A 72089-nucleotide genomic window follows, 5' to 3' on the forward strand; every position below is an offset into this window, starting at 1 on the left:
GTGGTGAACATTATACACATCTTTGTACATTTAGTGGATTTTTAAGTGTGACGTGTTAGAATATTGTATCTAGGTATATTTTATATCGTTTAGAATTTATAAGACAGACACATGGTAATCCTCTGAGAGACATTTCATTCTGCTTTACGGTAGGAATGGATTTCAATAAACTGCATCCTACGTAACAGTTAAATTCCTTTATGTACAAAATGCAATAGTAAATAGAACAATAATATAAGTATTATTTAATAGTTATGTGTGTAACTTAATAATAAAACTACTATATAGTATATGTGAGTTGAGAAGATTATCCTAAGCATTGCACACACAAACACACACACACACACACACACACACACAGAGAGAGAGAGAGAGAGAGAGAGAGAGAGAGACAGAGAGAGAGAGAGAGAGAGAGAGAGAGAGAGAGAGAGAGCAAGGGAGAGAGAAAGGGAGGGATGGAGGGAGGCAGAGGGAGGGAGGAAGAAACAGACAGACAGAGACGGAGAGAAGAACAAAGATCTTGTTGGCTTTAAGACTGGCATAGTTTAAACCATGTGTGTGCATAGGACCAATGAGTCTTACTTTATTACAATGTCTTAGTTGTCTAATGATAGTAATAGTATAGCTTAATACCATTGGGCTTTGAGTTTCATTTCTATAGAAACTTATAGAAATATGTCAAGAAAAAATCCCTGTCAAGACTATATTTTATCTTAAATGCCTTTAGTTCCAAAAGCAGAAGATTTAAAAATAAGATTTGTAAGTGTATCATAATCAAGTTTCGTTTGTATTATGTATATGCTTACACATTTGCACATATGTGGATCTTAAAAGTAAAATTCAATTGTAATTCAAAGTAACTTGAAAATAACTTACAGGCTTTTGTATCATTGGTAGCAATTTCTCAATTATGTCATTTACTGTATCGATGTTTCTTGCAGCTACACGTAAAGGCTATGAAAGAGATAGGGAAGAAGGTTTTAAAATAACTTTGAAGCTCATTATTACAAAGTTAGTTATTGTCTAATATTACTTACAATCTACAATCTGAAATGACAACTCTAATATAGAACAAATATCTTATTTTCTTCCCTTGAGAAGGGAAGACAGTGTCTGATAGTGGGATGCTAATCCCAGAGGCTCCCACTGCCCCAGAAACAACTCACAGACTGTATGAAGTCCAAGAAATAAAGAAAACAAAATTAAACAAAACAAAAAAATCTTTATACAACAAGAAAACTTTGACTATTTCCATGTTACATTTTGTTTTACATGTACTTTATGCTCATTGTAACTATTAAGTTTTCAATGCATACTATCAAACCTTTAAAAATATCAAGTACTGACTAAAAATATATTCATACAGTTTTATGTAAAAATTATTTTAAAATCTGAAAAAAGTACTGACAAAAATGTATTGTATAATTTTATGCAAAAAATGCTTAAAATCTGTACATTTATCTTTGTTTTGTAAAATAAAGTTGTTAAAAAAACAAAGTTAGTTTTTGTCTAATATTACTTAAAATCTACAATCTGAAATGACAACTCTAATATAGAACAAACATCTTATTTTCTTCCCTTGAGATAACTCTGGAAGACTGCCATTCTAAAATAATCAGCACAAAATTAACTGCGTGTGTATTGGTATTCAAACATAACTGTAACATGTGGTGTATGATGAAGGATGACTTGGCATGAGTGCAGGAGCTCAGTGCTCTGATTTTTCTTTCATTATAGCAGTGGAATGGCAGGGAGGAGGCTTGGTTAAAATAGGGCACAGCCCTTTGCTTCCTATCTAGACTTCCAATATTTGACAGCCTTACTTTCATATACAGCATGTATACAGTTCTAGGGAAATCGGGATAAATAGCAGCAATTAGAAAAGAAAACAAAATAAAAAACAAACAAAAATGAAGATTAGTAAGACAAAACAAACAAAAGTTGAGTGAGAACTCTATGTCCTTCTCTGTGTATAGTTAGATTATAGGTATACAGTACAGAAATCTGTAATTGTGATAGAAGGAGGAACCCAAATGAATAATATAGATATATCCATCACTTAATAATCCCAAGACAAAGCAAGGTGCTGTGTTTTATTAGCTCTCTATTATCTCTCACAGAGACCTGACCTAGGAAGACAGTAAGGAGAAAGTAGCATGAAATTAGATGATAAGAATCTGAGATAATACCACTGATATATGAGAATTTAATATGTTACCATAGCATATCACAGTGAGTAGACAGGTATATCCTCATGAGGATATTTTCTATAGCATTAGTTATCTGCAATATGTGTTATAAGTGTCTAGGAAACAATCCCTTAAATAATAAACATACCACAAGTACCTCCTCGCTATCCGTAACAACCACCTTGAACCAAGACCAAAGGAAACCACTTCATAAGCCACCTCTTTCACAGATTCTTAATTTAGTATCTTCTATCTCCTGGGTATAACCTACTGCCCTGAAAATCACCATGTGTGTGTGTTATATATGTGTGGATGTATGTTTATGTGTTTGTGTGTGTGTCTGTGTGTTCATATCTGTGAGCAATACTGAGCATCTGCCACAGATGAAATCAAGTAGCAGAGGCAAGAGAACATTTCCTTACAGGACTCTCCTGCTCTTTTCTGTACTGAGGTCACATCTGGTTTGACCAAGCTACTGAGCGATCTCCTGATTTATGTCACTGATTCTAAATAACTTTCATACTACATTTTTCTCTTTAATTACTCTTTTGCATAACATTGAAAGTCATCAGATCAAATTGTGTGGTGAACATTATACACATCTTTGTACGTTTAGTGGATTTTTAAGTGTGACATGTTAGAATATTGACTCTAGGTATATTTTATATCATTTAAAATTTATAAGACAGACACACGGTAATCCTTTGAGAGACATTTCATTCTGCTTTACAGTAGGAATGGATTTCAATAAACTGCATCCTACGTAACAGTTAAATTTCTTATAGGTACTAAATGCAATAGTAAATAGAACAATAATATAAGTATTCTTTAAGTTATGTGTTTAACTTAATAATAAAACTACTATATATTATATGTGAGTTGAGGAGATTATCCTAAGCATTACACACACACACACACACACAGAGAGAGAGAGAGAGAGAGAGAGAGAGAGAGAGAGAGAGAGAGAGAGAGAGAGAGAGCAATGGTAAGTTAATAAAAATGATTTCTCAACCGAAGTAACATGAAAAAATATCTTTATGCCTAAAATATTCAAATAAATACAAGGATAAAAAGCCATGATTATGTAGCTGGCCTTCATAAGCAGGTTTAAAAATGCAAAGACACACTAAAGAGCAGAGGACAGAGGAAAACAGAAAAATGTAATAAAACATGGAGATGTGGAGAGCAAATTGGTTCTTGATAATATTTCACTTTGTCTATGATTTGTCTATGATTATCTTATATAATAACAAGTAGCTGAAAAAATCAGATGCAGATATTTGACTCCAACCAATTAACAGAAGTTGTTGACCCCTGTGGTTGAATTAGGGAAAAGCTGCTGACCCCTGTGGTTGAATTAGGGAGAAGCTGGAGGAAGCTGAGGAGAAGGGTGACCCTGTAAGAGGACCAAAAGTCTCAATTAACCTGGACTTCTAAGACCTCTGTCACTGGATCAGCAGACAGGAAGCATACACCAGTTGATATGAGGACCACAACACATATACAACAGAGGTCTGTGTTCAGTCAGAGAAGATGCACAAAACCCTTAAGAGGCTGGAGGCCCTGCCCTAGGATTTTAGAAGATTGGTAGGGGTAGGGTGGGGACATTCTTGTGGAGAAAAGGGGGAGGGAGGAAGTATGTATGGCATGTGGAACAGTAGGAGGGTGGACTGGGAGAGGAATAAAATCTTGAGTGTAAAAAATAAATTATAAAAATAAAGTAAAATAAAACAATCATTTTGATTAGACAGAAATATTTTAAAATAAATAATAGTGGAACAACACTTAACTTTATATATAATCAGTAAGAACTCAAGCAGTTTAATTCTAATAACTATACTTGACATGGAAATGGATGCTATTGCAACTACCTGACTGAAAATTCAGTCACTTAAGAAAAAATATTTTCTCTTTTTTTTTGTTACTTTAGTATGTGGATCAATCTTGCTTCATGTGCTTTCAATATATCACACATAAAAGACATGTTTGTGCATGCCTTACACATAAAGTTTTTATATATGTAAATGCTTCCTATCTCTGCCCCCCACCCTCCTATGTCTCCATCTTCCATCACTCTGCAAACTGCCTGTCTCTCTGCTAGTCAGGAACTTGAAATACCAGTTTTGGTTTGTGTTAACATACACTGTCACAGCATGGGATGTCCTCAGTGAGAATCTGCAGTGAGAATGTGTTGTTCATACTCTTCTTGGCTTCATTAATACACCTGCTCAAATGTAATAACAACATACGATATAGCAAAATTAATTGGCTAGTAGCTCATTTTAAGCTAATTACTTAATATTTTATAACTACCAATTTTATAAGTGCCATCTTAGTGTTAAATGCAAGACAATCATTTAGCAATATGTATTATTGGATTAGAACATATTTTAAAAATATTTCAGAACCAAAGACTTGGTCAGGAACATTGACCTGTGCCTCAGAACTTTTTCTTTGCAAAGTTGTCAACTGGACTATATCTGAAATGAACTTCAGTCCAAAGATAGAAAGCAGACCTGTGATCCAGATCTTGAGGTTGGAAAACACAGGCTTCTGACTTGGACCTTGACATGGAGATCTGGAAGCATTGTGGTCATGAAAACCTTAGGCCCAGGCAAGGAACAACACACTAACCATTAATTCCTAGAGACTGAGGAAAGTGGATCTCTGAGTTTAAGGTCAGCCTGGGACAAAGCAAGCTCATGATGTAGGCTGGGTAGTACATGCCTTTAATCTGAGCCACACCTTCTGCTGGAGGCCTACATTGGAAGAAGACTCACTCTTCTTTGTCTGGTTGTACTTATTTGCCAGGATATCTGTAGCTATCTACTTCTTCAGGATTCCAGAATCTACAGAAGCTCAGGTGACACAAACCACCCTCAGCAATGAACTTTTTTTACTAGAGTTTTTTGACTTCCCATATACAGCTGCCCATCGTGGGGTTAGTTGGACTGCAGATCTTACATTATTACAGTTAATTATCTTAATATAATGACATAGTCCAAAAGTTCGGTGGCTCTAGAGAAAGTTCTGTGACAAATTCACCAGAGAAAGCAAAAATCTACTTGACTTCCAAGTAGGAGGTAGCAGATAGGTTCAATATACATGGTAGAGCAACACCTATGGAGTGGACTTTAAATAAAGAGTAACAAGTACCATTTACTGCAATATAAAGAGGAGGCAATGAATGAAGAACTTTCTCAAAAAGAAATGAAATATGTGGTAGACAAGAGAATCTAAAGCACCATCCAGTGAACATCTAATTAACAACATATTTGAAGATAGTCTACCTCATATATTTTTAATATAGAAATGAAGCACAAACTGCAATTCTCATATCAGTATGGAGTTAAAGTAGAATCACAAGTAAAATACCTTTTGATAAAATAGTACCATTTCTCTTTCTGTTCTTTCGAACTGTAATGTCAAAAGTGAAAAAACAAAATTAGAGTCTTGACATCGCTAAAACTTTTAAGATTATTTCTCATAAAATTATAATAACCCAATGCCATCATAAGGGGGCAGGTTTAGAGGATATTCTCCATAGGAGTGCCATTCTGAATGACATGTTTCACTGGAACACTTGTATGACAGGAAGCTGAATATACTGTGGTAGCTAATTGGGAATGTCAAGATTGACTATTTTCAAAGAGCTGTGTGACTATGACTGGGCCAAATTGACTCCTAGCTTTAGTTTAATATAAAAAAGGATAGTTAAGACAGTGTCTTCTTAGCGTGAGGTCATGTTCACATAGAAAGGTGTCTTTATTCAAACTAAACCACATCTAAGGTATATGACTTTGGTATGACCATACCTAACCCAGGGCGAACACATTTTAAGAAAAGAACAGTAGTATTAATTTCCTCCTGTGAATTGCAGAATTGGCATACAAGACAGGAAGACCCAGAAACCAGTGCTTCATCTCTGAGAGTCATCGGATTAACTCTCCTGATAGAAATTAATGATGCATCTGCCACTATTCCACTGTAGAATTTAATACTCTAAGGTAAGCTAAAGAAAAATTCACAATGGTAACATTTTATAACTATAATTTCAATTTTGAATGAGTTAGAATTCACTGATATTTGATACATTTTCTGTCTTAAAGTCATCAACATTATCTGGTTGATCAATTGTTTTGTTATCTAAACAGCAATCATTACCCAGTACACTATTCCTCTACCCCATGCTCACAACCCTAGGTCAGGTATTGTTTTCTCTTTCTGAAATTAATTATAGATGCTGCAAAGATCTTTCATGGCAGAAGTTTCTTCTCACCTTTGCCATGTTTCTAACATCCATAAGTCAAGCTGAATATTTGTATTGATATCCTCGGTGACTTCCTGTGGAATTATAAGCTGATTGTTGCCCAAAGACTGGTGCATTTATATTTTTAACTTTAACTGCGCACCTCACTCACTGTATACTCTGCTTACAAAAATATTTTTCTGGAGTGTGGATTATATCTGTGCTCCTTTACCACACCCATATATACATATACATATGCATATATATATCACATCTAATATCACTAAAATAAAAAGTGGCATAGCAGGAAACCTCATAGGTACTTGATTATGTGTAGGGGATGGCTCTGATACTTTGATTAGGAAGCTACTTGAGAACACCGAAGATCCTATTACCCAATGATTATTTGTCAATAAAGATGCTAAGGGCAATGACCTAGATGGAATAGGCAGGACTTACAGGTTTAATACAGAAAGTCTAGCAGACACGGGGGAGGAGAAAAAAATTGCCATGATACAGAGGGAAAAAATGTCACAAGCTATTTGGTGTCTAAGGCAGATTGGCCATTGACTGCTTCCTTAACTGGCTTGGGGTAGCAGCCAGGAGATTAGAAACATAATTAAGCAGAGGTTAGATTTAGCATGCTAAGCTAGGATTAATGTGACTGATCAAACGAAGTTGAGGGCAGATTCACAGGTGCTGAGCTGGGGGTAAAAAGAAGGAAGGCTGAGAAGATCCTGACCATTGAGCTAAAGCATATCAACATTGGCTAATGTGTGTGTGTGTGTGTGTGTGTGTGTGTGTGTGTGTACCATTTTCGGATCAGTTGGAACCTTTTTTTTTTTTTTTTTTGACCTTTATCCTTGTCAGTTGACCATTAGTCACCAGTTATATTCTGCTAGGCAGGCATTCAAATACTTGAGCATTCTACTAGTAACTATTTTTATCTATTAAATTAAATGCTCTTTATTACAGAAATTAACCGAGTAGTATTGAAGGTATTGTTCAAATTAAATTATACTATGTAGCGTTATTAGAGAGAAATGAATTTGTGTTCTTTGAAAACCTAGACAATGCCAGACATTATAGGAAAAAGAATGTGTAGGATGTGGCAAGTCCTTGCTTTGAGCACATCCTTCTTAGTAGGCAATGTACCTCGGTTGTGCTCCAAGATTCCTTAGGAGTCCTGATGAACATCACAGATCAAAAACTCATATACTAATACATCTAAAATGTATGTTGTGGAAAATGTAGACAAACTAGGGTCATCACAGATGGGGGAATTGTGAGTCGGTAGCCTATATACAATGAGACTAAAATAAATTATATTGCAAACATTCTGGTTAATTGGTTTAACCTGTGAACTATCATGCATTATATTTGCACAGTTTATCTAACTGTTGTCAGTACAGGTCCAAACTGTAGGTCTTACCGAAAGGTGGCCAAAAAGTTCCCATTGGGCCACAACAGGAAAATAGTTTTGCAAGTACAGGTTGTGTTGTTCTTGATTAGATCTACATCATCCTTGGCACACAGGTAATTCAGTGGGATGATACATTTGATCTTAAACTTTTTCTTTTTTCTAGAAAGCGAATAAACATCTCTGTTAGTGTGATTTGCGTTGTGGTTGTAATTGCTTAAAGAAATACCCAGTTCTTCCCCAGAGCAGAGCATCACTCCACCCTTCCATCACTCAGCAGGCGTCAAGCCATGGGAGATGGAATTCAACAAAGCATGTGAGGAAAAGTCACTGCATGCAAGCTTCTCCCTGGTCACAAATAAACATAGCCTGAATGTTTTATGATTGGACATTGCTTAGAATGACTATACTATGAATACACACACACACACACACACACACACACACACACACTCGCACGCATGAACACATACACACACACATATATATGCGTGTGTGTGTTTGTGTCTGTGTGTGTGTGGTGTGTGGAATATACGTACATATATATATATATATATACAAATACATATACATATACATATATATATATATATATATATATATATATATATATATATGGCATTTTATAAAGGCCAAGTGATTCAAATATTTTTTCCTTAATTTTGTTAAATAGTAACCATTATTCTTAATGTCCATAGTTATACAAAAAATATTAGTTAAAATACTACTTAAATTTTTGTACTTTAATTAATTACATTTAATAATCTTTTCAAAATAAATGATATACAAATATTGTTTAACTCAATAAAATTCATTTTCTATTGTTATCTGTATACTAGGAAGTCACAAAAGCTCACTACAGTGGCTGTTTTAGTAAATGCATAGCGCTTATTTTATACAAGTAAACAAACAGATTTATCCCAATAATTTTAAAAAATAATTAGAAATTTGTCTTCCTATCAAGCATTCTGATCTTATCAAAGTTTTTGTACAAAACAATAATCTTCGAGGCATGAATTTTCTTCTTTCATTATTCCATTTATGTGGAGTTTGTCCTTTGAGAAATTCACATACATACACAATGTACTCTCATTACTTTTTGTTTCTCTCTCCTTTCCATTCTTCTGTTGAGTGAATCCTTCACAGATTTGTGACTGTCCAATTATTTTATAATAGACTGAATTTTACCTCTCTCTCTCTCTCTCTCTCTCTCTCTCTCTGTGTGTGTGTGTGTGTGTGTGTGTGTGTGTGTGTGTGTGTGTGTGAGTGAGAGAGTGAACTTGGGGATGTAAATATTCACTGGATACTGTGAAAAACTGAACTGTGAAAAACAGTACAGAACTGAAGGTACTGACATTCCCTCTGCCTAAGATACAGAAGACAATATGACAGAAGTGTAAGACTTGATTCAGAAATAATTTATGTAAGTAATTCCCTAGAGTCATACAGAAACAGCTAAAGATGCGTGCAGCTAACCATCAGACTGAAATGGGGTCCCCAATGAAGGAGCTAGTGAAAGGACTGAAGTAGCTGAAAGGCTCTGTACCCCCATGGGAAGAATAACATTATCAACCAACCATACTGGCAAGAATTCCCAGGGACTAAAACACCAACCAGTGAGCACACATGGAGAGACTCATGGTTCCAGTTTATGTAGCAGAGAACAGCATTGTTGGCATCAATGGGAAAAGAGGCCTTTGGTCAAGTGAGGGTGAGTTTCCCAGTGTAGGGGAATGCCAAGGCACTGAGGTAGAGAGGTGGTTGTAAGAGGGAAACAAGCGAATAGGGAGGGTGGATGTGAGTAGGTGAAAGAAGAATAACATTTGAAATGTTGATACAGAGAATATTCATTAACAACAAAAATAGGAAAAAAATCACTCAATCTTCCAATGAAATGCTGTCTCTCAATATCTGTGATAGTTGGTAGGCAGTGGAAAAGAAAAAGCTCTTTGATAAATACAGCTAGAGATTCAGTAGGGCCTGCCAACTTCATTTCTTTTTGAGTATTCTAGAAAATGATAAGACATATACATGCAAACTCTGGATGCAAATGCATGTAAATTTTTGTTTTTTTCTGTTCTTATTCATCATAATTATAAGCAAGTAAAGAATAGTGGTCCACAGCTATACTATTAGCACTCATGAAGTAATGGGTGTGCAAAGAGACTATCGATAGCCTATGATCCACAACAAGAATTTGTCCAAAGAGAAGGTGGAGAAAGGAAGATGAGTAGAGGAGACAGAACAGCAATGTGTTAAATAAATCAAATAGAGCATAGCCATGTTATGAATATTAATTGTCAATTAAAAAGGAAGTATGTATGTTTCATTATAACATGAGTGAATAAAAAAATTGCTATATTGAATGAAATAGCTCCTCACACACACACCAAAAAAAAAAAAAAAAAAAAAAAAAGAAAAAGAACATATTTTATTTTTATACAAAAAGACCTAATTAAAGTGTAGGATATCATAGAAAAGAATGCATGTTGTGTATACTCACAGGTTATTAGATATAACCAACACATCATTAAATAAAGAGAGATGTCTTTTCTTTCTTTTTCTGCCACTCGTGAGTTCCACGGGGCCTTGGCAAATCAAGGTTCGGAGATTCTCTCCCATTCGTTCCTTCTCAAGGATTTCCAGTTAGACAAAATAAGAAATCTCCTGGTACAGGCTTCCACCTAACAGAACAAATATTCACTGCATGAGTTTTAAGAGCAGTAGTGTTCATACTTAATTTGAAGGGGTTCATGATATTAAAATAGAAATAAAGTTGAAAGAGAACATCTGAGAATTATTATATCAACATTTATAATGATAACAGCTAATTCAAGGTATACATGTGTGAAATTCAAAACTAAAAATGTGATATTAAAAGATAATTGTAACTAAACATAAATGATATGTTTATGGAAAATATGTTAGGTAATTAAAAAATTAACCGTACTTAAAATTTTCAGACAGCTTTTGTGCATTTTACAGTCTCCACTGATATTCCAGTATCTCTCCAAACCTCTCCATTTACTGTACTATGCTAACTATCAAAGCCCCTCTCCATCATTATGATTGCAAAGTTACTGCTACTCAAGTTCTCCCCATTTTTATCTCCTGATATTCTTCCATCCTCATTGCACAGTGGTGGCCATAACAAAACTGTTTATTTTTTTTCATTACACTCCATATTTAGTCCCTTTGTGGTCCAACCTCCTACTGTTCCAGATCCCATACATCTTCCCAGAACCCATGTTTACACTAGGATGTCCTCACTCCACTTTCCCAACCAGATCTAAACTCCTGGGGCCAAATCTGTTTTTCTCTACTCCGAAGTCTTCCACCTGCCTCTGAACATGTTTCCTCTTTTATCCAAAATAAAAATCTTCCCTTGTAATAATGGAGTGAGTAATCTTCTGTAGGTTTCTTTACTGTGACCTGCTCATACAAATAGAAATTTTTGACATATTTCCTCTAAATAAATATAATTCTGCCGAAAACTTATTGAACCTTTCAAAGACTAGGGGAAGCGGCACCGAATTTTTACTTAGAAAGCATTTAGTATCACTGTGAAATAGAGTCAGGAGAAATGGCAGCCAATATTGTCATCACATGCTTCAACATAATATAAAGACATGTTAAACATAATACCAACTCATTATAGCAATAAACAAAATTGAAAGTAAATAAATATGCCTGAAAAGCAGTTCCTGTATAATCTGAATTAATATTCTAATACTTTAAATAGATTCCAAACAGCACAATATGTGTTGGAAAATATAACAATTTAAAGAAAACTAGATACTTCTGAGAAGTGGGTTTAACCAAACAGTGTGACTAGATGATTAAAAAAATTGTATTCATGTTTGTAAAAACAATTGGGTTGCATATAAAATAATCTTCACTCATAAGTAGAACAGATTTTTAAGGTTTACAGAAAATGTTCTCATGTAGGCTCAAAGCATATCTCCCCTCACATAATATTGTTGTTTATAGAGAAGATTTGTAATGAATATGCATACATGATTGCCTTTTCAAGAAACCATTGCTGAGTTGAGAGTTAGTTCATAGGATCTGAAGGAATCAAGACAGAACATTTTCTGATATCGTTTGTCTATCATGAGAATCAAATGAATTCTAAAAGTACCTTTTCCGTGGAGCCTGGAAAGGAGAAGTTCTCAATGAACTTGAACTTGATTTATCTTTCCTACCACTGCACACCAAACTGGTGACTGCAGTTGTCAGACAAACCACTGAAGTCTGAGGCTTTAGTGGTTGTCAGGAAACAGGTCTATTGTGATGTCACTAGTCTGAGGTTCATGCCTGGTGACATGGTGGCACATCCAGTGCCTCACCTCATACCTAGTGACTCTCAAAATTATTTTTATAGTAATTGTTGAACTGTAAATCTTGTAAGAAATAACATTTTCACAACCATATACATGCACGTGAAAGTTACATTTTATAGGCAATAGAAATTAGAGACTGATGGATGGATGATAGATCAATAGACCGACAAACTACTATGTTGGTGTTTTCTTTACCCTAACCATGCAATTAGAATATTGAAACATGTATTATGTGAAAATGACACTGTCTAAAACATATGATAGATCTTTCAAAAATTATGTAGAAAGAGGGGAGTTTTTATGTAGAAAGCATTTAAGATATATGAGATGCAAAGAATCAGAAAAACAGCAACCGAAAGTTATCATCACACACATCAAGCAACAAAGATATTTTACAAAACAATACCAACTCATTTTTATGATATTCAGTATTTAAATATTAAATGAACATGCTTGGAAAATGATTTTGTTCTATCTGAATGAACATTTAACTACTTAAAAATTTTTATAAACATACCATATGTAGAAACAAAAACAATTTGCAGATAACCAGAGTGTTTCTGCCGGGCTATAGGAGGTGGCCTCTTCATTTTGCATATCCCCAAATGTAGTGAGTCACAGTTAAGGTCACAGTCTTTGATTATTGTGTGGAAACCTTGTTCCAGGTCTCTCTCATCCTGCAGAAGCCTGCCATCTTCTTATCCTTGTCTGTTGCAAATATCTATTCATGTTCATGGCCACCTAGAGATCTCTCCTGACCTTCCCTAACCTGTCCATAAACCCATATTCTCCATCCCACTCAGTTTCCTCCCTCCATCTGCCTGTTATGACTTTCTTATTTCCCCTTCTAAGGGAGATCAAAGCTTGAGCTTTCCTTCTTGTTTAACTTCCTTGGGTCTGTGAAGTGTAACATGGTATAGTTAATCTATCCACTTATAAGTGAGTCCATACCATGCATGTCCTTTTGGGCCTGGGTTACCCCATTTGTATGCATACTTCATGATATCCTTGTATTTAATAGCTGAATTCTATTTCATTGTGTAGATGTACATATTTTCTGTTTGCTTTTATATTTTGTTGTTTGTTTTATCTATTCTTCTGTTCAGGGGCACGTAGATCTATTTCAGTTTCTGGCTAACAAATAAAGCTGCTATGAATATATTTAAGCAAGTATCTTTCTGGAATGTTGGAGCAACATTTGGGTATGTGCCCAGGAGTGGTATAGCTCGGTCTTGAGATATAACTATCCCTAGGTTTCTGAGAAAACTCCTAAGTTGATTTGCAAAGTGGTATTACCAGAATACACTCCTAACCGTGAAGAAGTGCTCCCCTTCCTCCTCCTCCTTTTCTGCATTTTCCATTTCTTGAGTTTTTGACCTTTGCCTTGCTGATGGATTTAAGGTGGAATGTCAGAGGTGTTTTGATTTGCTTTTTCTTGATGTCTAAGGACGTTGAATATTGCTTTAAGTGCTTCTCAGACACTCAAGAGTCCTCTGCTGAGAATTCTCTATAACAGAATGCTCTGATAACAGAACACTGTCCCGTAAGAGTCGGGGCGGGAGCTGTGCCTAGCCTTTGTTCCTGTGCTGAAGGGTATGCTGTTTTTCTGTAGATTACAAGAGTGAGCACTCTCAGACTCCGATAAGCGGAGTCCCCCATTTTAAAATTGGGTTATTTGGGTTGTAGGTATTTAACTTCTTGAATTTTGTTGTAAATCTTGGGTATCAGCCCTCTGTCAGATGTAGGGTGGTACAGATATTTTCTTTATCTGTAGGTTGCTGATTTGTCCTATTGACAGTGTACTTTGCCTTAAGGAAACTTTCTTGTTTCCTGGGACAAGTTATTCAGGTGTGAAGTATGGTCTCATACCTCAGGCCATTGGTGTTCAGGAAATAGTCTCCTGTACAAATGTTTTAAATGGAATTTGTCACTTCTTCTTCTATAAGAATTAGAGTATCTTGTTATAAGTTGAGGCCCTTGATAAATTGTACTTAAGTTTTTTTGGCAGAGTGATATGTATGGATCTATTTTTATTCTTCTAAATGTAGACACCAAGTTAGGTTAGTCTTGCATCATTTGTTGACAATAGTTTTATTTTTCAATAGTATGATTTTAGTTTCTTTATCAAAAACCAAGTTTCAATATGTGTATGGGTTTATTTTTGTGTCTTGATTCAAATCCATTGATCAAATTGTCCTTTTCTGTACCAATGCTATTTATTTTAAATCACTATTTTGCTGTAATACAGCTTAAGGTAGTGATGGGGATGCCTCCCAAAGTTCTTTTATTTATTTATGTTTTCATTTATTTATTTATTCATTTGTGTTTTAATTTTTATTGGTTGTTTTATTTATTTACACTTCAAATGTTATCCCCCTTTTCCAAGTTTCACCTCCCCTGAAAAACTCTCTTCCCACTCCCTTAACCCCTCCTTCTATGAGGGTGCTTTCCTATCCACTCTCCTACTCCTACCTCACTGCCCTAGCATTCCCATATACTGGGGCATCAAGTCTTTACAGGACCAAGGGCTTCCCCACCCACTGATGCCAAATAAGGCAATCCTGTGCTACATATATGGTTGGAGCCATGGCTCCCTCTATGTGTAATCTTTGGTTGATGGATTGCTCCCTGGGAGCTCTGGGGTTCTGTGTGGTTGATATTGTTGTTCTTTATTTGGGGTTGCAAACCCTTTCAGCTTCTTCAGTCTGATGGCTGTCTGTGAGCATCCGCATCTGTATTGGTGTTGAAATCTCCCACCATGAATGTGTGGGGTACAATTTAAGCTTTAGCAATGTTTCTTTTGCAGATTTTAAAGACCATGTGTTGGGGTACTGATTTTTAGAAATAAGATTATATTATGATAGATTTTTTTTAATGAATTTGAAAAAAAATAAATAAGAAAGTGTCTTTCCTTGTATCTTTTGACAAATTTTGTTTAAAAGTTTATCTTATTAGATCATAGAATGGCTCCTCAAACTTGTTTCTTGGGTCTATTTGCTTGAAAAATGTTTTAGCCCTTTAGGATGAAGTAAAGACTACCTTTATGACTGAGGTGTGTTTCTTGTATGCAGCAGAATGAGTCTTAATTTGCATCCATCCTGTTAGCATGTGTCTTATTATTGTGAAATTGATTTCATTGATGCTGAGAAATATTAATGACTAATGGTTATTTCCTGTTATTTTGATATTGGTGGTGTTAGTGTGTGCGTGTGTGTGCATGTGTACACAAATGCTTGCATTTGTATATGTGAGGGAACATGTGTGTGTTTTCCTTGTTTTTGCTGATATGGAATTACTTATTACCTGTGTTTTCTTGGATGAAGTTAGCATTCTTGAGTTCAAATTTTCTTCTGGAATTTTTGTAGGTGTGAATTGTTGAGTAAATATTATTTGAATTATGATTTGTCTTGAAACATCTTTTCTCCATATGGTGATTGAGAGTTTTTTCTGGTATAGTAGTCTAGGATACAACAATTTTTTTTAGACTTTTCAAGATATCTGACAAGGCCCTTGTAGCTTTTAGGGTCTCTGTTGAAAAATCTGGTGCGATTCTGATAGGTCTGCCTTTGTACTTTACCTGCTCTTTTTGACTTGCTTCTTTTAATATGCTTTCTTTTTCTTATAGATTTTGTGGTTTGATTATTATATGGTGGGAGGATTTTCTTTTCTGCTGCAGTTTAACTGGAGTTCTAAAAGCTTCTCATATGTTTATTGGTATTTCTTTTGTTAGGTTGGAATTTTATGATTTTGTTGGGAATATTTTCTGGCACTATCAGATTGGACTCTGTTATACAGAAGGCAACTTGAAAATGACTGTAAAATTGAAACAATAAATACACTGAAATAGACCTGTTCTAGCTTATCTAAAATAAGCTCAACATAATCAAAATATTTATAGGTTATAGGTTCATTATAAGATTACTTATCTATAAAACATATATATGCCTAAATATAGAACTAGACATTACATATAACATGGATTAGATTTTAAAAATTTAGATGTTAAAAATTCATGTAAGAAGTATGTGAACAACCCATTTTATATATAGAATGTTCACAATTATATAGAAGAACTCAATCATGTACTTTGAAATATGAAATGAACAGCTTGATGACAAATAGGTAAAATTTGATTCATAAAACCAAGGCACCCATTTTCTTTTGCATTACTTCATAGATTTTGTTTCCTCACAAAAGAAGTGTCCCTAAAACTATACTTTTGTAATGTAGTGGTTTAGATGACAATGGCCCCCATATTCTCTTACATTTGAATACAGGGTCCCTATTTGGTAGAACTGTTACTACCAGATTAGAAGGCCGTACCTTATTGAAAATGCTGTATAACTGGGGACAGCATTGATGTTACTAATGCATATGCCATGTTCAGTCTCTCTTTTTGTGCGCCATCCAGTGCATGTGGGGTAGCTGTCAGCTTCTGATCCAGTACTGTATCTGCATGCCTGCGGCACTGTTCATAACCATGTCCGGGGCATACCCACTAGTAACTATAATCTTCAATAATCTGTATTTTTCTATAAATTGACCTGTTCAGGTACTTCTTCACAAGAACAGAAGATATACCAAGACAAACAACTTCATTTGTTATTTGTAAATTCCTATAATATTTTTACATACTTTTGACATTTTACTGTTTGAAAATTGATGAAATTGATCCTTAATACAGTATGACTATAGTTTCAGGAAAATATAAAACCTACTATAATGTAATCATTCAGTCTGAACACTAAAGGAAAAATATTTGCAACAGCAAAGGTAAATTCAACATTATATATTTTAATAAATTTATAAAGTTCAACTTTCTAATCAAAATGAATCCAGGGTTAATTTGAGGAGAATATTTGACATGGAATTTTTTTCTTCACAACATATTTATTTCACTTGCCAGTATTGGTTTGCTCACTCCAAATTAGACAGTTTGGCCTTGCTTGCCTTCTTACTGGCATATGACTACATATGGTCTTTCACTTCCTTCTAGAAACATTGATAAAAATATATGGCAAAAGAATATACAAATAAGCCTGAATATAACTTTGACTTTATAGCTGGTGAGAGGATGTAGCTAGTATCCATACCTATGAACTTCTCAATCCTTCACCAAATATTTTCGCTCTATGGTTTTGTAACTAACTGGGTAGACAAAACTCTCGGTGCAGAATTTTTCTCTTTTAGTTTTCCTGTACTTATTTTTTGTTACATCTTTTTTGTTGACTTAACTCACAGGTACACAACTCTAAAACATACATTTCACCACAGACAATGCCATAAATTGTCTTTGGCTTCTTTTATCTGTGGGTAAGGTTAGTAGTTATCACTCTTAATTTCAAGCTCCATGGCATCATCTTTTTCTATTGAAGTATGTATTTCTCTGAAAACCTTACATTAGTGGGTGTTAAATTTCATGAAGGAGAAACTAAACATTTTTAGAACACGTTGTTTGAGCATCAGTGAATTGTAGCCTTTCCATGCTCACACCAATATACCTTGAAGGAACATTGTCACAAGCCTGAAAACATCTTCACATGCATCACATTGCAGCGGATTATTCAGGAGCTATTTCACTTCTTTTAACAAGCCTGCTGTTTCAAGATATTGAGAAGTGTTACAAGATGAATAAACTTAATCAATCCCTGTTGAATTCAAATGAATGAACTTAGAGCTTTGAATAAAATCATTACTATAAAATGATATTCTTGTTTAATTGAAAATCTTGGTAAGATATCAAGCAAAATAGTAGATCAGACAAATTTTAACTCAACTGATGATATTTTTCATAGAACATTATATGCAGAAAAAGTCAGTTCACTTATCACACTTATATTCTAGAGACAAAGCCCTGCATATTCCATAAGCAAACTAGCCCAGTGTTGACTGTCAATAAGAAACTCTGAGTGCGCATTCCATGGTAGACATAACAATAAACCCTTGGTTGATGGTAGTATATGTATTGCCACAATCCTGTGGCATGTGGACATTTTTTATGGGTATTGTCACATAACCAGGGAAAGAGGTGTGCAGACAGAGAATGAGTCATTTCTATCCATTCAAAGAATATGCTCCTTTGAGAGACACCTCTAGTGAGTTTTCTCACAAGACACAGTGCATTTACATCCTTTGCCTGTACAAAGTTAATTACTCACATCTTTCACCAAATACTGATTTGCCATTATTCATTTTTTCAGTGATACTTTCTTAAGCATCTGACCATCTAGCTAAGTAACTGGCCAAAATTGTAAATTGTAAACAGGCACAAATTTAATTGTAGTCTAAGCAATTGTCTTGACGATAAAAGTGAACAGCCTTTGTGAATTACTAATTCTATTATTTCCTAGGTGACCCTCATTACTAGGCACTGCTGCTCCCACCTACTCTCTGGGAATCTAAATCTTCTGGCCTAGAGCACAATGCTGAACTCCACTAGTCCCTATTTTACCCACATAGAAACACCACAACTGTCTCCAACTTACTAAACTGAATGTGTTATTTTCATTCCTACCACAACCCTCTCACTTCCATACCCTCTGAAAGCAGGCTCTTGTTATCCAGCAACTTAGGTTAAAACCAGGAACAGTACTAGTCTTCAGCCGTGTTGAGATTACACTCTAGAACCATGATACCTGGCTTGTATCAAAGCTGTTACGTATGATCACATTGAATTATTTCATGAAACTTAACTTAAAAAACCCAGAAAAGGCTTTATGTTTGAATGTATTCTTCTGTTGTTGCAAAACTAACTAGTTGTTTTGCTTGTTAATTGCCACTCCCACTGTCTGTCCTTAGAAGTTAAGAATGACTATGCTTTACTAGTTGGGTGTTTACAAAACAGCAGCATAAACCAGAGGATTCTCAAAGCAGTTAATCATAGAGAAGAAACCAAAAAATCAGAGAAAAAGGAGAACTGTATCAGGTTTAATTACAAATAAAAGGATCACATCTTTTTATTCTCGGGAACCTCTCCAATTCCTAGGCCTTCTTTGACCCTGTTAAGTATGAATAGCCATAGTTGCTTAGGCCAAAACCTGACCTTGATGTAGTAAAAAACACTCCTTAAATCTGCTGATTATAATCCAAAGAGATACAAAACTTAGCACCTCTGTAATATAAAATAAAAACATAACCCAACAAAAAAAGAAGTTGATTTTGAAAAATCCAAAATACTCATAGCTTCTTGAAGAGGAGATCTTGATCATCCACTTAAACAGACATGTGCATATCCACTGCAGGTCATTTGGACTAAAATCAAGATGAATCCATTACTCATTTTCTCTCCGGCTCTTCTTGTGGCTTTTCTTAACCTGAAATGGATAAAAGCCATTCAGTTAGGTAGCACATAAGATGCACATAGTGTGCTGACGATGATGAGTACAGAAGACAGGAACAGAAGATGATGTGTGTGGGCGGAGGGGAGGGCCGGAGGCTGTTGACAGTCTCCCACTTTTTCCTCCCCAGTGCTGGGATTACATGTGAATTTGTGTGTTTTACATGGCACCAGATGTACACATGTCCTTGAGTGACTATGCAGGCTGGAAGCTATGACACTCATGTCTTCATTTTCATTTATTGAGGCAGATGTCCAGTTGGCACAACCCAATCACTGGGGAAAAGGAAATGTCAACTGAGGATCTTCCTACAGTAGACTGGCTTTGGCCACGTCTGTGAGAGATTGATTGTCTTGATTGAGTGGAAGCTCGATCCACTGAGGACAGCCTCATTTCAAGGTTGTTGGGTCTAGGCTGTGTAACTATCGAGAAAGCAAAAGAGTAAGCAGTTCTCTTCTATGATTCCTGCTTGAGTTCCTTCCCTGACTTTCTTCAACCAAGGACTGTCACCTAGAAGTACAGTCTGAAAGAAATCTGTTGCTTTGGGTTATACCATTTATCCCAGCATCAGAAAACTAGAGCTCAAAATGAAGTGAGTCTAGATAACCAGTCTACCTTGAGGAACCTTCAGTGTTGGGAGTCAAGAAAGGCTTTTCAAAAGTGGTTTCTAAGGATTTGGACTGCTTTGCACAGCAAGTACTTTATCCTTGAAGCCACTGAGATACTATTGAGTTTTTTGTTTTTGTTTTTCACATACTCCACGGTTAAGAAAAAGCACTATTAAAGAGAACCCAAGTTGAGTTCTTAGCATCCACATTTGGTCTTCCAATGACTGCAGTTCCTGGGATTTCATACATTTGACCTCCACTGGCATCTGCACTCACTTCAAATACACACATATGTACAATACAAATAAAAATATATCTTAAGATTAACCTTGTCTGGGGGATTGGGGGTGGAAAACAGGATACCTTATTTAAGAGAAAAAAATAGGTCTTAGATCCCAGAATCATTGAAACTATATAGGTCCTATGCTATCCAAACCTTTAATTCTATAAAGAAAAGCAAGGTACAAAAGAAATAGAATTCTAGGAATTTTCTGAGGGGAAAAATGTCTATTTTTGTTTTGTGATAGCTAAAAATAGCCACATCAAAACAAAATTCTTCATCTTAATTGTCTTTAAAATTGTGGGTGCTTACTCTTGCGTACACACAAAAGTAGGCACGCTCATGTGTGCAAGAGTGCACACACTCTCTCTCTCTCTCACACACACACACACACACACACACACACACACACACTGGTGGGCCAGCAAGGTCTTTCTAGCACTAAAATTTCAGGTGCACCTGGCTTTTGACACAGTTGCTTCAGACTGTATTCTAGTCCTCCAGCTTCCATGACAAGTACCTTATTTACCCAATGAGTCACCTTCTCAGCCAAGTACTAAATTCTTAAGATGGAGGTTTAGCCCATACCTTTCAGGAGACTTTGAGTGGCTTCTATGTCTGTGAGTACGTGGTGACCTAGGGAAGAAAAGGTCATTGGATGAGCATTTCTGTTCTCCCAATCTTAGAACATAGTTCTCCCCTCCGCCAATTCTCATATTACTTTTCTGGCCTATTCTAAGGATACAACTTACTATCACATCTGTCGAAGGTGGTTGTTAGTTGCAGCAGGGAATGCAGTAATGCAGTCATATATCCAGAGCACGATAGCTGTTTTTTGCTTTGACCTCTATTATACTGTGCAATTAGGATAAAAAACTGAAATCCCATTTCCATATGATGAAGCTCAGAAACGACGAATGTGAACTTCTGGTTTCCATGTCTCCCTTTCCTTCTCTGCTGGGTAGTAGTGCAGCTTGTTATTTCGTGTTGCAGGAGTCTTGATGCTCCTTTTAGATTTGAATACTAAGAAGATCAGTAAAAGGCCCATATACTGCACCTGGGAATTTAGAGCGAGATCTGTGCCATCTGTCTCTGGACCTGCTTCAATGGCACTGTGGACTCTTGCTCCTGTGACTTTCTCGTCGGGGAAAAGGACTATGGAAAAGGAGCAGTTAGCTCAGCACACATTTACACACGATTTCCCCTATCAAAACTGTCATGAGATAAACAACTAAGGACCTACCTTCTTCTTTTAGGGGATCTACTCCGCCTGTGGCAAGAGGAAGAGCAGGTTAGTGTACTGGGTATTGTACAGTACATTGATAAAAAAAAAAAAAGAACCACTCCCTCCTTTAAGAGTGAGAAGTACTGGGGACTGAACACAGTGGCTTCTGATTTGTCCTTGTTCTATGTCTTAACTGTAGTATCTTTCTACTTCTAATACTCTGTTTGACTATGCAACCTATTTTGAACAGTCAGATAACAGCAAATATGCCATATAGATACTGGAAAAATCGTTGTCTGAAAGGATCTATTGGCTGTTGAATTCTGCCAACTCCTTCAGAACTTAGGCAATTTAACCTGGTGGAGGACAGGTGGTGCAGGGGAGTAATTATAACTGAAATGTAGATCCAGGTCCAGCTTAATTTCCTGAAGACACACTAAAAAAATGGTTTTTTTAAATATAAATAGATGTGAGGGTATGAGTTCCAGTTCCCCTGTATCTGGAGTTACAGCTGTGAGCTGTCACCTGGGTGTGGGGAACTGAGCCCTGTTCTTCCAGAAGAGCAGCCAGTGCTCTTACACACTTAGCCATCTGTCCCAGCCCCAAGAAATGGGTTCTTTTTTGTCTACCAATGAGGTTTTAAGGGTGATGGTTCATTAGTAATAGAGAAACATCAACACTGGCAACATGTTCCACCCTACCTTCTGGGAGAGCGACTCCGGCTCCTCCTGTAGTGCAGGGCAGGTGAGTGCCTTGGCTTGTCCAAGTCTCGGTAGCTTCTTTGTCAGTGGTCAGGTGACAGCACTCTTTACAGCTTGAAAAGAGGTAGAGGGACATTGGCTTCTAATAACAGCAGCCATGAGGCACTTGGTTACAGTTCCCTTCCTGTTCTGTCCAGTGTACATCTATCTCAAGTGACTCTGCAACAGTGATATGACTACATGGGTTGGTAGTTATAGTGACAAAAGAATTAACAACACACAGTTCTCGGTAACCTGCCTAGGACTGACTACAATAAGAAATAATAATACTGATTTCCTTAGGAATGTGAAATAGATCCAAGTTCAGTACTGTTGAATGCAAACCCATAGTGGATATCTTTATAATAATTTCCTCTAGTTCTTCCAAAAGGGTATGTAGCAGCAGAAGCCGGCATGGCAGTGTATGTATTTAATCCTAGCACTGGGGACACTGAGGCAGGTGAGTGTCAATGAGTATGAGACCACTATGGTCTATATATTTCTAGGACACTCAGAAGTATACACCCTATCTTGAAAAAACAAACAAACAAACAAAACGAGAAGTCAAGTGAAGCAATGCCCAGAGTGTTATTTACATACAACATTTACAGCTTGGAATTGTGGTAAAGATGTCAAACACATAAGTGGAGGGAAAAGAAAGAAGATTTAAAAAATAATATCTCAAGGGTCAAAAACAGATAATTCTGTGTTGAGAAAAAATAATTAATTACTGTTTTTATCAATATAAAACCCAACTTGAGGTTAGTTTTAGTTTTAGAGACCAGGTCACACTGTGCAGCTCTGGTTGATCTCAAACTCACACAGCTCCACTGCTTCTCTAGAGGGTTCAAAATTAAAGGCATGTGTCATCACGGCAAGAATTTCTTTTATGTCCTTCTGGCTCTTGCACGGTGTTTGTTAGAATACAATTGCAAATGCTTTAAAGCTTTGTTACTATAAGCACTTCCACATCTCCATCATTTTAATGGCTGCTTAAAAATCATGTCAACAACCGGCCTGACTCCTTAAATACTGACAGCTGAGGAGGTGGGTTGGTTTCAACTTTTAAGCACTATAATCATTAATTCTGACAAAATATAACTGTGCCTCAGGTACCCTCTCTCCTTAAGAGTATGGTCAAGCATGACAAGTGTTTTGTCCAAGACTTTGATAGCTAGCATTCATTTACTAATTATGTAGAAATATACTGAGACCTTCATGAACACACAGCATTCTTCAGAGAAAAGTTCTGTAATCCTTGCTTTACAGAAGTAATCTAACAGAGCAGTAGGGACTGCGTACCCCTCAGGGATAGAATATGCATTTAACATAGGTGAAACTGTGGATGCAATCCCTAACACAAAGGGAGAAATACCAGGACCATTAGACTGTACTGCTACTGTGACAGAGAAGAGGTTTTCAAGCCCAGGGGTATTTGATGCTATAAAGCTCAGAATTTTAGTAACCATACAGCACTCTTATTTTCTAGGTACAGGCTGTAATCCTAGTATTCCTGAGCAGACTGAACTGTCTATCTTGCCTTATCCATACAATTGGGCTCCCCTTGTCCAAAAGGCCCCCAAAACTAAGTAATTAATCCACAAAATTGTAAAAAGAAAAGGTTGCCATTAATTTAAAAACTAAAGCTTAACAAATAAAGTGAGGGCTATTTCCTTCCTTCCCAGCCCTTAAAGCTTCCATATGAGCCTTACCCTCTCGTCTTCCTCTTCCTCTTCCTCACTAGACTCCACGTCATCCATGTCCTCTTCCAGAGCACTGACTCGAGGCTCCAGTTGCTCAGCTTCTTCCAGCACACACCGTTTCTACAAAGAACACAGTCAAATTTAAAAGTCATTGCCTTTCCATATCCTGACCCTATCACTGAGCTCCTGGGGTTGATGGACAAGCCTTGGAACCACAGGTCTGGTATGATATGCCACTTCAAGACTTTCCTAAGAAGTTAATAAACCTGGAATCCCATATGCTTTTTAGAGTTCCCCTACAAACATAAGCAGATTGCTGAAGAGAACAAGTTCATTTACAATTGATTCTATTTCCAATGATTTTATACAGTGAGGTCAATGCACTGTCAATCAATTTGTGTGTCAACAAAAATGTTAACTTCAGGGCTGGAGAGATCATTCAGCTACTAAGAACACTTGCTGCACTTGAAATGGACCTGAGTTCAACTCCCAGTACCCACATGGTGGGTCACTAGTTCCAGAGGCTTTAATGCCCTCTTTTGGCATTCTCTGGTCAAAGGTGAATGTCCTCTGGCCCCTACATGCCCTGGCCCATTCACACATATCCAGCACTAATAATGGTTAGTAAAGATAACATAAAAAGCAAATGTGTTAATTTTATAAAGGCAAATTTGCTCATCTGTGTGACACATGCACATGAGTCTGCAAATATACGTACTTATGTTACCTATAGACAGCCAGAATAGGACCTCGGTGTCTTCTGTGATCTCCACTTTACTTCACTGAGACAGTCTTTACCTGAGCTGGGAGTTGCCATTTTGGCTACAGTATCTGGCCTGCAAATTCTAAGCATTTATGTGTCTCTGCCTGCCAAGCTTGGGTTATAGGTACTTAGCAGCCATGCATTTTACATGGGTGCTGGGGGACTTGAACTCGGGTCCTTATGTTCACAGATCAAACACTCTTAACAAATGAATCATTTCCTAGCACTGGGCAGTTTGTTTGTTGTTTGGAGGGTATTGGGTGAGCTTATTGTTTGTTTTTGAGACAGTCTCACTACGAAGGCTTGGTTGTCCTAGAACTAGTGCAGGTCCCCAAGCGTTGGGACTTTAGTCCTGTACCACAATGCCCGACACAATAAACTTTCAGTAAATGTGCTCAGTTCTTTCAATATTTTACAATTTTATCTGGGAGTGTGAGTACATGTCAGAGTGCACACGTGAAGTCAGAGGACGACTGGGTGTCATTTTTTGCCTCCCCTTTGTTTTGTGCGTCTCTTATTCACTGCTGTGGATGCTAGCTTAGATGACTAGTAAGCTTGTGACATTATCCTTTCTCTGTCTTCCATCTGCCAGTAGTGGCCTGCTTGAGTTACTGCTGCAGGCACCAGCTCTGAATGTGGGTTCTGAGGATATGAACTCAGAGTCAGGTCTGCACAGCAAGGGGTTTACCCCAAAGTCATTTCCTCAGCCCTAACAGTTGTCCTTTTTTGTTGTTTCATGGATAATCATCGCTCTGTGATGGTTCTGAGTGATCGTTTTCTGTTTGATAGACTGGTTTGCCAGTTTGAAAAAGCAGTACTCCAGCTAAATTTGGGATAGATATCCTATAGAGCCTTTCCTCTATTTATTTTCAAGTTGGCCAACCCAAGAAACATTACCTGGTTCTTTCTCATTCCCTATCCTCTATAAATTTTGGCATAAGGACTTTTTAAGACTACTCTTAAGGCTTCAGTGTTTCAGTAGGTACTTGTTCATGTGGTAGGAAAAAGGTCACCTTGGCCTCATACCTGTAGCCGAGGCAAAATGATGTCACAGACTCTCTCACTGTGCAGTAATTCATCAATGAACTCATCTACATGCATCAGTTCAAACTCTGGAAGAGAAAAACAATTAGATTAAGAAATCTGGAAATGACTTAAGTTACCTAAAGAGTAAAAGAATCATGAGCTTTTATATGAAGCTCCCTCCATGCAACACCTCTTTCCTTCCTTCCTTCCTTCCTTCCTTCCTTCCTTCCTTCCTTCCTTCCTTCCTTCTTCTGAGACAAGAACTGAAAGTAGGGCTTTGAGATTGCCTAGCTAGTATTTTGTCACTAAGGTAAATCCCCAACTGTAGCTCCCTACTACTGGGCTAAGTCCCCTACCCTGTGTCTTAGCTCTTTAAGAATGATTTAATCACATTTATTATTTACTTATTACATGCCCATGCACACGTTTTGCCACACTATATGTATGGAGGTCAGAGGGAAACTTTCCAGAACCTGTTCTCTCCTACCATATGGGTCTCAGGCTTACACCCACCATCCCAGTAGTGGCAGGAAGATCTTGAACTTGAGGCCAGTGGCTTTTACATAGCAGGCTGTATAGTGAGAGACTGTCTCAAAAATTAAAGAAACAGACAAATGATTTCATAAAACAACAACAATACTTATTTTTTGTCATGATTTGGGTATGTTTTCATTAGAAGTAGCTTTTTGAAAAAATAACAGCATAGAATTATGTATGTTAGTCCATTTTTCATTATATATGGTTTAGTTTGTTTTGCAAATCATCAGTTTGTAAGTTCCTGGCTCCACATTATTGGTATCAGCACTTTACTGTTTAGACTAAAGAAGAAAGACAGTGAAGAAGAGAAAGAAGGAAATGAAGAAGAAAAAGACTCCTGGGACCTTCTTGACTCCCGAGACCTTAGGTGTTTCATATGTGGAGATGCCGGACATGTTCGCCGGGAATGCCTGGAGGTCAAGATGGCCCACCAGAGGAATAGTAGTGTGTCAGGTAAGAAAGGATTAAAAAATTGCAAATCTTAATTTGCTTGTTGCTAGGGAATCAACCCAAGTCTGTTATAACAACATGGTTTACTACTGAGCTACAGCCCCAGTACTAGTACATTTCATTTTGATAACAGTTTTGCTATTTAGTTCAGGCTGCCCTAAATTTGTGGTCTTCTTTCATCAGCTTCCATGGAATTACACATGTATAACACCTGGCTTAACATATTAATTTTTAAGTAATGTGGCCCAAGATTTTAGTTTAATAGGAGTACAAATCTGCAATATAAAAGGCTCTGGTTTTGATGCTCTACAGTGTCAAATTTAAAATAAAAAAACAAAACAATTTACATGAGAGATTGGAAAATATTTTTTAAGCCAACTATCCCTGAGACAGAAACAAGCAGCTTGTTTGGCTACATAACAAGACTGTTTCAAAAAACCTGGTAATTAAGAGTAAGAGCCTGGGAGACATGCTCAGCTGTTACTTGCTGCTCTGCTAGGGGACCTGATCAGTTTCTAGCATCTTGGATAGGCAGTGAAAAAAGTTGCCTGGAAACAACTTCTGCTGCACAGGATTTGGTTCCACCTTCTCACCTTTATGCATCTGGTGCATACATGTAGGCAAAACATTAATACTTATGAAGTAAATTATAATAAAATAAAAATGTATAATAAAAATTTTAATAAAATAAAAGTTATATACAAAAAAAAAACAAGGAGGAAGTGAATACAACTTAGTGGTAGAGTCCCTATGCAATGCTCTGGCTTTGATCTCCGCATGGGCTGGGCAAGAGAACAGTGGACACATCATTAAAAGAATCATTGCTTAAAAGTTTGCTTTAGTATGATCTTTTGAGAAATATATATCTATTGCTTATGTAGAGTATATTGCTGTACTTGATCAATGCCAGCCTTGTTTCAAAAAGTATAGCTTGATAAAATTTATAGACAAGAAATTGTTAAAACACTGGAGTTTAGGGTCGTAGCTCACTGTAGAGTGCCTGCCTTACACATGAAATCCTGTGTTCAACCCACAGTGCCACAAAAAAATGCCATTAAAATCAGTGTTCTTTAATTTTATTGATGTCTGTTTATTCATTTCTATTACTTCCCGTGAGGTAGGTTTGTCTGAGACAGTCTCATACTCTCTCCACAGTGCTGGCATGGAACTCACTGTGCAGGTTCCCTTCTAGTTCACAGAAATCATCTGCCTCAGTGCTTCAAACATTGAGATTACAGGTGTGAAACAACTTACCTACCTGCTTTTTCTGTATCTTGATTTTTTTTCTGTGATGTCTTCTCTCAGCAGCCCAGCTGGTCCGTAATCTTGTCAATGCTCAGCAGGTGGCTGGTTCAGCCCCACAACAGAGTGACCAGTCCATGAGGACTAGACAGTCTTCAGAATGAGTGAGTACTCCGCCTATGAATGAGTTTGACAGGAAGAGAACTACTTTTCATGTGTCTTAGTTTCTTTTCCTGTTAATATAATATACCATCAAAAGCAACTTAAGGGAGAAAGTATTTATTTTAGTTTACATTTCAAAGTCCGGTCTGACAAGGCAGCAGGAGCTCGAAACAGCTGTCATATCACATCCAAAGAAAGTGAGTAGAAAGGCATGAATGCACACTCATCTTCTTCCCATTTTATACAGGCCAGAAACGGGAACCTGTTCAGTGGTATGCCCAAAGACATCCATCTCTCCTGGATTCTAGATTGATGTTGACATTTGTCTTAGGGTTTTATTGCTGTCAAGAGCAACCATGATCATGGCATCGTGTAGGAAATTTCTTGTAAGGAAAATATCTTAATTGTGACTTGTTTATAGTTTCAAAGGTTTAGTCCATTATTGCCATGGTGTGAAACATGGCAGCATGCAGGCAGACATGGCGCTGGAGAAGAGGCTGAGAGTTCTACACCTTGATTTGCAGGCAGCATAAAGAAACTGCCATGTTAGTCTTAGCTTGAACATATGAGACCTCAGAGTCCATTCTACAGAGACCACACCACAGAGACATTTTTCTTTTCCAACAAGGGCACACCTCCTAATAGTCTTATTCCCTATGTGCCAAACATTCACACATATGAGGTTATGAGGGACATTCCTGTTTAAATAGGTAACACCAACCATCACATCATATGTAATACCAAAGATCACATAATAATTTGCAGAGTTGTCCTTATTAGGCCCATAAGTTAAAGTAACATCTATGTTCCTATTAATAATAATGTAGCTATTTAACTTATCTGAGCCTGCTTTCTCATTTTCATAATAAAATAACTAATATGGAGGATTAAGTATTGCTGTTGCATAGTAGTAAAGTATCCTTTTCTCATTGCATATTCTTCTTTTGTTGCTGAGCCTAGCTGTAAAAATTTATATTTTCATTTGCTAGCATAAATTCAATTTTAGTTTCTAATGACTAAATGTAGGAAATGAAACATGCGTTTTATGTATGTTTTTAAGTATGTTCAAAAAGATAAAATTATACCACTGTGAATATGTTTTGTTGATTTTTACCAAAAGAGAGGTTGGGAGCTGGGGATGATGATAGATTGTAGGGAGCCATTGCTGCCAATAGATGGCGCCAGCTTCCCGCCTATTATTCAGCCAACAAAACCTTTCTCCTCATGGTGCTCAAATACCACATAAGTCACAGCCCACTCTAGGGGCATGCTTATGAGCTACTGGAAGATGCACCAATCAGGTAGCAACACAAGTCTCTTAGGCATATATAAGCAGTGCATTTTTCTTCCACGTGAGAGTCTCCAGCTCAGAGTGCTGTACAATAAAGGTTGTTCGCAGAAGAATCCTGAACATTTTTTCTGAACATTTATTTGAATTTTTCTACTGTTTATTCATGTTTTTGTTTTTGTTTTTTTGTAAATATGGCATATTACTCAAGGTTGTCTTTAGAACAGAATTGATAGAATAAAAGAGAGAGAGAGAGAGAGAGAGAGAGAGAGAGAGAGAGAGAGAGAGAGAGAGAGAGAGAATGTGTGTGTTAAGAGCTGGAGAGATGGCTCAGTGGTTGAGAGCACTGACTACTCTTCCACAGGTCCTGAATTAAATTCCCAGCAACCTCATGGTGGCTCACAACCATCTCTAATGGGATAAAATGCCTTCTTCTGGTGTGTCTGAAGGTAGCTACAGTGTACTTATATAAATAAAAATAATTTAAAACATTTTTAAGTGGCTTACAGCTTATGGTCTGCTTAGTCCAGTAATGGCTGTATCCTGACAAAAAAGCCAAGAATCTGGTAGTTGTTGAGTCCTAGAATCTAGATGTTTCAGCAGTCACATTCTGGTGCTAGAGGTCCTAAAGAGCAGCCAGTTTTCAGCTCACATTGGAATTTCAAAAAAGGAGATTCTAGCACCAGAAAAGAACTGGTTCAGGAGAGATGAACCTGCTAGTGAGATTGAGGGCAAGCAGAAAAAAGTCTCTCACATATTTGCATACCTGCTGGGGTTTTAGTTACTTTTTAATGTAGTCAAGTTATCAATCAAAGTTAGCCATACTACATAGTCATTGTTGTTGTTTTGTAATAATGTTGGGAATTCATTTCTACTTGGGTAGTTGTTTCATAGTCCTTTATTTGCCTATATATTAACTTCTTTCTCTCTCCAATCTCATGCCCTGGCTTTTCTAGAGCTCACAGTGCAGATCAGGCTGGCCCAGAACTCCACCTCTTCCCCTGAGTGCTAAGATTGAAAGTGTTTACCACCATGTCCAGATTTGTATATTCTCCTCACCTCACATCTGGATGTGTCGTGAGTGAGAATATAACTTGTGAAAGACCAGAATATCAAATGAGAATTCAGATGTTATCGCACCTTTTAATTAGTTTTATCAGTGTTTTCTTTTAGTAGTTTTTTTCATTATTATTAAATCAGAAAAATTTTAAATTTCAAGTTGATTATATTTCTTGTTCAAATTTTCAGTGGTTTTGTACTGCTCTTGTATAAATTGCATAAATTATATGATAAATAAAACACAGGCACCCTCATTGCCTTGTTTCTGTTTTAGTTGGTTCTTGTTTTATAATGGAGAGAACTTGGGCTTGATCCGAAAGCTGGCAGGCATACTGGTCATTGTATAATTTTTTACATGATTTAGTTCTAGTTTTTGTGCATTAGTGTCTTGCCTGCATGCATGTCTGTGTGAGGATGTCAGAACTCCTGAATTTGGAGGTGAGACTTTCTCTGGGTAGCCCTGATCTTAACAAATCCACCTGCCCCCCCTCCTGGGATTATTTCTGTGTAGTTCTTAAGCCTCAGATACAGTATTCCCTTAGCTGTGTACTACACTATTTAACATCTTTTAGATTTCATTTATTTTACACAGTTAAGCATTTTCATGCCCATTGTCTCAGTTAGGGTTTTATAGCTGCGAAGAGACAGCTTTACTATGGTAACTCTTATTAAGGAAAGTTAATTGGGGCTGGCTTACAGATTGAGAGGTTCAGTCCATTATCAGCCTGGCAGGAAACCTGCCAGCATCCAAGCAGGCAGACATGGTTACTGCAGAAGCCATGAGTTCTACATATAATCTGAATGCAGCCTGGGCAGAGCCTGAGCATAGAAACCCTCAAAGCCTACCTACACTTCCTCTAAGAAGGCCACACCTATTCCAGTAAGGTTATACCTAATAGGGCCACTCCCTTCAGCCAAGCATTAAAACAACCGGGCCAAACCTCTTCAGAACATCACATTCATAGACCTTCTGACATGTTATTTCTGTTGCTAAGTATTCTTTCCTTCTCTGAAGCTTCTTAATTTTCGATTTGCTTCTATTTACCTTTTAGTCTCAGGTAAAGGTTACTTAATCTTGGAAAGTCTTTGATTTCTACTTTTCTTCAAAAGTGGAAGTTAGGTGTTTCTGTTTATCAAACTATACTATAAATGATACTTTTCTTGTAGAGAGCATTAGTCTCAATAAGCAGCCCATTTTGCTAGGCTTTATCCTCCGGCTTGCTTAGACAACACATATAATACACTAGCAAGCCTGACTTTCTAATTATATAGTCTTTATCATAGTAAAAATTGTTATACTGTGTAATTTTTTTCCTACTCCCCGATTTCTTATGCAGTAAACATTTAAACATCACGAAGGCATAGATGCATATTCAGTACCTAGTAATACTGCCTAGTATACACAATTGTTCAGGGGCTGAATGGAAGGGGATGTGAGTAATTTATGTGTTGGTTTCTAGTTTACAAAGGACATATGGTGTTCATGATGCTAGGTTTTCTCTTTTTTTTCCCCCTTGAACGAAGGGGGAAAAAACAGCTTATGAACCATTACTCAAGTGAGAGAATTTGAGCACCTGGGGAAAAATTTTATCTTCATGTAATAGGAAATTTTATTATTTGTTATAAATATATAGTTCTGTGTCTAATGTTCTAATAAAATAACTATTTTAATAATCTTAATTTTTAAAATTATCCTTTTTTCCTGCAGTCTGATTCACCATCCTATTCTCCTCAGCCTCAGCCTTTTCCACAGACTTCTCCCCAACCATCTGCTCTTCCCCCACCTCCATCCCAGCCAGGATCCCAGCCTAAGCTTGGCCCACCCCAGCAGGGAGGCCAGCCCCCTCACCAGGTTCAGGTGCCCTTGTATAACTTTCCTCCATCACCTCCAGCTCATTACTCACCCATGCACGGGATGGGATTATTGCCCATGCACCCCCTCCAGATCCCTACCCCGTCATGGCCCATCCATGGCCCAATGCTACACTCTGCACCTGGCAGTACCCCCAACAATATTGGCTTGAGTGATCCCAGCATCATCTTCGCACAGCCTGCTGCCAGGCCCATGGCAATCCCTGGCTCATCTCATGATGGACACTGGCCTCGTACCGTGGCACCCAATTCCCTGGTGAACAATGGTGCAGTGGGTAATTCGGGTAATTTCCCTTTTCTCTTCCTTTTATATTTGGTTGTGGAAAGGTTGGGTGGTTAGTATTATTTGTTGATCATGTGGTAACAATGAGAAGAAAGGAAGATTAGCTGTATTTATGAAGATAAAATATAAAATTAAACTGTATAGACTTTAGATACAGACTAATCAACATTTGGATCTTGTTTGCCATTTCTTACAGTGTCTTGAGATTATTGCTCTATGTATTTCTTTCACTTCTAAAATAAGGATATGAATAGCCTCTAACAGGAATGTTGAATATTATATAATGCTTACAGCTATTAGTTTTATTGTTTTCCTTTTCACCTTCACCTCACTTGGTGTAGATATTATTAGCAATCATTTGAAAAATGATCTAATCAAGAGCCTGTGCAATTTCTCCACTCAGAATTGTTGAGACTAGCCTAGGCTAAATGAAATCGTCTCCCCACGAACAAAAGCCTAACAGAAAACCAGGTGTATTTGGGGCCAGCTTGAGATGCTATCCCCCATTTTGGGGTGGTGAAATTGAAGTAGAATTAATAAACATGATGACTTTAGTTTGGTTTCTAAGATTTACATGGTAGAAATGATGGCACCAAGGCGGGATGTCCTGTCACTTTTTCCACAGATATTTCGTGGGTACTGGCAGACACTCACATACACTGGCAGGATTAATTGCTTAGCCTGAGCTACAACAAGGCTCTGCTTCAAGACACATTCTACCCACCACACACATCTTCTCTGTTCTTCACCATCCCACCACTTCCACTTAGCCTTCCTCCCACCTGCCTCCCACAATACACAAACTCCTTTAAGTAAGGAGCACATCACAGGTACTGAGGTGAGACACAACATCAGATGAAGGCCAAAGGTTAAAGATCTCTGGCCTTGTAACTCTCTAAGCTAATGGCCTCTGGCAGTTTAACTCTTAAGAGTTAACTGTCCTGTGGTTAAAAGTTTCTGGTTTCTAGTAATTAAGTCCTGTTGGTAGCAGCATGGGATTAAGGAAAGAAGGGTTAGTTACTTGGCTCTTTTTTTCTCTGGTTCAAGGGTCTCTACCTGACCAGACTAGAATTCAGGAATTCATTAACTCTTTATGAACCAGAGAGAAAAGGAAAGAAAAAGCACAGTGAGAGTTGGGGGGAGAAAAGAAAGTCTAACAAACCTTTATTTCTGTTCTCAGGATTAACACTTTCTCTAAAAATTACCTCATATAACTGTCAGAACCATTACAGCAGGATCATTAATTATATGATTTTCTAAATGCTCTTACACTCCATATCTTTATAGTAAGTTAAAGGCAATAGTTGATGTCATAATGTTGGAGGAGTTACAATAGAAATGTTTACATGTCTTCCCATACAGACTAGTACCTGGAGTTCTGGTGGAGAGCACAGGGAGCTCAGTGGTGTGGCCTCCTTCCACTCGGGCCACCCACGGCCTCTGCCCAGGCCAGGTGAGCCTTGGGGGGCCCAGGAGCAGCATCTGTCCCCTTCCTGTGGACAGTAGGAGCCAGAGCCCTAGGGGCAAGCACTGGCTGGGCTCCCTGCTATTCTGCAGCAACTCTTTTCCTGCCAAGGATGTGCATGGATGGAGGAGGCCTCTGTGCAAGGCCTTCAGGACTCTCCTGGCCCCCTACTGTGCAGGGTCGGCTCCACAGAGAAGCCCAAGCCAGGCCTTCGAGGATGTCTCTGGGTGGTGGCGGGCATGGCATGCGGGAAAAAATGGGGCCACCTGAAAGCCAAGGCTGGCCCCTCGGGCTTCCGCGGCCTGAGGCAGTGGGTCTGCCGGAAGAACACTCTGCCATCTCCGGAAGGGGATCGACCCTGGACGAGCTCTCAGACCTGGATGAACAGAGGACTCGATGGGCCTGGATGAAGATGAGCGGAGTCCTGAATAGCTGAGAGAAGAGCAATCGATTCTTGGGCCGCAGGTCTTGCTTCCACCCAAGAGAAGCCAAGAGGGGACAACCGCTTGTGGACAATCAGTAACGCTGGTGAAGACTTACCTGCCTCTGAAGAAGGCCTGTGTATATAATATGAAAAAGCTGCTCTCAACATTTCCCCCTACCCTTTTTAACTTTTGGCTAAATCTGGACATGTAGCTGTAGAGATTGCAGACGAAGGGTAGAGATAGATCACCTGTATACCCAGTTGTCATAAAAAGAAGATCGTAGACTCATCCTCTGCATTGATTTTTGAAATGGAAATGTTTAGGCCTCTTCTAGAAAGACCCAGGAGCAACATTCATCCCTGTTTGTCTGTAGGTTAGAGGACCCAGCAGGAGGAGGAAGTGGTCTGGAGCCAGATTGGTCAGGGGAAGAAGACCTGTGTCTCTCTCACCCCCCAACGCCTTCTCTCTTGTGTATGCATTTTATTCCTCATTTACCACCCACCCCCATGTTTATGTGTGTATTTGAATATGCCAGGTTTTCTTCTTCTTCTTTTTTTCTCTTTTGGAAATGTTTTTCTAGCTGCTCTGAAGTTCCTGACATTTTATAAGAAGCATTCTGTAAATACCTTTTTGTTAGGATTTATTTGAAATAGTGTTTGGAGAGGAATAGCCAAACGACTCCTGAGTTGACCACATTGTGTTTGTGTGCTGGTTCCCAGAAGAGAAAACACAGCTCTCAGCCACTGTGGTCCGTGGGTGGGAAGGAACCACTATCCCATTTTGTTTGGCTTTGCTCTGTACATAATGTAAAGGACAAAGGGGTCCTCATTTACAGCATCTGCTCACTCTAGGCGTAGAAGAGCTTGCAGGTGTATGACAGTAGAATTAGTAGAGTACACTTTTTTCTTACATTTTGTGTTAAAGAATTTTTAATTACTTTTGTTACATGTGTATTGTTTACTGGACTGCTGTGTACATAGTGGACAACAGTCTTTACTTGAAACATTTGGTCTATCTAGATGTTTAGAAGTACCCAATGTATGTTAAATGTAGAGGAAGTGAAATATCACTTTGTAAATATCTTTTTGCAAAAGCTCATGAATCATTTTCTTGGAAGCAGAGTGATGAGCTCCCCCCAAGTCCCCCTGAGCAGTAGTGTCTGTACTCTCTCAGTGGGGAGGTGCTGGGAGGCAGTGACAATGTTCATGTAGTAGCATGTGTGTATATGGGACCTTTTCAGATGCCATTTCTATATATGTGCATTTTGTTTTGCTGTATGTTACTGTATATAATGGACAAATATGTCTAAAATTTTCAACATCTAGACTTCAGATGTTAAAGAGGTTGCCAATGTATGACAGAGTAGTAAAATTAGCACATAGTGTACAAGGTTAAAATTCATAGAAAAATTTGTTCTGTAAATGGCTTGCGGATAGGTATTTGTTCAGCTGTTTCTAAGCATTACACATGCCTATATTTGTTTGCTGGTTTGAAGGCAGAGAGAAGGGAGAAGAAAGTTGGTGGAAGCCCAAATGGTTACATTTAGAAGATACCTATGATAATATCCATTGTTTTGCATAGTTTTATTTACCAATGTCATGTGAATAGCAGATAAGTTCTTACATGAAACATCTATTCTTTCTCAGCATTTGAAAGTGCTTGATACATTTAAAGTTACAACTGCTAGAATGTTATCTTGTGTATACATTTTAAAACTGGAGAAATCATGTGTAGAAGTAGGATTCTTAACCACATCTGCACACAGTGTACTGGATGTACTTGTTCAGTGGACTGAGGAGGTGGGAGGGAGGAAACTGCAAAGATCCCATTAGTGTGCTAGACATTCCTAGCTTCCCCATCACCCTGTGTGCTGTGTGCATCTCATGTAGTTTTGCTATACTGTATATAGTGTAGATACTGGACAAATGAGTCCTATGATATCTAGTCTCTAGGTATTAAAGAGGTTGCCAATGTATGACAAAAGTAGTTAGTAGCCTCACACTCTGGATATTGTTAGTTCACTGCAAGGTTGTCTTCTGAAGAGTTGTGAAAGTGTATCATTCAAGGGACAGGCGCCTGTGTCACAGGACACAGGAATGAGCTGAAAGGAAAGAAAGGTGGGAGACCAGAATGTTCTCACCAGAAAACAGTTTGAGATCTAACTAGTTACATGTGTGTGTGGTTAACACTGCTCTGTATATAGGGGACAAATTTATGTCCTTATCTGAAACATCTAGTCCTTCTAGGTGTTTAGAAGTTCACAAAGTATGTTAAAAGTAGACATAGTAAATAATAGGTGTTGTTGATTCTCCTGTTTAAACTCATGATGAATGCTGTCTTTTTGAACTAGGAGAGAACCGCTTCTGAGCAGCAATGCAGCCTTGTTTGTGAGAGTTTGGAAGGAGGAAGAAAGAAAATGAAGGGCCTAATGCTAATGCTAATGTAAGTTTGGTAATGCAAGATTAGTCATTGTCCCTTATATCTGTACATCTTATTTTGTCATGTATAGAAGATGTGTCCAAATTTGCAGCACCCAGTCTTCTAGACAGTATAGAGGTGCCAGTGTGTTACACAGACATGTTTGTAAATTATGTGAAAATCTGTAGGAAAAACTCTTAAAACCACTTAGGAAGTGACAGTGTTATTCTCCCCACAAACCATGGCATTTCCACATGTGACCCCTGGAACTGGAAGAGGGACTAGAACAGAGCCTTGCTGTGGAGAAGGCAGTGTCTGACCACAGACTTTGTCGGGTGTGCAGTGTGTTCCCTGCAGTGTCTGACCGCAGCCTTTGTCGGGTGTGCAGTGTGTTTCCTACAGTGTCTGAGTGCAGACTTTGTTGGGTGTGCAGTGTGTTCCCTGCAGTGTCTGAGTGCAGCCTTTGTCGGGTGTGCAGTGTGTTCCCTGCAGTGTCTGACTGCAGCCTTTGTCGGGTGTGCAGTGTGTTCCCTACAGTGTCCTCATGTTGGGGAAACAGAAGTGCTTATTTGGAATATCTAGTGTCTAGACTTTTAAGTGCACAATAGACTAGATTTGGTATTGCATGTCTTTGACTCTAGGCTGAGGCAGGTGAATCTCTGTGCTCTGAGTCAGCCAGGGCTATATAGACTTTATCTCAACACAGTAAGAAAGTGAATAACTGACTGGTAGGGTGGCTCAGCATATAAAGGTGATTGTCACTATGGTGGTGTCCTGAGTTTGATTTCCAGGATCCACTTGATAGGAGAATTACAATTCTTTTTTTTTTTTTCTTAGAAAAATCTTTTCTTTTAGCCTCCACACAAGTGCAGTGGCACATGTGTGCACACATGTGTACAGTAATGCATACATGTAAAAATGTACAACATGGTAAAAACAGAGAGCCGATACCAGTTTTTAGGATTGTTTTGTTATTTCAGAGGAATGGTCACACTGGGGAAATGGAGGTTAAACTTGGCCTTTGAGATGATGATAGTACCAGGTGGAGGTGACCTAAGGTAAAGATTAGTGCTCAGAAAAAGGCACTGTAGCTCTGGTTGGTTCAAGTTGTCTGACCATTGGTTAGGTAATGTTGCCGGGCATTAGAGGTAAGTCCCTGTGGCTGAAGGATGTTAGAAGTAGCAAAAGAATCACTAAAAGTCAGGCTAGTCTTTGGGGAGGGCTGTGTTCTGGACATGGCCTTTGTTAATCCTTTCACTAGCATCATCTGCACTTAAGAGTTTAGCAAGGAACAGGATGGATGAGGGAGAGGCTCCCAGTGCCCCTGTATCTAGAAGACGGCTCTACCCAGGGGTCTCTATGTGCGTCTTGGTGAGATACTTGTGTTCATTGTACAGAGTTCATTCCTTGTCATCTGAACGTCATGTCCTAAAGGAGAGCACATGGTTAAAAGTACAGCTAGTTGATATGGTAGAACTGACAAGAAGGTTCCTCTTGAACATGGAACTATTAAACCATATCTGTACAGTGTGAGGAAGTTCAGGGCCATATCTGCAGCTGTGTGGAGACTGACATCATGAGAACCACCATCATAAGTGCATTTCTCAGCTGTGCCATAGGAATACATTTCTTGATTAGGAACACCCCTTCTACATATGTTAGTGTATAGAGCTGATGATAAGCTTAGGAATGCTAACTTAGTGTGGTCTGTTGCTTTATGTTTCCCTGTGAGCTGAGAACTGGGGGAATGCAGACTTTACTTGTAACTTAGCCAGTACATCTATCTAGAAGCCTGCTGCTATTTTTGTCATAAAAAATTATGAAATTTTTACTGCCAAGGAAGTCAGGAATACAATCTCGTCTGACAGATTGAGATGGCATGGTATATTCATGGTAATCAGAATTCTTGTAGCGTGGGGCTTTCAGTTGGTGAATATTCACAATGGGGGAAATCATGGCACATAATACATAATCTCAGTTACCTAAGTGTGTGCACACTTGCAGGATCTAGAATACACATAGCTGAGCTACTTGTGCCTGGGTGACTTTGTTCTTGCCTTCTTGTGTTTTATTTCCTGTACTGCACATATTAAAAAATAATTGAAAGTTTCTTTAAAAACTTAAAAAAAAAAAACCTAGTACCTGACGAAACACTCATTCTGTATTAAAGCTTAAATTGTCAGACTATTGAGGAAGTAATTTGACCCATTTTGCCTGGATTCCATATATTCATGTTCCATTGTATTTTCCAGAGCTGTGTAAGCCACTTAACTTTTTTTTAAAACGACTTTATTTTACAAAACAAAGATAAATGTACAGATTTTAAACATTTTTTGCTTAAAATTATACATTTCTGTCAGTACTGCTTTTTCAGATATTAAAATAATTTTTACATAAAACTATGTGAATATATTTTTTAGTCAGTACTTGATATTTTCAAGGGCTTGACAGTATGCATTGAAAACCTAATAGTTACAATGAGCATAAAGTACATGCAAAACAAAATGCAACATGGAATAGTCAAAGTCTTCTTGTTTTGTAAATATATATTTTTTTGTTTTCTTTATTTCTTAGACTTCATACAGTCTGTGAGTTGTTTCTGGGGGAGTGCAAGCCTCTGGGGTTAGCATCCCAATATCAGTGACTGCATATTATGTCTGTTCTTTTGTGACTGGGTTATCTCACTTAGGATGATATTCTCTAGATGCAGCCATTTTCTTAAAAATTTGGTTAAGTCATTGTTTCTGGTGGCTGAGAAGTACTCCATTGTGTAAATGTACCACAATTTTTGTATCGATTCATCTTCTGAAGGACATCTGGGTTCTTTCCAGCTTCTGGCTATTATAAATAGAGTCGCTATGAACATTGTGGTGCATATATCTTTGTTGTGTATTAAAGTGTCTCTGGGGTATATGCCCAGAAGTGGAATAGCTGGGGCTTCAGGTAGTACTATATCCAATTTTCTGAGGTATCGCCAGACTGATTTCCAGAGTGGTTGTATTAGTTTGCAACCCCACCAACAGTGGAGAAATGTTCCTGTTTCTCCGCAGCCTGGCCAGCATCTGCTGTCATCTGATTTTTGGATCTTTGCCAATCTGACTGGTGTGAGGTGGAATCTCAGGGATGTTTTGATTTGCATTTCCCTGATGGCTAAGGATGTCTAGCACTTCCTCAGATGTTTCTTGGCCATTCAGTGTTCCTCAACTGAGAACGTTTTGTTTAGCTCTGTACCCCATTTTTTAATAGGGTTATTTGATTCTCTGGTGTCTAGCTTTTTGAGTTCATTGTATTCCTTGGATATTAGGCCTCTATCTGATGTGGTGTTGGTAAAGATCTTTTCCCATTCTGTTGATTGCCATTTTTTTTCTTGACAATATCCTTAGTCTTACAGAACCTTTGCAATCTCATTAAGTCCCATTTTTTAATCTTTGACCTTAGAGCTTGAGCCATTGGTGTTTTGTTCAGGAAATTTTCTCCTGTGCCTATGTGTTCCAAGGTTTTCCCTACTTTCTCATCAATAATTTCAGTGTATATGGTTTCATGTGGAGATCTTTGATCCACTTACACTTGACCTGTTTACAAGGAGATAAGAAAGGGTCTATTTTCATTCTTTTGCATGCTGAGTGCCAGTTGGACCAGCACCATTTGTTGAATAGGCTGTCCTTTTTGCATTGAATGTTTACGGCTCCTTTGTCAAAAACCAGGTGACCATATACATGAGGGTTCATTTCTGGATCTTCTATTCTATTCCATTGATCCACATGCCTATTTCTGTACCAGGACCATGCAGTTTTCAACTCAATTGCCTTGTAATATAGCTTGAGGTCAGGAATAGTGATTCCCGCAGATGTTTTTTTGTTGTTGAGGATGGATTTCATTATTCTAGGTCTTTTGTTATTCCATATGAAATTGCACATTGATCTTTCCAATTCCTTGAAGAACTGGGTTGGAATTTTGATGGGGATTGCATTGAATCTGTATTGATTGCTTTTGGTAGGATTGGCATTTTTAACATGTTGATCTTTCCAATCCATGAGTATGGGAGATCTTACCATTTTCTGAGATCCTCCTCAATTTCTTTCTGTACAGGTTTGAAGTTCTTGTCATACAGGTCCTTCACTTTCTTAGTTAGAGTCACACCAAGGTATTTCATAGTTTTTGTGACAATTGTGAAGGGTACCTTTTCTCTAATTTCTTTCTCCACATGTTTGTCCTTTGAGTATAGGAAGGCTACTGATTTGTTTGAGTTGATTTTGTATCCAGCCACTTTGCTGAACATGTTTATCAGCTGTAGGAGTTCTCTGGTGGAATTTTTGGGGTCACTCAAGTACACTATCATGTCATCAGCAAAGAGTGATGTTTATATCTCTCTTCCTTTCTGATTTGTATCCCCTTGATCTCCTTTTGCTGTCTAATTGCTCCAGCCAGGACTTCCAGTACTATGTTGAATAGGTAGGAGGAGAGTGGGCAGCCTTGTCGAGTCCCTGATTTTAGTGGGATTGCTTCAAGTTTCTCGCCGTTAAGTTTGATGTTGGCTGTTGGTTTGCTGTATATTGCTTTTATTATGTTTAGGTATGGACCTTGGATTCCTGTTCTTTCCAGGACTTTTAACATGAAGGGGTGTTGGATTTTGTCAAATGCTTTCTCAGCATCTACTGAGATTTCCTTGTGATTTTGATCTTTGAGTTTGTTTATATGGTGGATTACATTGATGGATTTCCTTATATTAAACCATCCTTGCATCCCAGGGATGAAGCCTACTTGGTCATGATGAATGATCATTTTGATGTGTTCTTGGATTCGGTTTGCAAGGTTTTTGTTGAGTATTTATGCATCAATGTTCAGAAGTGAGATTGGTCTGAAGTTCTCTTTCCTTGTAGGGTCTTTGTGTGGTTTAGTTATGAGGGTTATTGTAGCCTCAAAAAAATGAGTTGGGTAGCATTCCATCTGATTCTATCTTTTGGAATAGTTTGGAGAGTATTGGTGTTATATCCCCAATAAATGTCTGATAAAATTCTGCACTGAACCCGTCTGGACCTGGGCTTTTTTTGGTTGGGAGACTTTTGATGACTTCTTCTATTTCTTTAGGTGTTATAGGGTTATTTAGATGGTTTACTTGGTCCTGTCTTAACTTTGGGATCTTGTATCTGTCAAGGAATTCATCCATTTCCTCCAGATTTTCTAATTTTGTGGAGTATAAGTTTTTGTAGTAGGATCTGATGATTTCTTGAATTTCCTCAGTTTCAGTTGTTATGTCCCCACTTTCCTTTCTGATTTTGTTAATTTGTATACTCTCTCTTTGTCCTCTAGTTAGTCTTGCTAGGGGTTTATCAATCTTGTTGATTTTCTCAAAGAACCTACTCTTGGTTTTGTTGATTTTTTCAATGGTTCTTTTTGATTCTATTTGGTCTATTTCTGCCCTAATTTTTATTATTTCTTGCCGTCTACTCTTTTTGGGTATATCTGCTTCCTTTTGTTCTAGAGCTTTTTCCTGTGCTGTCAGGTTGCTGGTGTAAGCTCTCTCCAGTTTCTTTTTGGAAGCACTTAGGGCTACGAGTTTTCCTCTCAGAACTGCTTTCATTGCATCTCATAGGTTTGAGTAGGTTGTGTTTTCGTTTTCGTTAAATTCTAGAAAATCCTAAATTCCTTTTTTAATTTCTTCTTTGACCCTGCTATCATTTAACAGAGCATTGTTTAGTTTCCATGTGTCTGTGGGCTTTTTGTTGTCTTTGTTATTGTTAAAGACCAGCCGTAAACCATGGTGATCTAAGAGGATGCATGGGCGTATTTCAATCTTCTTATATCTATTGAGGCTCGTTCTGTGTCCAATTATGTGGTCAATTTTCGAGAAGGTGCCATTGGGTAGTGAGAAGAAGGTGTATTCTTTTACTTTAGGATGATATGTTCTGTAGATATCTATTAATTCTAGTTGGTTCAAAGTCTCTACTAGTTTTGCAGTGTCCTTGTTTAGTTTCTGTTTTCATCAACTGTCCATTGGTGAGAGTGGGGTATTAAAGTCTCCCACTATTATTGTGTGGGGTAAAATGTATTTTTTGAGCTTTAGTAGTATTTTTTTTATGAATGTGGGTGCTTTTTTATTTGGAGTATATATGTTAAGGATTGAGAGTTTCTCCTGACAGATTTTCCATGTAATGAGTAAAAATTTTCCTTCCTTATCTTTTTTGATATCTTTTGGTTGGAAATTTGCTTTATTCGATATTAGAATAGCCACTCCAGCTTGCTTCTTGGAGCTGTTTGCTTGGAAGTTTTTTTCCCACCCTTTAACTCTGAGATAGTGTCTGTCTCTGTCTCTGAGATATGTTTCCTGTATGCAGCAAAAGGCTGGATTTTTTTATGTATCCAGTCTGATAGCCTATGTCTCTTTATTGGGGAGTTGAGTCCATTTATGTTAATAGATATCAAGGAATAGTTGTTTTTGTTTCCTGCCATTATTGCTTTTGTGGGTTGAGTTGTGTCTGTGTCTTTTTCTTCTTTTAGTTTTCTTTTTTAGGAGTTTTGTTGGTTTTACTAGGCTGTATTTTCCCTCATTGTATTGGGTTTTCCACCAATAATTCGTTGTAGTGCTGGGTTTGTGGTCAGATATTGTGTAAATTTTGATTTGTCTTGAAATATCTTCATCTCTCCATCTATGGTGATTGATAATTTGGCTGGGTATAGCAGCTTGGGCTGGCACTTGTGTTCTCTTAGGGTGTGCATGATGTCTCTCCAGGCTCTTCTAGTTTTCATAGTCTCTGTTGAGAAATCAGGTGTGATTCTGATTGGCCTTCCTTTATATGTTACCTGACCTTTTTCCTTTACTGCTTTTAGCATTTTTTTCTTTGCTTTGGTCACTTGGTGTTTTTACTATTATGTGTCAGAAGGTATTTCTTTTCTGGTCCAACCTATTTGGAGTTCTGAAGGTTTCTTTTATGCTCGTGGTCATCTCATTCTTGAGGGTAGGGAAGTTTTCTTCTACGATTTTGTTGAAGATATTTACTGTGCCTCTTAGTTGATACTCTTCTTTCTCTTCTATTCCTATTATCCTTAGGATTGGTCTTCTCATTGTGTCCTGGATTTCCTGGACATTTTGGGTTAGGATCTTTTTGTTTTTTGCATCTTCTCTGGCTGTTTTGTCTATGTTTACAATGTTGTCTTCTGCCCCGGAGATTCTGTCTTCCATCTCTTGTAATCTATTGGAAATGCTTGCTTCTATGATTCCTGATTTCTTTTTTAGGTGTTCTACCTCTAGGGTTATCTCTTTTTGTGTTTTCTTTATTGTGTTAATATCCGTTTTAATTTCCCTCTTCCATTCCTTCATCTCTTTGATTCTGTTTTCCTCTAGTTCTTTGAGTTCTTTGAGTATTTTTCTTGTTTCCTCTTTAAAAGCTTCTCAATCTTTTTGCTTTTCCTCCAGTTCCTGGTAGCTTAATAGGGCAGGGCAGGGCAGGGCAAGGGAGGGGGTGCACTTTCCGTGTGCACTCCCCAGAGATCTCTCTGCTCACTGGCAGCCCAGGTCTCCCACCCACCAGTTGCTCAGCCTCTAATAGCCACCGTTCCGGGTGGCAGATGGGCCAGGCTCTGCCCACTCTTAATTTGAAGCTCCTTGACATCATCATTTTCCATTGAAGCACGTATTTCTCTGAAATGAAAACCTTCACATTAGTGGGTATTAAATTCCATGCAGAAGAAACTAAACATTTTTAGAACATGTTGTTTGAGCATCAGTGAATTGTAGCCTTTCCATGCTCGCACCAATATACCTTGAAGGAACATTGTCACAACCCTGAAAACATCTTCACATGCATCACATTGCAGCGGATTCTTCAGGAGCTATTTCACTTCTTTTAACAAGACTGCTGTTTCAAGATATGGAAAAGTGTTTCAAGATGAAGGAACTTAATCAATCTCTGTTGAATTCAAATGAATGAACTGAGAGCTTTGAATAAAATCATTACTATAAAATGATATTCTTGTTTATTTGAAAATCTTGGTAAGATATCAAGCAAAATGGTAGATTAGACAAATTTTAACTCAACTGATGATAATTTTCATAGAACATTATATGCAGAAAAAGTCAGTTCACTTCTCACACTTATATTCTAGAGACAAAGCCCTGCATATTCCATAAGCAAACTAGCCCATTTTTTTTGTCAATAAGAAACCCTGAGTGTGCGTTCCATGGTAGACATAACAATAAACCCTTGGTTGATGGTAGTATATGTATTGCCACAATCCTGTGGCATGTGGACATTTTTATGGGTATTGTCACATAACCAGGGAAAGAGGTGTGCAGACAGAGAATGAGGCATTTCTATCCATTCAAAGAATATGCTCCTTTGAGAGACACTTCTAGTGAGTTTTCTCACAAGACACAGTATATTTACATCCTTTGCCTGTACAAAGTTAATTACTCACTTCTTTTCCCAAATACTGATTTGCCATTATTTACTTTTTCAGTGATACTTTCTTAAGCATCTGACCATCTAACTAAGTAACCGGCCAAAATTGTAAATCTACAGGCACAAATTTAATTGTAGTCTATGGAATTGTCTTGACGATAAAAGTGAACATCCTTTGTGAATTACTAATTCTATTATTTCCTAGGTGACCCTCATTACTAGGCACTGCTGCTCGCTCCTACTCTCTGGGAATCTAAATCTTCTGACCTAGAGCACTATGCTGAACTCCACTAGTCCCTATTTTACCCACATAGAAACACTACAACTGTCTCCAACTTACTAAACTGAATGTGTTATTTTCATTCCTACCACAACTGCCTCAGTTCCATACCCTCTGAAAGCAGGCTCTTGTTATCCAGCAACTTAGGTCAAAACCAGGAACAGTACTAGTCTTCAGCCGTGTTGAGATTACACTCTAGAACCATGATACCTGGCTTGTATCAAAGCTGTTACGTACGATCACATTGAATTATTTCATGAAACTTAACTTAAAAAACCCAGAAAAGGCTTTATGTTTGAATGTATTCTTCTGTTCTTGCAAAACTAACTAGTTGTTTTGCTTGTTAATTGCCACTCCCACTGTCTGTCCTTAGAAGTTAAGAATGACTATGCTTTACTAGTTGGGTGTTTACAAAACAGCAGCATAAACCAGAGGATTCTCAAAGCAGTTAATTGTAGAGAAGAAACCAAAAAATCAGAGAAAAAGGAGAACTGTATCAGGTTTAATTACAAATAAAATGATCACATCTTTTTATTCTCAGGAACCTCTCCAATTCCTAGGCCTTCTTTGACCCTGTTAAGTATGAATAGCCATAGTTGCTTAGGCCAAGACCTGACCTTGATGTAGTCAAAAACACTCCTTAAATCTGCTGATTATAATCCAAAGAAATACAAAACTTAGCACCTCTGTAATATAAAATAAAAACATAACCCAACAAAACAAGAAGTTGATTTTGAAAAATCCAAAATACTCATAGCTTCTTGAAGAGGAGATCTTGATCATCCCCTTAAACAGACATGTGCATATCCACTGCAGGTTATTTGGACTAAAATCAAGATGAATCCATTACTCATTTCCTCTCTGGATTTCTTGTGGCTTTTCTTAGACCTGAAATGGATAAAAGCCATTCAGTTAGGTAGCACATAAGATGTACATAGTGTGCTGACAATGATGAGTACAGACGACAAAAACAGAAGATGATGTGTGGGGGGGGGGAGGGGAGGGCCGGAGGTTGTTGACAGTCTCCAACTTTTTCCTCCCCAGTTCTGGGATTACATGTGAATTTGTGTGTTTTACATGGCACCGGATGTACACATGTACTTGAGTGACTACGCAGGCTGGAAGCTATGACACTCATGTCTTCATTTTCATTTATTGAGGCAGATGTCCAGTTGGCACAACCCAATCACTGGGGAAAAGGAAATGTCAACTGAGGATCTTTCTACAGTAGACTGGCCTTGGCTGCGTCTGTGAGAGATTGATTGTCTTGATTGAGTGGAAGCCCAATCCACTGAGGACAGCCTCATTTCAAGGTTGTTGGGTCTAGGCTGTGTAACTAGCGAGAAAGCAAGACAGTAAGCAGTTCTCTTCTATGATTCCTGCTTGAGTTCGTTCCCTGACTTTCTTCAACCAAGGACTGTCACCTAGAAGTACAATCTGAAAGAAATCTGTTGCTTTGTGTTATACCATTTATCAAAGCATCAGAAAACTAGAGCTCAAAATGAAGTTAGTCTAGATAAGCAGTCTACCTTGAGGAACCTTCAGTGTTGGGAGTCAAGAAAGGCTTTTCAAAAGTGATTTCTAAGGATTTGGACTGCTTTGCACAGCAAGTACTTTATCCTTGAAGCCACTGAGATACTATTGAGTTTTTTGTTTTTGTTTTTCACATACTCAATTATTAAGAAAAAGCACTATTAAAGAGAACCCAAGTTGAGTTCTTAGCATCCACATTTGGTCTTCCAATGACTGCAGTTCCTGGGATTTCATACATTTGACCTCCACTGGCATCTGCACTCACTTCAAATACACACATATGTACAATACAAATAAAAATATATCTTAAGATTAACCTTGTCTGGGGGATTGGGGGTGGAAAACAGGATACCTTATTTAAGAGAAAAAAATAGGTCTTAGATCCCAGAACCATTAAAACTATATAGGTCCTCTCTATCCAAACCTTTAATTCTATAAAGAAAAGCAAGGTACAAAAGAAATAGAATTCTAGGAATTTTCTGAGGGAAAAATGCCTATTTTTGTTTTGTGATAGCTACAAATACCCACATCAAAACAATATTCTTCATCTTAATTGTCTTTGAAATTGTGTGTGCTTCCTCTTGTATACACACACAAGGAGGCTTGCAAGTGTGTGCAAGAGTACACACTCACACACACACACACACACACACACACACACACACACACATACACACTGGTGAGCCAGCAAGGTCTTTCTAGCACTAAAATTTCAGGTGCACCTGGCTTTTGACACAGTTGCTACAGACTGAATTCTAGTCCTCCAGCTTCCATTACAAGTACTTTATTTACCCAATGAGTCACCTCATTGTGGTACATTTACACAATGGAATACTACTCAGCCACCAGAAACAATGATTTAACCAAATTCTTAAGAAAATGGATGCATCTAGAGAATATCATTCTGACTGAGATAACCCAGTCACAAAAGAACAGACATAATATGCAGTCACTGTTAATGGGATTTTAACCCCAGAGGCTTGCACTGCCCCAGAAACAACTCACAGTCTGTATGAAGTCCAAGAAATAAAGAAAACAAAACAAAACCAAATAAAAAAATTTTCTATACCACAAGAAAACTTTGACTATTTCCATGTTACATATTGTTTTACATGTACTTTATGCTCATTGTAACTATTAAGTTTTCAATGCATACTATCAAAACTTCAAAAAAATCAAGTACTGACTAAAAAATATATTCATACAGTTTTATGTAAAAATTATTTTAAAATCTGAAAAAAAGTACTGACAAAATTGTATTGTATAATGTTATGCAAACAATGCTTAAAATCTGTACATTTATCTTTGTTTTGTAAAATAAAGTTGTTAAAAAAAGATTACTTATCTATAAAACATATATATGCCTAAACATAGAACTAGACATTACATATAACATGGATTAGATGAAAAATTTTTAGATGTTAAAAATTCATGTAAAAAGTATGTGAACAACCCATTATATATATATATATATATAATGTTCACAATTATATAGAAGAACTCAATCATGTACTTTGAAATATGAAATGAACAGCTTGTTGACAAATAGGTGAAATTTGATTCATAAAACCAAGGCACCCATTTTCTTTTGCATTACTTCATAGATTTTGTTTCCTCACAAAAAAAGTGTCCCTAAAACCATAGTTTTGTAATGTGGTGGTTTAGATGACAATGGTCCCCATATTCTCTTACATTTGAATACAGGGTCCCTATTTGGTAGAACTGTTACTACCAGATTATAGGCCGTACCTTGTTGAAAATACTGTATAACTGGGGACAGCATTGATGTTACTAATGCATATGCCATATTCAGTCTCTCTTTCTGTGCCTCATCCAGTGCATGTGGGGTAGCTGTCAGCTTCTGCTCCAGTACTGTATCTGCATGCCTGCGGCACTGTTCATAACCATGTCAGGGGCATACCCACTAGTAACTATAATCTTCAATAATCTGTATTTTTCTATAAATTGACCTGTTCAGGTACTTCTTCACAAGAACAGAAGATATACCAAGACAAACAACTTCATTTGTTATTTGTAAATTCCTATAATATTTTTACATACTTTTGACATTTTACTGTAAGAAAATTGATGAAATTGATCCTTAATACAGTATGACTATAGTATCAGGAAATTATAAAACCTACTATAATGTTATCATTCAGTCTGAACACTAAAGGAAAAATATTTGCAACAGCAAAGGTAAATTCAACATTATATATTTTAATAAATTTATAATGTTCAACTTTCTAATCAAAATGAATCCAAGGTTAATTTGAGGAGAATATTTGACACGGAATTTTTTCTTCACAACATATTTATTTCACTTGCCAGTATTGGTTTGATCACTCCAAATTAGACAGTTTGGCCTTGCTCACCTTCTTACTGGCATATGACTACATATGATCTTTCACTTCCTTCTAGAAACATATATGGCAAAAGAATATACAAATAAGCCTGAATATAACTTTGACTTTATAGCTGGTGAGAGAATGTAGCTAGTATCCATACCTATGAACTTCTCAATCCTTCACCAAATATTTTCGCTCTATGGTTTTGTTACTAACTGGGTAGACAAAACTCTCGGTGCGGAATTTTTCTCTTTTAGTTTTCTTGTCCTTATTTTTTGTTACATCTTTTTTGTTGACTTAAATCACAGGTAAGCAACTCTAAAACATACATTTCACCACAGACAATGCCATAAATTGTCTTTGGCTTCTCTTATCTGTGGGTAAGGTGAGTAGTTATCACTCTTAATTTCTTTTTTTTAAAACGACTTTATTTTACAAAACAAAGATAAATGTACAGATTTTAAACATTTTTTGCTTAAAATTAAACATTTTTGTCAGTACTGCTTTTTCAGATATTAAGATAATTTTTACATAAAACTATGTGAATATATTTTTTAGTCAGTACTTGATTTTTTCAAGGGCTTGACAGTATGCATTGAAAACTTAATAGATCCCATGAGTGTAAAGTACATGCAAAACAAAACGCAACATGGAAATAGTCAAAGTCTTCTTGTTGTGTAAATATATTTTTTTTTTTGTTTTCTTTATTTCTTAAACTTAATACAGTCTTTGAGTTGTTTCTGAAAGAGTGCAAGCCTCTGGGGTTAGCATCCCAATATCAGTGACTGCATATTATGTCTGTTCTTTTGTGACTGGGTTATCTCACTCAGGATGATATTCTCTAGATGCAGCCATTTTCTTAAGAATTTGCTTAAGTCATTGTTCCTGGTGGCTGAGTAGTATTCCATTGTGTAAATGTACCACAATTTTTGTATCCATTCATCTTCTGAAGGACATCTGGGTTCTTTCCAGCTTCTGACTATTATAAATAGAGCTGCTAACATATGTAGAAGGGGTGTTCCTAATCAAGAAATGTATTCCTATGGCGCAGCTGAGAAATGCACTTATGATGGTGGTTCTCATGATGTCAGTCTCCACACAGCTGCAGATATGGCCCTGAACTTCCTCACACTGTCCAGACATGGTTTAATAGTTCCATGTTCAAGAGGAACCTTCTTGTCAGTTCTACCATATCCACTAGCTGTACTTTTAACTGTGTGCTCTCCTTTAGGACATGACGTTCAGAAGACAAAAAATGACCTCGGTATGATGAACACAAGTATCTCACCAAGACGAACATAGAGACCTCTGGGTAGAACCGTCTTCTAGATACAGGGGCACTAGGAGCCTCTCCCTCATCCATCCTCTTCCTTGCAAAACTCTTAAGTGCAGATGATGCTAGTGAGAGGATTAACAAAGGCCATGTCCCAAACACAGCTCTCCACAAGGACTAGCCTGATTCTTTTGCTACTTCTAACATCCTTCAGGCACCGGGACTTACCTCTAATGCCTGGCAACATTACCTAACCAATAGCTAGACAACTTGAACCAACCAAAGCTACAGTGCCTTTTTCTGAGCACTAATCTTTGCCTTAGCTCACCTCCACCTGGTACTATCATCATCTCAAAGGCCAAGTTTAACCTCCATTTCCCCAGTGTGACCATTCCTATGAAATAACAAAACAATCCTAAAAAGCGGTATCGGCTCTCTATTTTTACCATGTTGTGCATTTTTACATGTATGCATTACTGTATGCATGTGTGCACAAATGTGCTACTGCACTTGTGTGGAGGCTAAAAGAAAAGATTTTTCTAAAAAAAAAAAAAAAGAATTGTAATTCTCCTATCAAGTGGATCCTGGAAATTAAACTTAGGTCACCACCTTGGTGACAAGCACCTTTATATGCTGAGCCACCCTACCAGTCCATTATCCACTTTCTTACTGTGTTGAGACAAAGTCTATATAGTCCTGGCTGACTCAGAGCACAGAGATCCACCTGCCTCAGCCTAGAGTCAAAGACATGCAATTCCACATCTAGTCTATTGTGCACTTAAAAGTCTAGACAATAGATATTCCAAATAAGACCTTCTGTTTCCCCAACATGAGGACACTGTAGGGAACACACTGCACACCCAACAAAGGCTGCACTCAGACACTGTAGGGAACACACTGCACACCCAACAATGGTTGCACTCAGACACTGCAGGGAACACACTGCACACCTGACAAAGGCTGTGGTCAGACACTGCCTTCTCCACAGCAAGGCTCTGTTCTAGTCCCTCTTCAAGTTCCAGGGGTCACATGTGGAAATGCCATGTTTTGTGGGGAGATTAACACTGTCACTTCCTAAGTGGTTTTAAGAGTTTTTCCTACAGATTTTCACATAATTTACAAACATGTTTGTGTCACACACTGGCACCTCTATACTGTCTAGAAGACTGGGTGCTGCAAATTTGGACACATCTTCTATACATTACAAAATAAGATGTACAGATATAAAAGACAATGACTAATCTTGCATTACCAAACTTACATTAGCATTAGCATTAGGTCCTTCATTTTCTTTCTTCCTCCTTCCAAACTCTCACAAGCAAGGCTGCATTGCTGCTCAGAAGCAGTTCTCTCTTTCTAGTTCCAAAAGACAGCATTCATCATGAGTTTAAACAGGAGAATCAACTACACGTATTATTTACTATGTCTACTTTTAACATACTTTGTGCACTTCTAAACACCTAGAAGGACTAGATGTTTCAGAAGAGGACATAAATTTGTCCCCTATATACAGAGCAGTGTTAACCACACACATGTAACTAGTTAGATCTCAAAGGTGAGAACATTCTGGTCTCCCACCTTTCTTCCCTTTCAGGCCATTCCTGTGTCCTGTGACACAGGCGCCTATCCCTTGGATGATACACTTTCACCACTCTTCAGAAGACAACCTTGCAGTGAACTAACAATATCCAGAGTGTGAGGCTACTAACTACTTTTGTAATACATTGGCAACCTCTTTAATACCTAGAGAGTAGATATCATAGGACTCATTTTTCCAGTATGTACACTATATACAGTATAGCAAAACTACATGAGATGCACACAGCACACAGGGTGATGGGGAAGCTAGGAATGTCTAGCACACTAATGGGATCTTTGCAGTTTCCTCCCTCCCACCTCCTCAGTCCACTGAACAAGCACAGCCAGTACAATGTGTACAGAAGTGGTTAACAATCCTACTTCTACACATGATTTCTCCAGTTTTAAACTGTATACACAAGATAACATTCTAGCAGTTGTAACTTTAAATGTATCAAGCACTTTCAAATGCCGAGAAAGAATAGATGTTTCATGTAAGAACTTATCTGCTATTTACATGACATTGGTAAATAAAACTATGCAAAACAATGGATATTATCATAGGTATCTTCTTTATGTAACCATTTGGGCTTCCACCCACTTTCTTCTTTTTTCTCTCTGCCTTCAAACCAGGCGACAAAAATAGGCATGTGTAATGCTTAGAAACAGCTGAACAAATTCCTATCCCCAAGCCATTTACAGAACAAATTTTTCTATGAATTTTAACCTTGTACACTATGTGCTAATTTTACTACTCTGTCATACATTGGCAACCTCTTTAACATCTCAAGTCTAGATGTTGAAAATTTTAGACATATTTGTCCATTATATACAGTATACATACAGCAAAACAAAATGCACATATATAGAAATGGCATCTGAAAAGGTCCCATAAACACACATGCTACTACATGACCATTGTCACTGCCTACCAGCACCTCCCCACTGAGAGAGTACAGACACTACTGCTCAGGGAGGGTTGGGGGGAGCTCATCACTCAACTTCCAAGACAATGGTTCATGAGCTTTTGCAAAAAGATATTTACAAAGTGATATTTCACTTCCTCTACATTAAACATACATTGGGCACTTCTAAACATCTAGATAGACCAAATGTTTCAAGTAAGGACTGTTGTCCACTATGTACACAGCAGTCTAGTAAACAATACACATGTAACAAAGGTAATTAAAAATTCTTTAACACAAAATGTAAGAAAAAAGTGTACTCTACTAATTCTACTGTCATACACCTGCAAGCTCTTCTACACCTAGAGTGAGCAGATGCTGTAAATGAGGAACCCTTTGTCCTTTACATTATGTACAGAGCAAAGCCAAACAAAATGGGATAGTGGTTTTTTCCCACCCACGGACCACAGTGGCTGAGAGCTCTGGATTCCCTTCTGGGAACCAGCACACAAACACAATGTGGTCAACTCAGGAGTCGTTTGGCTATTCCTCTCCAAACACTATTTCAAATAAATCCTAACAAAAAGGTATTTACAGAATGCTTCTTATAAAATATCAGGAACTTCAGAGCAGCTAGAAAAACATTTCCTAAAGAGAAAAAAAAAAAAAAAAAGAAGAAGAAAAAAAACCTGGCATTTTCAAATACACACAGATACACGGGGGTCGGTGGTAAAAGAGGAATAAAATGCATACAGAAGAGAGAGGGGATTGAGGGGTGAGAGAGAGACACAGGTCTTCTTCACATGACCAATCTGGCTCCTGACCACTTCCTCCTCCTGTTGGGTCCTCTAACCTACAGACAAACAGGGATGAATGTTGCTCCTGGGTCTTTCTAGAAGCGGCCTAAGCAATTCCATTTCAAAAATCACTTGCAGAGGATGAGTCTACGATCTGCTTTTTATGACGACTGGTATACAGGTGATCTATCTCTACCCTTTGTCTGCAATCTCTACAGCTACATGTCCAGATTTAGACAAAAGTTAAAAAGGGTAGGGGGAAATGTTGAGAGCAGCTATTTCATATTATATATACACAGGCCTTCTTCAGAGGCAGGTAAGTCTTCTCCAGTGTTACTGATTGTCCACAAGCGGTTGTCCCCTCTTGGCTTCTCTTGGGTGGAAGGAAGACCCGCGGCCCAAGAATCGATCGCTCCTCTCTCAGCTATTCAGGGCTCCGCTCACCTTAGTCCAGGCCCGTTGAGTCCTCTGTTCATCCAGGTCTGAGAGCTCGTCCAGGGGCGATCCCCTCCCAAGATGGCGGAGTGTTCTTCCTGCAGACCCACCGCCTCAGGCCGCGGAAGCCCCGAGGGGCCAGCCATGGCTTTCAGGTGGCCGCCATTCTTTCCACCATGCCATGCCAGCCACCACCAGGAGACATCCTCAAGGCCTGGTTTGGGCTTCTCTGTGGACCCGACCCTGGACAGTAGGGGGTCAGGAGATTCCTGAAGGCTGCCTGCAGAGGGTGAACAAGGTTCACCAGGCCTTGGCAGAGGCCTTGGGGGGCTCGGGTGGAAGGAGGCCACACCAATGAGCTCCCTGAACTCTCCCCCAAAACTTCAGGTACTAGTCTGTATGGGAAGACATGTAAACATTTCTATTGTAACTCCTCCAACATTATGACATCAACTATTGCCTTTAACTTACTATAAAGTTATGGAGTGTAAGAGCATTTAGAAAATCATATAATTAATGATCCTGCTGTAATGGTTCTGATAGTTATATGAGGTAATTTTTAGAGAAAGTTTAAGTCCTGAGAACAGAAATAAAGGTTTGTTAGACCTTCTTTTCTCCCCCCACCCCCACCTCTCACTCTGCTTTTTCTTTCCTTTCCTCTCTGGTTCATAAAGAGTTAATGAATTCCTGATTCTAGCCTGGTCAGGTAGGAACCCTTGAACCAGGGAAAAAAAGAGCCAAGTAACTAACCCTTCTTTCCTTAATCCCATGCTGCTACCAACAGGACTTAATTACTAGAAACCAGAAACTTTTAACCACAGAACATTTAACTCTTAAGAGTTAAACTGCCAGAGGCCATTACTTTAGAGTTACAAGGCCAGAGATCTTTAACCTTTGGCCTTCATCTGATGTTGTGTCTCACCTCAGTACCTGTGATGTGCTCCTTACTTAAAGGAGTTTGTGTATTGTGGGAGGCAGGTGGGAGGAAGGCTAAGTGGAAGTGGTGGGATGGTGAAGAACAGAGAAGATGTGTGTGGTGGGTAGAATGTGTCTTGAAGCAGAGCCTTGTTGTAGCTCAGGCTAAGCAATTAATCCTGCCAGTGTATGTGAGTGTCTGCCAGTACCCACGAAATGTCTGTGGAAAAAGTGACAGGACATCCCGCCTTGGTGCCATCATTTCTACCATGTAAATCTTAGAAACCAAACTAAAGTCATCATGCTTCAGTGGCAGACCTTTACCCGCTTAACCACCCCACCATCATCCCAAATGCAAGTTTAAAAGCAAATCTGATCCACTGTCGGAGATTTGATCTTAAAATTGTGGAAAAGAATCAGATTTAAAAAATACCGGTAACTGTTAAGTTCAGCAACAGTAAGTTCATTGGTGATATAGAACAGTTTTAAATGAAATTTCCCATAGTAATTTTTAAGATGAAGACAGCACTACAAAGCTAGATACAGAATTAGCAAATGCAGCAAATAGGGTATTTTTGAATAATCATAGTAATGTTTTAGAATAACATTTTAGTAACATATTAAATCATCTTTAAAACTTTCTATTACATCTCAAATCTGTACTTATTAAGATATCAGAATAGCTACTGTTTATTAATTCTACTAAATGTTTATTAATTCTACTTCAATTTCACCACCCCAAAATGGGGGATAGCATCTCAAGCTGGCCCCAAATACACCTGGCTTTCTGTTAGGCTTTTGTTCGTGGGGAGATGATTTCATTTAGCCTAGGCTAGTCTCAACAATTCTGAGTGGAGAAATTGCACAGGCTCTTGATTAGATCATTTTTCAAATGATTGCTAATAATATCTACACCAAGTGAGGTGAAGGTGAAAAGGAAAACAATAAAACTAATAGCTGTAAGCATTATATAATATTCAACATTCCTGTTAGAGGCTATTCATATCCTTATTTTAGAAGTGAAAGAAATACATAGAGCAATAATCTCAAGACACTGTAAGAAATGGCAAACAAGATCCAAATGTTGATTAGTCTGTATCTAAAGTCTATACAGTTTAATTTTATATTTTATCTTCATAAATACAGCTAATCTTCCTTTCTTCTCATTGTTACCACATGATCAACAAATAATACTAACCACCCAACCTTTCCACAACCAAATATAAAAGGAAGAGAAAAGGGAAATTACCCGAATTACCCACTGCACCATTGTTCACTAGGGAATTGGGTGCCACGGTACGAGGCCAGTGTCCATCATGAGATGAGCCAGGGATTGCCATGGGCCTGGCAGCAGGCTGTGCGAAGATGATGCTGGGATCACTCAAGCCAATATTGTTGGGGGTACTGCCAGGTGCAGAGTGTAGCATTGGGCCATGGATGGGCCATGACGGGGTAGGGATCTGGAGGGGGTGCATGGGCAATAATCCCATCCCGTGCATGGGTGAGTAATGAGCTGGAGGTGATGGAGGAAAGTTATACAAGGGCACCTGAACCTGGTGAGGGGGCTGGCCTCCCTGCTGGGGTGGGCCAAGCTTAGGCTGGGATCCTGGCTGGGATGGAGGTGGGGGAAGAGCAGATGGTTGAGGAGAAGTCTGTGGAAAAGGCTGAGGCTGAGGAGAATAGGATGGTGAATCAGTCTGCAGGAAAAAAGGATAATTTTAAAAATTAAGATTATTAAAATAGTTATTTTATTAGAACATTAGACACAGAACTATATGATATTTATAACAAATAATAAAATTTCCTATTACATGAAGATAAAATTTTCCCCCAGGTGCTCAAATTCTCTCACTTGAGTAATGGTTCATAAGCTGTTTTTTCCCCCTTCGTTCAAGGGGGAAAAAAAAGAGAAAACCTAGCATCATGAACACCATATGTCCTTTGTAAACTAGAAACCAACACATAAATTACTCACATCCCCTTCCATTCAGCCCCTGAACAATTGTGTATACTAGGCAGTATTACTAGGTACTGAATATGCATCTATGCCTTCGTGATGTTTAAATGTTTACTGCATAAGAAATCGGGGAGTAGGAAAAAAATTACACATTATAACAATTTTTACTATGATAAAGACTATATAATTAGAAAGTCAGGCTTGCTAGTGTATTATATGTGTTGTCTAAGCAAGCCGGAGGATAAAGCAAGCAAAATGGGCTGCTTATTGAGACTAATTCTCTCTACAAGAAAAGTATCATTTATAGTATAGTTTGATAAACAGAAACACCTAACTTCCACTTTTGAAGAAAAGTAGAAATCAAAGACTTTCCAAGATTAAGTAACCTTTACCTGAGACTAAAAGGTAAATAGAAGCAAATCGAAAATTAAGAAGCTTCAGAGAAGGAAAGAATACTTAGCAACAGAAATAACATGTCAGAAGGTCTATGAATGTGATGTTCTGAAGAGGTTTGGCCCGGTTGTTTTAATGCTTGGCTGAAGGGAGTGGCCCTATTAGGTATAACCTTACTGGAATAGGTGTGGCCTTCTTAGAGGAAGTGTAGGTAGGCTTTGAGGGTTTCTATGCTCAGGCTCTGCCCAGGCTGCATTCAGATTATATGTAGAACTCATGGCTTCTGCAGTAACCATGTCTGCCTGCTTGGATGCTGGCAGGTTTCCTGCCAGGCTGATAATGGACTGAACCTCTCAATCTGTAAGCCAGCCCCAATTAACTTTCCTTAATAAGAGTTACCATAGTAAAGCTGTCTCTTCGCAGCTATAAAACCCTAACTGAGACAATGGGCATGAAAATGCTTAACTGTGTAAAATAAATGAAATCTAAAAGATGTTAAATAGTGTAGTACACAGCTAAGGGAATACTGTATCTGAGGCTTAAGAACTACACAGAAATAATCCCAGTAGGGGGGGCAGGTGGATTTGTTAAGATCAGGGCTACCCAGAGAAAGTCTCACCTCCAAATTCAGGAGTTCTGACATCCTCACACAGACATGCATGCAGGCAAGACACTAATGCACAAAAACTAGAACTAAATCATGTAAAAAATTATACAATGACCAGTATGCCTGCCAGCTTTCGGATCAAGCCCAAGTTCTCTCCATTATAAAACAAGAACCAACTAAAACAGAAACAAGGCAATGAGGGTGCCTGTGTTTTATTTATCATATAATTTATGCAATTTATACAAGAGCAGTACAAAACCACTGAAAATTTGAACAAGAAATATAATCAACTTGAAATTTAAAATTTTTCTGATTTAATAATAATGAAAAAAACTACTAAAAGAAAACACTGATAAAACTAATTAAAAGGTGCGATAACATCTGAATTCTCATTTGATATTCTGGTCTTTCACAAGTTATATTCTCACTCACGACACATCCAGATGTGAGGTGAGGAGAATATACAAATCTGGACATGGTGGTAAACACTTTCAATCTTAGCACTCAGGGGAAGAGGTGGAGTTCTGGGCCAGCCTGATCTGCACTGTGAGCTCTAGAAAAGCCAGGGCATGAGATTGGAGAGAGAAAGAAGTTAATATATAGGCAAATAAAGGACTATGAAACAACTACCCAAGTAGAAATGAATTCCCAACATTATTACAAAACAACAACAATGACTATGTAGTATGGCTAACTTTGATTGATAACTTGACTACATTAAAAAGTAACTAAAACCCCAGCAGGTATGCAAATATGTGAGAGACTTTTTTCTGCTTGCCCTCAATCTCACTAGCAGGTTCATCTCTCCTGAACCAGTTCTTTTCTGGTGCTAGAATCTCCTTTTTTGAAATTCCAATGTGAGCTGAAAACTGGCTGCTCTTTAGGACCTCTAGCACCAGAATGTGACTGCTGAAACATCTAGATTCTAGGACTCAACAACTACCAGATTCTTGGCTTTTTTGTCAGGATACAGCCATTACTGGACTAAGCAGACCATAAGCTGTAAGCCACTTAAAAATGTTTTAAATTATTTTTATTTATATAAGTACACTGTAGCTACCTTCAGACACACCAGAAGAAGGCATTTTATCCCATTAGAGATGGTTGTGAGCCACCATGAGGTTGCTGGGAATTTAATTCAGGACCTGTGGAAGAGTAGTCAGTGCTCTCAACCACTGAGCCATCTCTCCAGCTCTTAACACACACATTCTCTCTCTCTCTCTCTCTCTCTCTCTCTCTCTCTCTCTCTCTCTCTCTCTCTCTCTCTCTTTTATTCTATCAATTCTGTTCTAAAGACAACCTTGAGTAATATGCCATATTTACAAAAAAACAAAAACATGAATAAACAGTAGAAAAATTCAAATAAATGTTCAGAAAAAATGTTCAGGATTCTTCTGCGAACAACCTTTATTGTACAGCACTCTGAGCTGGAGACTCTCACGTGGAAGAAAAATGCACTGCTTATATATGCCTAAGAGACTTGTGTTGCTACCTGATTGGTGCATCTTCCAGTAGCTCATAAGCATGCCCCTAGAGTGGGCTGTGACTTATGTGGTATTTGAGCACCATGAGGAGAAAGGTTTTGTTGGCTGAATAATAGGCGGGAAGCTGGCGCCATCTATTGGCAGCAATGGCTCCCTACAATCTATCATCATCCCCAGCTCCCAACCTCTCTTTTGGTAAAAATCAACAAAACATATTCACAGTGGTATAATTTTATCTTTTTGAACATACTTAAAAACATACATAAAACGCATGTTTCATTTCCTACATTTAGTCATTAGAAACTAAAATTGAATTTATGCTAGCAAATGAAAATATAAATTTTTACAGCTAGGCTCAGCAACAAAAGAAGAATATGCAATGAGAAAAGGATACTTTACTACTATGCAACAGCAATACTTAATCCTCCATATTAGTTATTTTATTATGAAAATGAGAAAGCAGGCTCAGATAAGTTAAATAGCTACATTATTATTAATAGGAACATAGATGTTACTTTAACTTATGGGCCTAATAAGGACAACTCTGCAAATTATTATGTGATCTTTGGTATTACATATGATGTGATGGTTGGTGTTACCTATTTAAACAGGAATGTCCCTCATAACCTCATATGTGTGAATGTTTGGCACATAGGGAATAAGACTATTAGGAGGTGTGCCCTTGTTGGAAAAGAAAAATGTCTCTGTGGTGTAGTCTCTGTAGAATGGACTCTGAGGTCTCATATGTTCAAGCTAAGACTAACATGGCAGTTTCTTTATGCTGCCTGCAAATCAAGGTGTAGAACTCTCAGCCTCTTCTCCAGCGCCATGTCTGCCTGCATGCTGCCATGTTTCACACCATGGCAATAATGGACTAAACCTTTGAAACTATAAACAAGTCACAATTAAGATATTTTCCTTACAAGAAATTTCCTACACGATGCCATGATCATGGTTGCTCTTGACAGCAATAAAACCCTAAGACAAATGTCAACATCAATCTAGAATCCAGGAGAGATGGATGTCTTTGGGCATACCACTGAACAGGTTCCCGTTTCTGGCCTGTATAAAATGGGAAGAAGATGAGTGTGCATTCATGCCTTTCTACTCACTTTCTTTGGATGTGATATGACAGCTGTTTCGAGCTCCTGCTGCCTTGTCAGACCGGACTTTGAAATGTAAACTAAAATAAATACTTTCTCCCTTAAGTTGCTTTTGATGGTATATTATATTAACAGGAAAAGAAACTAAGACACATGAAAAGTAGTTCTCTTCCTGTCAAACTCATTCATAGGCGGAGTACTCACTCATTCTGAAGACTGTCTAGTCCTCATGGACTGGTCACTCTGTTGTGGGGCTGAACCAGCCACCTGCTGAGCATTGACAAGATTACGGACCAGCTGGGCTGCTGAGAGAAGACATCACAGAAAAAAAATCAAGATACAGAAAAAGCAGGTAGGCATGTTGTTTCACACTTGTAATCTCAATGTTTGAAGCACTGAGGCAGATGATTTCTGTGAACTAGAAGGGAACCTGCACAGTGAGTTCCATGCCAGCACTGTGGAGAGAGTATGAGACTGTCTCAGACAAACCTACCTCACGGGAAGTAATAGAAATGAATAAACAGACATCAATAAAATTAAAGAACACTGATTTTAATGGCATTTTTTTGTGGCACTGTGGGTTAAACACAGGATTTCATGTGTAAGGCAGGCACTCTACAGTGAGCTACGACCCTAAACTCCAGTGTCTTAACAATTTCTTGTCTATAAATTTTATCAAGCTATACTTTTTGAAACAAGGCTGGCATTGATCAAGTACAGCAATATACTTTACATAAACAATAGATATAGATTTCTCAAAAGATCATACTAAAGCAAACTTTTAAGCAATGATCCTTTTAAAGATGTGTCCACTGTTCTCTTGCCCAGCCCATGCGGAGATCAAAGCCAGAGCATTGCATAGGGACTCTACCACTAATCTGTATTCCCTTCCCCTTGTTTTTTTTTTTGTATATAACTTTTATTTTATTAAAATTTTTATTATACATTTTATTTTATTATAATTTACTTCATAAGTATTAATGTTTTGCCTACATGTATGCACCAGATGCATAAACGTGAGAAGGTGGAACCAAATCCTGTGCAGCAGAAGTTGTTTCCAGGCAACTTTTTTCACTGCCTTTCCAAGATGCTAGAAACTGATCAGGTCCCCTAGCAGAGCAGCAAGTAACAGCTGAGCATGTCTCCCAGGCTCTTACTCTTAATTACCAGGTTTTTTGAAACAGTCTTGTTATGTAGCCAAACAAGCTGCTTGTTTCTGTCTCAGGGATAGTTGGCTTAAAAAATATTTTCCAATCTCTCATGTAAATTGTTTTGTTTTTTTATTTTAAATTTGACACTGTAGAGCATCAAAACCAGAGCCTTTTATATTGCAGATTTGTACTCCTATTAAACTAAAATCTTGGGCCACATTACTTAAAAATTAATATGTTAAGCCAGGTGTTATACATGTGTAATTCCATGGAAGCTGATGAAGGAAGACCACAAATTTAGGGCAGCCTGAACTAAATAGCAAAACTGTTATCAAAATGAAATGTACTAGTACTGGGGCTGTAGCTCAGTAGTAAACCATGTTGTTATAACAGACTTGGGTTGATTCCCTAGCAACAAGCAAATTAAGATTTGCAATTTTTTAATCCTTTCTTACCTGACACACTACTATTCCTCTGGTGGGCCATCTTGACCTCCAGGCATTCCCGGCGAACATGTCCGGCATCTCCACATATGAAACACCTAAGGTCTCGGGAGTCAAGAAGGTCCCAGGAGTCTTTTTCTTCTTCATTTCCTTCTTTCTCTTCTTCACTGTCTTTATTCTTTAGTCTAAACAGTAAAGTGCTGATACCAATAATGTGGAGCCAGGAACTTACAAACTGATGATTTGCAAAACAAACTAAACCATATATAATGAAAAATGGACTAACATACATAATTCTATGCTGTTATTTTTTCAAAAAGCTACTTCTAATGAAAACATACCCAAATCATGACAAAAAATAAGTATTGTTGTTGTTTTATGAAATCATTTGTCTGTTTCTTTAATTTTTGAGACAGTCTCTCACTATACAGCCTGCTATGTAAAAGCCACTGGCCTCAAGTTCAAGATCTTCCTGCCACTACTGGGATGGTGGATGTAAGCCTGAGACCCATATGGTAGGAGAGAACAGGTTCTGGAAAGTTTCCCTCTGACCTCCATACATATAGTGTGGCAAAACGTGTGCATGGGCATGTAATAAGTAAATAATAAATGTGATTAAATCATTCTTAAAGAGCTAAGACACAGGGTAGGGGACTTAGCCCAGTAGTAGGGAGCTACAGTTGGGGATTTACCTTAGTGACAAAATACTAGCTAGGCAATCTCAAAGCCCTACTTTCAGTTCTTGTCTCAGAGGAAGGAAGGAAGGAAGGAAGGAAGGAAGGAAGGAAGGAAGGAAGGAAGGAAGGAAGGAAGGAAGGAAGGAAGGAAAGAGGTGTTGCATGGAGGGAGCTTCATATAAAAGCTCATGATTCTTTTACTCTTTAGGTAACTAAGTCATTTCCAGATTTCTTAATCTAATTGTTTTTCTCTTCCAGAGTTTGAACTGATGCATGTAGATGAGTTCATTGATGAATTACTGCACAGTGAGAGAGTCTGTGACATCATTTTGCCTCGGCTACAGGTATGAGGCCAAGGTGACCTTTTTCCTACCACATGAACAAGTACCTACTGAAACACTGAAGCCTTAAGAGTAGTCTTAAAAAGTCCTTATGCCAAAATTTATAGAGGATAGGGAATGAGAAAGAACCAGGTAATGTTTCTTGGGTTGGCCAACTTGAAAATAAATAGAGGAAAGGCTCTATAGGATATCTATCCCAAATTTAGCTGGAGTACTGCTTTTTCAAACTGGCAAACCAGTCTATCAAACAGAAAACGATCACTCAGAACCATCACAGAGCGATGATTATCCATGAAACAACAAAAAAGGACAACTGTTAGGGCTGAGGAAATGACTTTGGGGTAAACCCCTTGCTGTGCAGACCTGACTCTGAGTTCATATCCTCAGAACCCACATTCAGAGCTGGTGCCTGCAGCAGTAACTCAAGCAGGCCACTACTGGCAGATGGAAGACAGAGAAAGGATAATGTCACAAGCTTACTAGTCATCTAAGCTAGCATCCACAGCAGTGAATAAGAGACACGCACAAAACAAAGGGGAGGCAAAAAATGACACCCAGTCGTCCTCTGACTTCACGTGTGCACTCTGACATGTACTCACACTCCCAGATAAAATTGTAAAATATTGAAAGAACTGAGCACATTTACTGAAAGTTTATTGTGCCGGGCATTGTGGTACAGGACTAAAGTCCCAACGCTTGAGGACCTGCACTAGTTCTAGGACAACCAAGCCTTCGTAGTGAGACTGTCTCAAAAACAAACAATAAGCTCACCCAATACCCCTCCAAACAACGAACAAACTGCCCAGTGCTAGGAAATGATTCATTTGTTAAGAGTGTTTGATCTGTGAACATAAGGACCCGAGTTCAAGTCCACAAGCACCCATGTAAAATGCATGGCTGCTAAGTACCTATAACCCAAGCTTGGCAGGCAGAGACACATAAATGCTTAGAATTTGCAGGCCAGATACTGTAGCCAAAATGGCAACTCCCAGCTCAGGTAAAGACTGTCTCAGTGAAGTAAAGTGGAGATCACAGAAGACACCGAGGTCCTATTCTGGCTGTCTATAGGTAACATAAGTACGTATATTTGCAGACTCATGTGCATGTGTCACACAGATGAGCAAATTTGCCTTTATAAAATTAACACATTTGCTTTTTATGTTATCTTTACTAACCATTATTAGTGCTGGATATGTGTGAATGGGCCAGGGCATGTAGGGGCCAGAGGACATTCACCTTTGACCAGAGAATGCCAAAAGAGGGCATTAGAGCCTCTGGAACTAGTGACCCACCATGTGGGTACTGGGAGTTGAACTCAGGTCCATTTCAAGTGCAGCAAGTGTTCTTAGTAGCTGAATGATCTCTCCAGCCCTGAAGTTAACATTTTTGTTGACACACAAATTGATTGACAGTGCATTGACCTCCCTGTATAAAATCATTGGAAATAGAATCAATTGTAAATGAACTTGTTCTCTTCAGCAATCTGCTTATGTTTGTAGGGGAACTCTAAAAAGCATATGGGATTCCAAGTTTATTAACTTCTTAGGAAAGTCTTGAAGTGGCATATCATACCAGACCTGTGGTTCCAAGGCTTGTCCATCAACCCCAGGAGCTCAGTGATAGGGTCAGGATATGGAAAGGCAATGACTTTTAAATTTGACTGTGTTCTTTGTAGAAACGGTGTGTGCTGGAAGAAGCTGAGCAACTGGAGCCTCGAGTCAGTGCTCTGGAAGAGGACATGGATGACGTGGAGTCTAGTGAGGAAGAGGAAGAGGAAGACGAGAAGGTAAGGCTCATGTGGAAGCTTTAAGGGCTGGGAAGGAAGGAAATAGCCCTCACTTTATTTGTTAAGCTTTAGTTTTTAAATTAATGGCAACCTTTTCTTTTTACAATTTTGTGGATTAATTACTTAGTTTTGGGGGCCTTTTGGACAAGGGGAGCCCAATTGTATGGATAAGGCAAGATAGACAGTTCAGTCTGCTCAGGAATACTAGGATTACAGCCTGTACCTAGAAAATAAGAGTGCTGTATGGTTACTAAAATTCTGAGCTTTATAGCATCAAATACCCCTGGGCTTGAAAACCTCTTCTCTGTCACAGTAGCAGTACAGTCTAATGGTCCTGGCTTTTCTCCCTTTGTGTTAGGGAATGCATCCAAAGTCTCACCTATGCTAAATGCATATTCTATCACTGAGGGGTACCCAGTCCCTACTGCTCTGTTAGATTACTTCTGTAAAGCAAGGATTACAGAACTTTTCTCTGAAGAATGCTGTGTGTTCATGAAGGTCTCAGTATATTTCTACATAATTAGTAAATGAATGCTAGCTATCAAAGACTTGGACAAAACACTTGTCATGCTTGACCATACTCTTAAGGAGAGAGGGTACCTGCTGCACAGTCATATTTTGTCAGAATTAATGATTATAGTGCTGTCAGTATCTAAGGAGTCAGGCCGGTTGTGGACATGATTTTTAAGCAGCCATTGAAATGATGGAGATGTGGAAGTGCTTATAGTAACAAAGCTTTAAAGCATTTGCAATTGTATTCTAACAAACACCGTGCAAGAGCCAGAAGGACATAAAAGAAATTCTTGCCGTGATGACACGTGCCTTTAATTTTGAACCCTCTAGAGCAGCAGTGGAGCTGTGTGAGTTTGAGATCAACCAGAGCTGCACAGTGTGACCTGGTCTCTAAAACTAAAACTAACCTCAAGTTGGGTTTTATATTGATAAAAACAGTAATTAATTGTTTTTCTCAACACAGAATTATCTGTTTTTGACCCTTGAGATATTATTTTTTAAATCTTCTTTCTTTTCCCTCCACTTATGTGTTTGACATCTTTACCACAAATCCAAGCTGTAAATGTTGTATGTAAATAACACTCTGGGCATTGATTCACTTGACTTCTCGTTTTGTTTGTTTGTTTGTTTGTTTTTTCAAGATAGGGTGTATACTTCTGAGTGTCCTGGAACTATATAGACCATAGTGGTCTCATACTCATTGAGACTCATCTGCCTCAGTGTCCCCAGTGCTAGGATTAAATACATACACCGCCATGCCGGCTTCTGCTGCTACATACCCTTTTGGAAGAACTAGAGGAAATTATTATAAAGATATTCAGTGTGGGTTTGTATTCAACAGTACTGAACTTGGATCTATTTCACATTCCTAAGGAAATCAGTATTATTATTTCTTATTGTAGTCAGTCATAGGCAGGTTACCGAGAACTGTGTGTTGTTAATTCCTTTGTCACTATAAATACCAACCCATGTAGTCATATCACTGTTGCAAAGTCACTTGAGATAGATGTACACTGCACAGAACAGGAAGGGAACTGTAACCATGTGCCTCCTGGCTGCCGTTATTAGAAGCCAATGTCCCTCTACCTCTTTTCAAGCTGTAAAGAGTGCCGTCACCTGCAACTGACAAAGAAGCTACCGAGACTTGGACAAGCCAAGGCACTCACCTGCCCTGCACTACAGGAGGAGCCGGAGTCGCTCTCCCAGAAGGTAGGGTGGAACATGCTGCCAGTGTTGATGTTTCTCTATTACTAATGAAACAGCACCCTTAAAACCTCATTGGTAGACAAAAAAGAACCCATTTCTTGGGGGCTGGGACAGATGGCTAAGTGTGTAAGAGCACTGGCTGCTCTTCTGGAAGAACAGTGCTAAGTTCCCCACATCCAGGTGACAGCTCACAGCTGTAACTCCAGATACAGGGGAACTGGAACTAATACCCTCACATCTATTTATATTAAAAAAAAAACAAAAAACATTTTTTAGTGCGTCGTCAGGAAATTAAGCTGGACCTGGATCTACATTTCAGTTATAATTACTCCCTTGCACCACCTGTCCTCCCCCAGGTTTAATTGCATAAGTTCTGAAGGAGTTGGCAGAATTCAACAGTCAATAGATCCTTTCAGACAACGGTTTTTCCAGTATCTATTTATGGCACATTTGAGTGTTCAAAATAGGTTGCATAGTCAAACAGAGTATTAGAAGTAGAAAGATACTACAGTTAAGACATAGAACAAGGACAAATCAGAAGTCACAGTGTTCAGTCCCCAGTACTTCTCCCTCTTAAAGGAGGGAGTGGTTTTTTTTTATCAATGTACTGTACAATACCCAGTACACTAACCTGCTCTTCCTCTTGCCACAGGCGGAGTAGATCCCCTAAAAGAAGAAAGTAGGTGTTTAGTTGTTTATCTCATGACGGTTTTGATAGGGAAGTCGTGTGTAAATGTGTGCTGAGCTAACTGCTCCTTTTCCATAGTTCTTCTCCCCGACGAGAAAGGCACAGGAGCAAGAGTCCACAGTGCCATCGAAGCAGGTCCAGAGACAGACGGCACAGATCTCGCTCTAAATCCCCAGGTGCAGTATATGGGCCCTTTACTGCTCTTCTTAGTAATCAAATCTAAAAGGAGCATCAAGACTCCTGCAACACGAAATACCAAGCTGCACTACTACCCAGCAGAGAAGGAAAGGGAGACATGGAAACCAGAAGTTCACATTCGTCGTTTCTGAGCTTCATCATATGGAAATGGGATTTCAGTTTTTTATCCTAATTGCACAGTATAATAGAGGTCAAAGCAAAAAACAGCTATCGTGCTCTGGATATATGACTGCATTACTGCATTCCCTGCTGCAACTAACAACCACCTTCTACAGATGTGATAGTAAGTTGTATCCTTAGAATAGGCCAGAAAAGTAATATGAGAATTGGCGGAGGGGAGAACTATGTTCTAAGATTGGGAGAACAGAAATGCTCATCCAATGACCTTTTCTTTCCTAGGTCACCACGTACTCACAGACATAGAAGCCACTCAAAGTCTCTTGAAAGGTATGGGTTAAACCTCCATCTTAAGAATTTAGTACTTGGCTGAGAAGGTGACTCATTGGGTAAATAAAGTACTTGTCACAGAAGCTGGAGGACTAGAATTCAGTCTGTAGCAACTGTGTCAAAAGCCAGGTGCACCTGAAATTTTAGTGCTAGAAAGACCTTGCTGGCCCACTAGTGAGTGTGTGAGTGTGTGTGAGTGTGTGTGTGTGAGTGTGTGCTCTTGCACACACGTGCGAGCCTCCTTGTGTGTGTACACAAGAGTAAGCACACACAATTTCAAAGACAATTAAGATGAAGAATTTTGTTTTGACGTGGGTATTTGTAGCTATCACAAAACAAAAATAGGCATTTTTTCCCTCAGAAAATTCCTAGAATTCTATTTCTTTTGTACCTTGCTTTTCTTTATAGAATTAAAGGTTTGGATAGCAGAGGAGCTATATAGTTTCAATGCTTCTGGGATCTAAGAACTATTTTTTTTCCCTTAAATAAGGAATCCTGTTTTCCACCCCCAATATCCCAGACAAGGTTAATCTTAAGATTTATTTTTATTTTTATTGTACATATGTGTGTATTTGAAGTGAGTGCAGATGCCAGTGGAGGTCAAATGTATGAAATCCCAGGAACTGCAGTCATTGAAAGACCAAATGTGGATGCTAAGAACTCAACTTGGGTTCTCTTTAATAGTGCTTTTTCTTAATAATTGAGTATGTGAAAAACAAAAACAAAAACTCAATAGTATCTCAGTGGCTTCAAGGATAAAGTACTTGCTGTGCAAAGCAGTCCAAATCCTTAGAAACCACTTTTGAAAAGCCTTTTTTGACTCCCAACACTGAAGGTTCCTTAAGGTAGACTGGTTATCTAGACTAACTTCATTTTGAGCTCTAGTTTTCTGATGCTGGGAAAAATGGTATAACCCAAAGCAACAGATTTCTTTCAGATTGTACTTCTAGGTGACAGTCCTTGGTTGAAGAAAGTCAGGGAAGGAACTCAAGCAGGAATCATAGAAGAGAACTGCTTACTGTCTTGCTTTCTCGCTAGTTACACAGCCTAGACCCAACAACCTTGAAATGAGGCTGTCCTCAGTGGATTGGGCTTCCACTCAATCAATACAATCAATCTCTCACAGACGCAGCCAAGGCCAGTCTACTGTAGAAAGATCCTCAGTTGACATTTCCTTTTCCCCAGTGATTGGGTTGTGCCAACTGGACATCTGCCTCAATCAATAAAAATGAAGACATGAGTGTCATAGTTTCCAGCCTGCATAGTCACTCAAGGACATGTGTATATCCGGTGCCATATAAAACACACAAATTCACATGTAATCCCAGCACTGGGGAGGAAAAAGTGGGAGACTGTCAACAACCTCCGGCCCTCCCCTCCCCCCCCACACACACATTATCTTCTGTTCCTGACGTCTGTACTCATCATCGTCAGCAAACTATGTGCATCTTATGTGCTACTTAACTGAACGGCTTTTATCCATTTCAGGTTAAGAAAAGCCACAAGAAGAGCCGGAGAGAAAATGAGTAATGGATTCATCTTGATTTTAGTCCAAATAACCTGCAGTGGATATGCGCATGTCTGTTTAAGTGGATGATCAAGATCTCCTCTTCAAGAAGCTATGAGTATTTTGGATTTTTCAAAATCAACTTCTTTTTTTGTTGGGTTATGTTTTTATTTTATATTACAGAGGTGCTAAGTTTTGTATCTCTTTGGATTATAATCAGCAGATTTAAGGAGTGTTTTTTACTACATCAAGGTCAGGTTTTGGCCTAAGCAACTATGGCTATTCATACTTAACAGGGTCAAAGAAGGCCTAGGAATTGGAGAGGTTCCCGAGAATAAAAAGATGTGATCCTTTTATTTGTAATTAAACCTGATACAGTTCTCCTTTTTCTCTGATTTTTTGGTTTCTTCTCTACAATTAACTGCTTTGAGAATCCTCTGGTTTATGCTGCTGTTTTGTAAACACCCAACTAGTAAAGCATAGTCATTCTTAACTTCTAAGGACAGACAGTGGAGGTTGCAATAAACATGCAAAACAACTAGTTAGTTTTGCAAGAACAGAAGAATACATTCAAACATAAAGCCTTTTCTGGGTTTTTTAAGTTCAGTTTCATGAAATAATTCAATGTGATCGTACGTAACAGCTTTGATACAAGCCAGGTATCATGGTTCTAGAGTGTAATCTCAACACGGCTGAAGACTAGTACTGTTCCTGGTTTTGACCTAAGTTGCTGGATAACAAGAGCCTGCTTTCAGAGGGTATGGAAGTGAGAGGGTTGTGGTAAGAATGAAAATAACACATTCAGTTTAGTAAGTTGGAGACAGTTGTGGTGTTTCTATGTGGGTAAAATAGGGACTAGTGGAGTTCAGCATTGTGCTCTAGGCCAGAAGATTTAGATTCCCAGAGAGTAGGAGCGAGCAGCAGTGCCTAGTAATGAGGGTCACCTAGGAAATAACAGAATTAGTAATTCACAAAGGCTGTTCACTTTTATCGTCAAGACAATTGCTTAGACTACAATTAAATTTGTGCCTGTTTACAATTTACAATTTTGGCCAGTTACTTAGCTAGATGGTCAGATGCTTAAGAAAGTATCACTGAAAAAATGAATAATGGCAAATCAGTATTTGGTGAAAGATGTGAGTAATTAACTTTGTACAGGCAAAGGATGTAAATGCACTGTGTCTTGTGAGAAAACTCACTAGAGGTGTCTCTCAAAGGAGCATATTCTTTGAATGGATAGAAATGACTCATTCTCTGTCTGCACACCTCTTTCCCTGGTTATGTGACAATACCCATAAAAAATGTCCACATGCCACAGGATTGTGGCAATACATATACTACCATCAACCAAGGGTTTATTGTTATGTCTACCATGGAATGCGCACTCAGAGTTTCTTATTGACAGTCAACACTGGGCTAGTTTGCTTATGGAATATGCAGGGCTTTGTCTCTAGAATATAAGTGTGATAAGTGAACTGACTTTTTCTGCATATAATGTTCTATGAAAAATATCATCAGTTGAGTTAAAATTTGTCTGATCTACTATTTTGCTTGATATCTTACCAAGATTTTCAATTAAACAAGAATATCATTTTATAGTAATGATTTTATTCAAAGCTCTATGTTCATTCATTTGAATTCAACAGGGATTGATTAAGTTTATTCATCTTGTAACACTTCTCAATATCTTGAAACAGCAGGCTTGTTAAAAGAAGTGAAATAGCTCCTGAATAATCCGCTGCAATGTGATGCATGTGAAGATGTTTTCAGGCTTGTGACAATGTTCCTTCAAGGTATATTGGTGTGAGCATGGAAAGGCTACAATTCACTGATGCTCAAACAACGTGTTCTAAAAATGTTTAGTTTCTCCTTCATGAAATTTAACACCCACTAATGTAAGGTTTTCAGAGAAATACATACTTCAATAGAAAAAGATGATGCCATGGAGCTTGAAATTAAGAGTGATAACTACTCACCTTACCCACAGATAAAAGAAGCCAAAGACAATTTATGGCATTGTCTGTGGTGAAATGTATGTTTT

The 72089-nt window shown here is 38.2% G+C and overlaps 2 pseudogenes across 2 annotated transcripts; both read left to right on the forward strand.

Annotated features, from left to right (window-relative positions):
* Positions 1 to 26593: 26593 nt before the first annotated feature.
* On the forward strand, positions 26594 to 34651 carry LOC308425014 (terminal uridylyltransferase 4-like; annotated as a pseudogene). The gene is made up of 4 exons: positions 26594 to 26873; positions 28176 to 28276; positions 32330 to 32777; positions 34353 to 34651. The product of its transcript is annotated as a terminal uridylyltransferase 4-like (transcript).
* Positions 34652 to 62755: 28104 nt separating this feature from the next.
* LOC308425015 (pre-mRNA-splicing factor 38A-like) lies at positions 62756 to 70071 on the forward strand (annotated as a pseudogene). The gene is made up of 8 exons: positions 62756 to 62762; positions 63621 to 63706; positions 65379 to 65500; positions 67108 to 67211; positions 67861 to 67887; positions 67975 to 68072; positions 68494 to 68542; positions 70030 to 70071. The product of its transcript is annotated as a pre-mRNA-splicing factor 38A-like (transcript).
* The last annotated feature ends 2018 nt before the right edge of the window (positions 70072 to 72089 follow it).

The sequence above is a fragment of the Micromys minutus genome (assembly GCF_963924665.1).
Source record: "Micromys minutus genome assembly, contig: SUPER_9_unloc_1, whole genome shotgun sequence".
NCBI lineage: Eukaryota > Metazoa > Chordata > Mammalia > Rodentia > Muridae > Micromys > Micromys minutus.